Source organism: Dromiciops gliroides, chromosome 4 (assembly GCF_019393635.1).
Source record: "Dromiciops gliroides isolate mDroGli1 chromosome 4, mDroGli1.pri, whole genome shotgun sequence".
In the NCBI taxonomy this organism is placed as follows: Eukaryota; Metazoa; Chordata; class Mammalia; order Microbiotheria; family Microbiotheriidae; genus Dromiciops; species Dromiciops gliroides.
The window spans coordinates 161,686,022-161,756,448 of record NC_057864.1 but is presented as its reverse complement, the minus strand read 5'-3'; the positions used below and the strand labels follow the sequence as shown (position 1 = coordinate 161,756,448).

Below are 70,427 nucleotides of genomic sequence, written 5' to 3'. Positions count from 1 at the left end.
AGACTCAGCAAACAACAAGCACAGCACTGTGTTGCATTCTCACCATCTTTTAGTCAGAAGTGATGTGAGGATGTGAAACTACCCATAAAAGCCTGCCTATTCCCTACTAACATCCTCACTGAGGGTGCCCTTGATTTATATGTAGATTATTCTCCAAAACTTTTATGTAAAGGGGGGCGGCTGGGTGGCTCAGTGGATAAAGCACCGGCCCTGGATTCAGGAGTTCCTGAGTTCAGGTCCGGCCTCAGACACTTGACACTTGCTGGCTGTGTGATCCTGGGCAAGTCACTTAACCCCCATTGCCCTGCAAAAAAAAAAAAAAAAAAAAAAAACTTTTATGTAAGTCCGCAAGGAGGCATAAAGGTGCTTGGTTGTTGATTTTTCTCAATGACCTTTCAGCATTAATAAAGCTTCAGGTCTTTTTCACTGCCTTTGGTTTCTTTCCCTCCTTCAGATATCTTGTGAAGTGACCCAGCAACATCCTTACATCTGTTCCCATCTTTATTCTCTTTGGTTCTATTTCTATCTCTTCCATGAGCACTTCCAAAACCATGATGTTAGAGTTCAAGTATGCTAGCTCAGCAGAATTCAATGCAGAAAACAATTTATGATAAAAGTCTCTGTGGATCTGTCCCTTTTTTGTCTGTTTGTTAGACACCCTTCCATTTTTATTCTCAAATGCCCTTTGGATGACTTTCCTTAGTTGGGTCTCTCACCAAGCTTTCATAAATAAGTTTTAACTCTCACCAGTCACTTAACTCCAATTGCCTTGCCAAAAAAAAAAAAGAAAGAAAGAAAGAAAAGAAAGAAAAATGTATTGATATCTTGGTTTTATATCACACACTTTCCCTAATATATCCTACCCCAACCAGAAAAACATCCCATATAACAAAGAAGAAGAAAAGTTCAACAAGACAGACTAACACATCCCATACTCCCCCACCTTGGCAATTAAGAGAGGGAGGTGCATTCTCATATCTCTTCTTTCAGACCAAACTTGGTCATTTTAATTTCACAACATGATTTCATTTTGTTATCATTTCCATTTACAATGTTGTAATCAGTGCATATTGTATTTTCCTGGTTCTACTTAATTTCACTTAGCCTCTGTTCACCTATCTTCCCATGTTTCTCTAGATTCATCATTTCTTACAGTACTACCATTATATTCCATTATTTTGTTTTTCTTTGTTTTTTCTGGGGCAATGAGGGTTAAGTGACTTGCCCAGGGTCACACAGCTAGTAAGTGGCAAATGTCTGAGACTGGATTTGAACTCAGGTCCTCCTGAATCCAGGGCCAGTGCCCTATCCACAGCACCACCTAGCTGCCCCTGACCAGACCCATTTTAAGCCTCTTTTGTCTTCTTTGTTATGGCAATTACTTTAAGCTTTGTTTATGACAGCATCAGAGTCTTCATCTAGGTCTTTTATCCATTACCCATTTTTTCATTGTTTTTGATTTGTTTGAATAGGTCAAGGTTGAGTTGTTTCCATTTTATATCATTTTCTCATTTTTACTTCTTTCTAGCTTTGCATTAATTTTGATCTTTGCTCAAACAAGTTAGTGGTCTGACTGGACACAAACAGCTGATTCAGAAATTACTTCCTCCCACATCACAAATGAGTCATATCCTGTCTGTTAAAATATAATTAATTTCAATCTTTATGTTATTAGTACTCACCATATCCAGCACCTACTGGTTTTTTTTCCTCAAATAAAGTTCACAGTATATAGGCATGAGGTATCTGGTAGCCTCCCAGAATCTGACCTCTCTCATTCTTTTTATACAGATCCAGGTATTCCAATATATTTCTACCATCAACTCTGACAATTAACTTAATGAGTATCAAATCATTTAGTATAGGGAGTCTTAGTTAGCTCCTTATAGCATTGCTCTAGTTCTTCAACCTGTAGAAGAGATGGTGATGAGGACAGGGCAATTACTGTCAGCTTGGTGTTTTTGCAAATACTCATCCTGAGCGCTGCCACTTGAGAGGAATAAATGTCCCACAAAATCATGTTTCATGTTGCCTTTTGGTGCATGATCAGATCAACTCCTCCTCCTCCTTCTTCTTCTTCATTTAGCTGCAATTTCGAAATTTGTTCTGTTTTCAAGAATGACTCTTCCAGTATAAGGATTCTTACTCTTTTTTGAGTCACTGATGTAAGGGTGTGCTGATGAATATTGAACAACCAGTTCTCCAAAAGGCAAGGCAGACATTTTTTTTAATGTATGAGGTATTTTATTTTTTCCATTACATGTAAAGATAGTTCTCAACTTTTGTTTATACATGCTTTACAATTTCAGATTTTTCTCCCTCCCTCCCTCCCCTCCCTCCCCCCCTCCCCTAGACAGCAGGTAATCTGATATAGGTTATATCTATATATCTCTATACATATACATATAGATATATATATACACACACACATATATATACACATAATAACATCAATCCTATTTCTGCATTAATCCTGTTACAAGAGAAAGAATCAGAGCAGTGATGCAAAACCTCAAAATAGAAAGAAAAAAAAAAACCAACAGCACCCAAAACAAAAGAAATAATATGGTTCAATCAGCATCTATACTCCACAGTTCTTTCTTTCTTTTTTTTTTCTTGGATTTGGAGATCCTCTTCTATCATGAGTTCCCTGGAACTCTTCTGTACCATTGCATTGGTGAGAAGAATATAGTGCAAGGCAGACTTTTAAATTTAATCCACATTACCAGCATTTTCTTAAGTCTAGACAATGAACAAAACAATAAGACAAGTCCTGATTTGTGCCATTTGCTGATTTTTGAAATGTAAATGATCACACTGAAAATTTAACAATTAGCTTTCTTGAGTCAATAGGAGCATACCCTTTTATGGACCTCTTTGGTGGTGTTGAAGAAAAAATACCATAGGGGCAGCCAAGTGGCACAGTGGATAGAGCACCAATCTAGGAGTCAGGAGGATGTGAGTTCAAATCTGACCTTAGGTACTTACTACCTGTAGCACCCTTAGTCTGATTGCCTTTATTTTTTTTAATTTTCTTTTATTTTAAATTTTTTTATTTTTTCCTGGTTGCCTTTAAAAAGAAATACAATACTCTTAACTGTAGGAATGATTTTATTTAATTAATTTTTGAAATTAATTTTATTTAATTAGTTTTATTTAATTTATAATAGCTCAGATTCCCATAGCACTTTAAGGTTTAACGAAGTGCTTTACAAAGATTATCACAACAACCCTGAGATGTAGATACTATTATTAATCCCCTTTTTACAGATGAGGACACTAAGGCAGAGAGGTTAAATCACTTGCCCAGGGTCACAGAGTTGATAAGTGTCTGAGGGAGGACTTGAACTCAAGTCTTCCTCACACTGGGTCCAGTGCTCTATCCACTGAGCTACCCAGCTGCCTTGAGATAACATTGCTCTCTGTCCAATCCATTTCTCTCTGAGAGCGTGATAGTCAGAGATAGAGACAAAGAAACAGAGATAGACAGAGAGTGAGAGACAGGCACACAGAAAGATGTCCAAACTGGCAAAGTTCCCTTCATTGCCCTTCAGTAAGTTTCTCTAACACCCAGATGATTCAAGGTAACAGAGGAATCTTGACCAAGAAAAAGATCATCATACAATCAAACAAAGTTTGCAGTTAACATCGCAAAATAACTACCACTCCATTCCTTCTTGAACCCCCACCCCCAGGATTTAAAGGGATCAATATCAAGAATGTCTTCCCCATAATAGAAGAGGATCCTTCCTTTCTTCCTTTTGAAGGGAATAGAAGGCACTTTCTTTGGGCTGGTCATAGGTTAATCTTCAGGGAAAGGGAGAGGCAGGAACCCAAAGAAACAAGAAGCCCTCTGTACACACTTCAGTTTCCTGCCTCATTCCATTTCTTTATGAAAGACCTTTTTATCCTCAATCTATTTATCACCCTCCTTTCCTAGGGAGGCAAGGCTAGAAAGGGCTTTTTAGAGAAAACACAATTTCTTAATATTTTTGGTTATATTAAAAAGGAGGCTCTAAATAAGTTTACTTCCAGAAGGAAATGCTCAATTTCAGTTGTTAGTTAAAATAAACTTGCCATTTTTTCCATCCAAGCCCCATTCCACTCTCCCCTCCAAAATGTATCCCTGGGCCCCAAGTTAAGAACTCTTACAGTAAGAGTATGTCTGCGCCTTGATCTTTGTATCATAATCTCACATTTAAAGTATTAACAGCTAAGTTAAAAGTTCTCTATGAATGATAACTAGCATTTTATTCAGTTGTGTCCAACTCTCTGGGACCCCATTTGTGGTTTTCTTGGCAAAGAAACCGGAGTGCTTTGCCATTTCCTTCTCCAGCTCATTTTATAGATGAAGAAACTGAAGCAAACAGGATAAAGTGACTTGCCTAGGGTCACACAGCTAGGAAGCATCTGAGGCCAGATTTGAAATCAGGAAGATGAGCCTTCCTGACTCCAGGCCTGGAGCTTTATCCACTGCACCACCTAGATGCCCCTCATGACCTTACACCAATGAAATCACAAATCTAGTTGCCCCTCCCCCAATTCACTTCATTAGATTTAGCCCCATGTTGTAGCCTGCCAAGGTCTTTTTTAATCCTGCCCTATTCTCCAAAGGGTCTTCACTATCCCTTTCAGCTTTCATTCATTCATTTTTTTTTTTTGCGGGGGCAATGGGGGTTAAGTGACTTGCCCAGGGTCACACAGCTAGTAAGTGTCAAGGGTCTTAGGTTGGATTTGAACTCAGGTCCTCCTGAATCCAGGGCCAGTGCTCTATCCACTACATCACCTAGCTTCCCCTGTTGGGTACTTTCAAATGAAAGGCCTTTAAGATTTACTTTGGTCCTAGGCCAACCTTGCCCAAACTACTACAAGTACCTACATCCATGTAAGGCTTAAAGGATATCTTTGGCAGCAATGTGATTTGAGTCTGGATTGCTCCTGCTCATATGGTGAAAAAGCTCTACTTCTGATGTCAGGCCTTATCAGGGAAACTTTTTACTCTTCTAAGTGTGCTTAAAGATTTTCAGTGGCGATGGCCCAGAGCAAACAAGCCTAACTCATGAACAATTCTTGCCTGATTCATAACTGGTCTATGATTTCCAATGGCCTCAGATATCAGTTCCTAGTCTAAGGGAAAACCAGTGATGGACTGGCTCCTATAATTAACTTAATGATATAAAGTCAGTGACTTTGGGAGGCTGCTATTATCCCAAAACTGAGAGGTGGAGGAATTGGAGGTCATGGGATAGGCAGTCTTCTCAGCTTTGACAATAAAAAATCCTGAGTCAAATCAAATCAAGTCAATAAGCATTTATTAAGCACTTGATATGTGCCAGGCATTGAGCTAAGAATTGGGGATAGTTAAGAGAAGAAAAAAAAAAAGCGCAAAACCAGAAAAACAATCCATGTCCTCAAAGAGCTCACAAATAACTATGTCCTTACAAGATGTTTAAAGTGTAAATTGGAGGTAATCTCAAGGGGAGGCACTAGCATTGAGAAGCAAGAGTGTTCTGGAGCCTGCTCTAACCAGCTGGAGAACTGATTATTAAATTATCAGTGTGAGAATTTACCCCTCAGAAATTGACAAACAATATTAGTCAGGGTTTGATTCACTGTTTTGTCGATTGTCCAGATTGAAGGAAGTGATGGAAAACTAATAATGCTGATTAAACTTAAAAAATATGTCATTTGTATTGGTGGGGGGTGGGGGGCGGAAGATTTGGTCATTAAAGAGTTTACTAGCATACCACTGAATGAAGGAGAAAAGCTTCTTACAGAAGATGGGACTTTAAGCAGGACTTGGGGGAAGGCAGGAAAGACAGGAGGCAGAGGTAATGAGAGACAATTCCAGGCATAGTAGATAGCCAGTGCAAAGGCAAAGAGATGGAGTATCTTTTTTGTTTGTTTTTGTTTTTGTTTTTGTTTTTGTTTTTGTTTTTTTGGCCGGGCAACAGGGGTTAAGTGATTTGCCCAGGGTCACACAGCCAGTAAGTGTCAAGTGTCTGAGGCCAGATTTGAACTCAGGTACTCCTGAATCCAGGGTCGGTGCTTTCTCCACTGTGCCACTTAGCTGCCCCCAAGATGGAGTATCTTGTGAAAAGCATGGTTTCTTGATTTTCCTCAGCTTCATTCAACAACATAAGAATAGGAGAGAAAACAGAAGATAGCAGCAGTAAACCAGGAGTGGGATTTGATACTGGGTTAAGTGGGATAAGAGAACAGGGTAGAAATCAATTGGTTTATCAAGAGGTCCAGGTGGAGAAGGAGGAAGAGTATAGCCGGTGCTGAGGTGGAGGAATTGGAGGTCATAGAGAGGACACAGGACAGGGTTAGAGGCCACAAGGCACAGGGAAAGATGTAATCATAGAAGATGATGGTCAGATAAAAGAATTTCAGAGTTCACAAACATAGAAGTGGAATTGTGAGTGACAGCAAGATTTCTTACAGTAGCCAAGGTGAAACTGAGGTCAAGGAAGAGATGGTGGTGGAAGGTGTATGAATGGTGTGTGATGAAGTCATAGGAAACGAGTAAGTTAAGGAACTGAAAAGGTAGGGTATTTGAGGGAGTATATATGTCAAAGTACGGGGCCAGGCAGAAGAGAACAATAAAGAACCAGACACTGAATTCACTGAGGAACAAAAGAGAACATCTTGGGGGGTGGTAGACAACAGCTACCAGAATCTCAACAGGGTGATAAATAAAAATTGAATGAACTTCAAAGGCAAAGAGAAGAATTTAGTGAATGATGGTGGTAGAAAGACTGGAAGTGGCAAAGAGGAACAATCACACCCCCACCACAACTAGTTGGGGGTGATATTAGAAAAAGCACAACCATCGCTGGATATGGTGGCCAGGGATGCCATGTCTCAGTGAATGCCAGAAGATGGAAAGTGTGTGAAAGGAAAAAGTTTAAGATGAAAGCACATTTCTTAAGTATGGCTGGAACAGGCATTCTAGAGAGCACAGTGGAAGAGGTGGGTAGAGATCTGGAGGGGGGGGCGATGGAGGTGGTCCAGATGGGACAGGCAGTGGAGGGAGTGGATTGGGGTTTGTATAATGACATCCAGGAGGCTCAGTATGACTAGCATGGGGAGAGTAGGATAGGCTCAGAGCATGCTAACCACTGAAGATGGGTTCAGGCAAATTATGAGTAACTGAAGAAAAGTATGTTGAAGGAAGACAGTGATCAGATGAGGGCCCTCCCTTGATGTCCAAACCTGTGGCAGGTGTTGGTGTCGAGTCCTGTGAGGTCCAGAGAGCCCACCTCACAGCAGGCAGAAGCTGACGGTATGCTTCCAGAGGAGTTGGACAGGAGGCAGGAACTGGCGATTTGAGGTGGATCTGCTCTGGAAATGGCCACTGGAACACTTCAGAAGCCCCTGGGGTGGAGATGGAAGCCTGAGGCCTGGACTCCAGATCTAATAGGCCTGAGGAAGGCAGGATGGATTAGGGGTGGTCTGGGGCTGGGTCACAGCAAAGTGGCACTCCCTATAAAGTCCCAGAGGCAAAAATAGATGAGCCTGGGATGAGAATGATTTTGACCAGAGCTACAATTATTAGGGGAGGAAAGAAAGGACAAAACCTTTTACAGTAATTAGGAGAAAAAAAAATCTGTGGCACTTTTGACAAACAAGTTTATAAAGCTACAAGAGGCAATGCTTGGAATGATATGGAACACTCAGATCATTCAACAGTTAATGTAAGATTTCCTTAGACATAGCAGGAAAATGCCATTCTATTCAATAAGGAGGGCACCCCCAAGTTGATTCAACTGAGTAAAGCTCCCCTCCCTCTGAGTTACCCAAGGTCTGCCAGCCAAACATCAGAGGCCTGGAGCTCCTCCTGTTGATTTTGTATTCAGGCAACCAGAAAGTTCTTTCAACCACCTGAGCCTTTAAGTTCCCAGAGCCAATTAAGTTTCCAGGAGGGTTTCAATGCTTTTAAGACAAACCAACTTAGCTTGCATGGGGGTGGGGCTTAAAGTATTGCTGCTACCACACCCACCTTTACAACCTTATTAAACATTATTTTTCTTCCCACACACCATTATTTAATCAAACAAGCCTTCTTATGGTTCCTCACACCCAAACTCCATTTCTCTTCCCAGTCTTTGCCCAAACAGTTGGACCTTCCTGGAATACACTCCCACCTCCCTCTATCTCTTAAAATTTCTTGTTTTGTCAACATCTTTTATCCAGTCTTTCCTGATTTCCTCCTGCTGCTAGTGATTACCCGATTTACCTTGTATCTATCTTGTATATAGAGGCTACTTCAGATATATTTTGGTTTGCTTCTATACTACCTCAATAAAGCGAATATTGCAATAACAAATGTGTTGGTTTCCCAATGCATACAAAAGTTATGTTTACACTATACTATGGTCTATTAAGTGTGCAATAGTATATCTAAAAAAAGTATACTTTTTTTTTTTTGGCGGGGCAATGGGGGTTAAGTGACTTGCCCAGGGTCACACAGCTAGTAAGTGTCGTGTCTGAGGCTGGATTTGAACTCAGGTACTCCTTAATCCAGGGCCGGTGCTTTATCCACTGCACCACCTAGCCGCCCCAAAAAGTATACTTTTAAAATACTTTATTGCTAAAAAAAATACTAACGATCATCTGAGCCTTCAGCAAATGGTGATCTTTTTGCTGGTGGAAGGTCTTTTGCCTCCATGTTGATGTTGGGGTGGTGGTTGCTAAAGGTTGGGGTCACCCAACCTTCTTAAAATAAAGACAATTGAGTTTGCAGCATCAATTGACTTCCTTTCTGGACAGATTTCTAGGTAGCTAGTAATGCTGGTTGATAGCGTTTTATCCACTGTACAACTTTCAGAATTGGAATCAATCCTCTCAAACCCTGGAGGTGCTTTATCAACTAAGTTTGTGTAATATTCTTCAATATTGGCCAAGGATAGGGATAGAGAGGAAACAGGCCAGTCGGTGGATCAGACAAAACACACATTTATAGATTGTGAGTGTTTGGGGGCAAACTGCCTCAGTTTACCCAAATAACTCGAGGAGACCACCAAGTCAAGCAGAGACAGATTTATTACATTCCTGCAAGAATGAGCAAACTCAATAACTGAGTCGCAATAGCTAATACATGCCTTGAGCTTTTATAGTAATGTTGGGGGGGGGAGTCCCCACGCACACTAGGGCAAGCTCACAAACGAACATCCAATCCTGTCTCACCCAGGGTGTGTGCTTAGCTCGTGATCAACGTATGGAGACATGCATAGGTGTTCCAGGAACAAGGGGGAAAAGGGGAGGGGGAACAAGGTCAAACCGAAGGAAGAGGGAACGGGGGAGTGACAGTAAGAGGAATCACAGTTCCCACTGATTCCCCCCTCCCCTCTCCCGGCCCCTATCTCTAAAGATATTCAACTTGAATAACAGGAAGAGTCACTCAGGTGTTTCAGCATTGTTTTGTAGTTGTGTTAATTTTAGAAGGATGACAGGCTTAAAATTTATCTTCGGCTATGTTGGGAAATCAGAGAAATAGAATAAAGAATAAAAGAATAATCCATTGTTGGGACCCTAGGGTCAAGGGGATTCTGCTCTGAGAAAAAGAAACATGTCACTTAACATCTGGTCTCAACTTAATTGCCACATCCTGTGCCGAGCTCCTGCCCTTTCTTCTTGAGTCCCATGTATTGAATTGGTGGGGGAACTCCCCGACCCACTCAACAGGGACTGGGGTTCTGACACATGATGGATTCCAGATAAAACTAAGATGTAGCTGACAAGTGGGGAGACTGAGCAGAAGTAAAAATACTGTTAATTTGCAACAAAACTTAAAGGAGACAGTGAGAATTTGACAAGCAATAAACTTTTAAACTAACTATACTGGGGCGGGGCGGGACGGGGCTGGGTATCTTCCAGACCCCATCCTCAGAGTTTAATCTGACTCAAATCCATAATCATCTCATACATGAGGAAATGGGGAATGTTCTCCTCGAAATAAGAATATATTAGTCACCAAATAACACTCTCCGGACCTGTTTAAGGGAAAAAAGTCTCCTTCTCCTTCCCCCCTCCCCCTACCACCAAACAAAATCACATTGTTCAAGGAAACCCTGAGCTGGTCTCAATTAGGTCCACTCCTGAGCTATGTCCATATAAGGGAGGATTGAAGAATTGTCCCTGTATCACCTCCCTCATTGGCTAAGAACCCAAAGAATAATTATGGAAATTAGGGTTAGGAATACTTCATTCTGGTTAGCTAGTTTTCACTCACAGATTGTAACCCTTGAGTAATCGGACCAGTGATGAAAAAGGGGAGGGTACATTCTCATTGGGACTAGGGTTTAAAACAGGGCCTTCGAGCCCCCATTCTTTGCACCCACCAGCTGCATACTGTGGTTGCCCATTCTCTCCAGAATGACAATAAATGAGCCTTTGACACATGACATATACTCCTCACATAGATTAAGTTCCTGTTTTATATAGGTGGGGTTCTTGGAGTCCCAAAACAATTAAAATTGTAACATCAAGATCACTGATAACAGAACACCATAACAGATAAAATAAAAATGAAAAAGTTTGAAATATTGAGAGAATTACCAAAATATGACAGAGACACGATGTGAGCACATGCTGTTAGAAAATGTTTGCCACAAACCTTCAGTTTGTAAAACAAACACCAAAAAAATAATAAACCCACAATATCTTCTAAGCAATAAAGCGAAGCTCAGTAAAACTAGGTATGCCTGTACTGTTTTTAGGTAAATGTTGTTTCCCCTGGTTTTCCCTTCCCTTGAAGTCAAGGATTGCTTGGTTTTTTTGTCTTTGTATCTTACCTGGTATCTAGCACAATGCCAAGCACATTGTATGTGCTTAATAAATACTAGTTGATGGGTTGATATTTGGCATACTGAAGGAAATAGTCCTTGGAGAGAAACTTAGTCTAGTCTACAAAACCTACAGAACCAGGAAAATAATACACCTGGTGACTAGAACAAAGTAAATAAAAAGCCCAACAACATAAAGTGAATCCTGGGAAATCATGACCAAACCTATGAGAATGATGTAGGAGGTGAAAAAAGGGTTAATAGAAAAATCTAAGACCCAAGCTCTAGTACAGATATTAGCTCTAAAAAGGAGTCAGATCCCAGTTAATGGGTAACTTATGTTAGGTTCTTGTACTCATAGTGATCAATATCCATAACGGACCAAAACGGGTCAGGTGAAAATAACAATAAAGGAAAAAGACAACCTATAGAAATTCTAATGAAAAATGATTATATTTTGAAGCTAGCCATGGGAATCAGAAAGAGACATGCGCAGAAAAGGCCAAATTTGTCCCCAGATTTACTTTATGACGTGTAAACCCCCCCAAACACTCCTCCAATGAAAAAGATACCTGCCTCGGGGGTTGGTTTAGGACCTCCAGGAATTCCAAATTAGGATAAGCCCTCCCCTGTAACACCCCTAGGTGGAGAATATTATAATGAGGACAGGCCCTCCCTTGTACCTCCCCAAGGTGGAGATTACTATAATGAGACTGATAATCAATGTATCCATACTATAAATATAAATGTCTTTCCTTATTCGAGAGATACTTTTCCAATTTTCTGGTTCTCTCCCTGTGGTCACCCACAGCATTGCAATAAAACTTGGGAAACTGAATCACTGAGTCTTGTAATTCTTTTGGGATGACTCACGATCAATTTGACCCCAAATTCCAGCCCACATCAAGAAGACATACCCCTTCTTCACAATCCCCAACTCTGCTTCTTTGCGGTTGGGGGGACTATGATTGTCAAAGACTGAACGAACATCAGATTTTTTTCCCCCATATGTTGGTTAATTTTGCTGAAATGTTTATGTTATAAGGAAAATGTAGGTGGATGTAAAAACAAGAGATATGAACAAAAATAAAAACAAACTTCAAAATCCCATAAAGCAAACGAATTACAGAGCCTGTGTGTCTGGCGGAAAACTGGATATCCGATTGATCTCGGCGCGGTCCATCACATCCTCTTTAAAACCCAGAGACTACATTTCCCAGAAGTCCCAGCGCCCATGGAGAAGACGGCGCTTTCCAGGTGCCCCCTCGCGGACGACGTCTTTCGGAGGGATCTCGTCGGTTCCCAGCGGCCCTAGCGAGGGCTTCCGGTTTCACTGAGTGCAGGAGATGGCCGGGGCTAGCTCCGCCGCGCTGTCAGGGGCCGGCACGCCAGTAGCGGGACCGTCGGGCCGAGACCTGTTTGCGGAAGGGTTGCTGGAGTTCCTGCGTCCCGCCGTGCAGCAGCTCGACTCACATGTGCACGCGGTTCGGTGTGAGCGAGGCGGGCTTTGGCTTCTCCCGGGGCGTGAGAAGGGGGCGGGTCTGTCGGGCCGGCTGAAGAGGGGGCGGGGAGGAGGAAATGCCGAGGGCTGGAGGCCGCACCTGGGCCTCGGGAAGGGGATGAGAGGGCGGGGCAGGAGCGTGGAGGCCTGCAGTCGTCCGCTTGGTTCTGCCTCTCTCTGCCCAGACCAGGCTGTGGGGCGTTGGGCTAGCCGACGGAGACTGACCGGACCGGGCTTTGGCCCCTTTTTCAGGGAAAGTCAGGTGGAGCTACGGGAACAGATTGACAATTTGGCCACAGGTGAGTGAGCGGACGCCCCCGGGTCCCGCTACGCCACGCACCCCTCCCTTTTTCCAGTCCCCCATATTTTGGTACCCAACCCTGTTCTTGGGCCTGCATTTCCTCTGCCCCCTCTTCCCTGCTCCTCGACCCAGGCGCCCGAATTAAAACCTGTTCTAGGGGGCAGCTAGATGTCGCAGTGGATAGAGCACTGGCCCTGGATTCAGGAGGACCTGAGTTCAAATCCGACCTCAGACACTTGACACTGGCAGTGTGACCCTGGGGAAGTCATTTAACCCTCATTTACCTACCCCCCCCCAAAAAAAAGCCTGTTCTAGTGGTTGAGCCCCAATGGCAACACACCCACTTCCACTGAGGCAGCCACAAAGCTGCCTCAGTGGGTTCTCTCACGGGCTCCCCCCATTTGCCCTCCAGAACTCTGCAGAATCAATGAAGACCAGAAAGTGGCTTTGGACCTGGATCCCTACGTGAAGAAGCTCCTCAACGCCAGGAGACGGGTTGTCTTAGTTAATAACATCCTACAGAATGCTCAAGTAAGGGAATCTCACGATTTGGTAACATCCTAGGGATCTGTCACCTCCAAGTATACGAGGTGGTAGTTTTCCAAACTATTAAAATATGCATAAAAGTGGTTAAGATTTAAAAGGTAGAAACAGCCCCCTTCATTTTATGGAGGAAACTGCATGCCAGGTTAGGATTCAGACCAAGGACCACTGACTCCGAGAGATTTCCAGGATCAGACCTGTAAATTCATCAGTGTAGAAAACTCGGGGCAGCTCGGTGGCGCAGTGGATAAAGCACCGGGCCTGGATTCAGAAGGACCTGAGTTCAAATCCGACCTCAGACCCTTGACACTAGCAGTGTGACCCTGGGCAAGTCACTTAACCCCAATTTCCTCACTTAAAAAAAAACCTCAATGATATGGAAAAAATTCCTCTGCAAATCTAGATTGGCGTTTCACTTGTAATGTTTAATCTGAGGATTATCTGGGGATACTGAGGTATCTTTGGTCATCCAGCTCACATATGAGAGGAATTGAACCTAGGCCTCTCTGACTCCATCCACTCCAATTATTGCTATTTTAGGGGGTCAGGGATCAGAAATTAAAACATAGGTCATCTCCAAAAAGTTGGAAGTTATCATTCCTAGTGTCAAACTTAGCTTGACTTTGTGAAGTTAGGTGATACAAAGGGCTTTTAGGGAAATCTGAGCTCCTAGGTCCTTCTTATCCTGCTGCCAGAACCCAGTTTTTTCCTTCTTTCAGGAGCGGTTGAGGCGGTTGAACCACAGTGTTGCCAAGGAGACAGTTCGACGGCGAGCCATGCTAGAGTCAGGAGGCTACCCTTCTGGTTCCCCAAGCAAATAATGCTTCTCAGAACTCGAACCAGGAATCCTGCTAATTGCCTTGTTTCAACTTTAGACTTCAACTGTGTCTCTAGAAGACCCTCAATCTGTACTGACCTGGAAAGGACAAGGAGTATGTAAACAGCTGCTTTGTCATTTGTGTTCTGAGCACTTGGAGCTAGATTAACCCATTTAGATTGGAACCCCAGAAGTAGCCCCTTGCCTAAATCCAGGTTTAAAAAGTTCTATGAGAATTGGTTCACAAGTATTCTTGTTTATAAAGAGTGCAGGTTTATAAAAGGGAAAGCTGCAAACTCCAGATGCACCCAGCACCCTGAACCGCTGACCCTGGGTGGCATTGTTCCTGCTAGGTGCTAAATTGCTGGTCCCTGGGCAGCTTCCTTCACAGTGACTTCTACTTTTTCCCATGCTTGCACTGAGGACTTGAGGGGGGAAGGATCTTGGTGAGGAAGCCATGCCCACCCACCCTTCTGTTGATTGCACTAGCTTTTAGCTGCCACAGCAGCAATTCTGTAACTGTATAGTTCAATAAATGTCAGAGTATTAATGCTGTAATCCTGTATTTAGGTTTACTCCAGGATGATAGTAGGTGGGGACTAGATTCTCAAGCTTTTGAAGACAGAAGATTTTCTGTGCTTCTCCCTGGAATCAGTCAAATTTCCAACCATGACTTCAAACTTTTTTGGGGGTAAGGAGCGAACTGAGAGGGGAGTGTTATAATGAATTAGAATCTTTTCTTTTCCCAAGCCATAATTTGGCAGGAAGACTGTAAAGCAAACACCAAAACCAAGTAAAGTTCCAACATTGTAAGCTGCAGCAAGGAAAAGAAAATAACCTTAGAAGGAAACACTTTTAATAGCTCCTAAATTAAAACAACAACTTTCAGACACTAACAGTTCACAATAATTTCAACAAAAAAATTCTGGAAGATTTTGGTCTCAGTGGGGTTTCCAGAGTTGGTTGGTCTGTAGAGGGCTTATGGGTGTGTAAATCTATAAAAGAACAAAGCACAGAAGGCTGATACCTTCCCTTTGTAGCCTAGGCTACAAAAGTGAGATTCTTGTAGCCCAGTCAAGAGAGAATCAAATCACCTACAAGACAATGCTTCTTTCTCCACAGCTTTCAGAGGGTTTTCAGCCTTCTTTTTCCTTCCCATGATCCCCTCACTTTCACACATGCCACCACTCAGGCTCCATATAAGAATCCTGTTGCCTTGGCAGCCCAGAAAAAAACAGAAGGGATCACTCTTGGGTCTCCATGCTCTCTTCCTCCTCTCCTTGAGGTGGCTCCTCTGCATTCTCCTCTTCTTCCTCACCTTCCTTCTTTTCTGGAGGCTTCTCATAAGCCTTTTCAGAAGGTGTTACTATCACCCCATCCCAGGTAGAAATTTCTGAGGCAAGATCTAAAATGGAAAGAGGTAAAATTAAGGCCACTTCAGGCAGCCAAATAGGGGAGAATGCTTTGTTGTGGGATAATGCTAATAACCCTTTTGTGCCATCTTAAGACACTGGCAGTTCTGTCTGGATGTCTCCTCAATAGCACAAAAGCCGACCTGCCATCCAGACTCAGTAAGAAGCACTTAGCTCTAACAGATACTCACAACTGGCATCACCCTCCTGGCCAAGGATCTTCCTATATCCTCCATGTGACAGGATCCTCACCAATGTCTGAGCCGTATAGCATACCATGTCCTGAATGGGAACGAAAATGAAGATAATCAGGAGGTGCCTGCCAACCTCACACTATTCAGGATGGAATGAGGGGCCACAGCTGAAGTCTACTTTTAATGACTACCTCCACTGGCCCCTTGGTAAAGATTGCATTCCCCCAAATTAGTAAAGGACTAAAAGTAAATGACTTGTGACTAGGAGGAGGGCTAAGGTTCCACATAATTTTTTATCATTTCATTACCTGTTGTTCCAGAGTCATGACTGTGTGGACTCGGAAGTTACCACTTTCACAGGGGTCAGTAATCCCTACAGAACCTGGAAGAAACAACCCAGCAGCCAGAATCTGAAGGCATCGCCTAGGACATAAGGAAAAGTGTTAAGAGTTGGCAAAGATAGGTCATCACTCACTTTAAGGAAATCAGAGTAGCTCCTAAGAGCAAGCTCTGTACCTGTAAGCCACATTGAGGGCTAAGGGTTGTCTGGTAGGGTTGTTCATCACAGCATAGTGGCCCTAGAAAAGACAAAACATTTGATAGGAAGAATTTGGAACCAAACCGATATATTTACCTTTAAACTAACCTATAGTCAGCATGGTACAGTAGATGAGACAAATCATGAGCAAAAATAATCTTTCTCAAATGTACCGCTTTTAAAAAAATAGTTTCTAAGTAGCTATGCCTTGACAGCAAAGAATCCTTACACCCCTTCTGTCCATAATACTGAGTATCAACAATGGATTATAGTTTTAATTTGCTTGTCCACAGTCTGACTTAATATCAACTAATTTTTTGAGATTCTCAATAAATAGCCATAGCTGTTGCCTTGGTGTTTGTGCCCTAGTCCCTTTTAAGTCGAGTCAAGTTCAAACTGCCTGCCCTGCGCCTCCAACACTGATGACACCATCTGATACCACCACCTTTCCAGTCTTCTCTCGTGTTACTTCCACGCCTTCTAGACTCTAGCCAGCTTTGCTCACTCTGCCCCTGAAAACACTGTGCTCACTTGCTCTTTCATTTTGCTTAGGCTGCAGTCTCTGAACCTGGATTACATTCTTAACATTTTTTAAAGTTCCCTTCCAGTGCCTGATGCCTCCTCTCCTCTCTCAGATGCACCCACCCTGGTCAGGAATGAATACCTACTTCAGATCTCACATTGCATCCTCTAAGATACACATTCCACAACATATTGTAGTTCTCTGAGTTGGTGTTATCTTCCTATTAGACACTAAGCTCTATGAGAGGAGGATACTGTCTTGTCTAAAAGCTATACTTTCTCCACAGTGTGCTAGCACAGTGCTTTGCACATGATAACCAATACCTACCATTTATATAACCCTTAAGGTGTTGCGAAAATGCATTACATTGATACATGCATGATCACATTTGATCCTACCTATAAGGTGTAGGTACTATTATTACCACCAAACTGGTTAAGGGAGTAAAGTAACTTGACAAAGATCATAATAAATATATGAGGTAATAGTCAAACTCTGATCTTTCTAACTCTAATCAAAGTGCTCTTATAAGTAGTATAAACTCAAAAACCCAAGTGCCCTTTTCTTCACCTACCAAAAGGTCAAGGATCCAAGGTGTGAGAGGTTCAAAGCCAGGGAACCGAATCCTCAAATCCTTCAGTAGACGGATGAGAACTTTCACACTAAGGGGAAAAGGAACCCTAGGTCAGAAGGGCCAATATATTGGATCCTAACCTTTTAAATACTAGGTACAAGTTTTGAAGGAGTTAACACTAACAAGTTTCATTTTTTCTTATGTTGCATAAAGTAAAAATAACATGCCCAGGGAACTGGGAAGAAAAAAAAATGAGTCAATTTCAGGGATTTCTACCACCCTTTACAAGCCCTGTATCACTGCTGATAAAAAAATGACAAAAGAACTGAGGTAACTTCATTGACTGAGTGACTTACGTAGACTGAGAAGCGTTCTCTTCAAACCAGCGAGCATGCCGAATAGCTGCCAAGGCACTCTGCAGAACCTTGATGTCCACTGGGAAAGAAAAAGAAGGATCAGGCTGACATCTTAAAAAAGCACATTGTCCTGTAAGCAACCTAATTCCACTGTCACAAAATTTAAGTCACTGGGAAAAAGGAAGACATCTCAATTTGCTCACTCCTTGATTTCTCAACCTAGGGAGCAGGATAGCTACTGCACTTTCTAAATTATAAACTTTCCCAAACATTTCCTTTATTACTTTCCTATTCAGCCTTCAAACCACTCTCATATATATTCTCACTTCTAAAACTTCCCTAATAGGCAGGTATACTTACTCAATATTTGCAAATATCACGTAAGAAGGCATGTAAGAGGGGGCAGCTAAGTGGCGCAGTGGATAAAGCATTGGCCCTGGATTCAGGAGGACCTCAGTTCAAATCTAGTCTCAGACACTTGACACTTACTAGCTGTGTGACCCTGGGCAAGTCACTTAACCCTCACTGCCCCGAAAAAACAAACAAACAAAAAAGAAGGTATGTAAGAAATTCAGTAACTTCTTCAGTCATGGGATGAGTCAAACACTAACTAGAGAGAACATGCTGAATAGCAAACAGCAAGCTCACCTATACCCAATGCTTCTAGGCCTCAAAATTCCCTGGCCAAGGAGGAGCTTGACTTACAATGTAATTCTGGGTCCAGCTTTCGAAGATTAGGTGGCACTGTTGTAATAAGGATCTTCACTGTGGCATCAGCAGAGCTGATCTCAAAGCCAGTTTCATTGGTCAGCATAGTCAAAACTGAAGAAACAAAAAAATTAAACTGTCTATCAATTGGGCAAAGTATGGAAGAGAGGAGGTTTGGGGGGGGGGCATCTTTTCAAGTAATTCTGTAACAGAGTTCAGAACAAGGATTCAGAACGAAGAGCTTGAAGTTGGTTGAGCCAGGGAACCAATTTTCACAGCCTCTGAGACCCAACTGTCCCTTACTGATGGTTGTTTGCTAAATGATTTGTATTATACAGTGCTCAACACCAATGAGAATTCAATATATATATTCTACAATAAAGCCAAACCTTCTGCAGGATCCTGTGCTCTAAGACTTTCCACCACTTTGTTCCCCAAGGCTGCAACAGCTTCCACTAGACAAAAGGAAAAGGAGAAAATAAATAACCCTCTAATACCACAACCTGTTATTTCTACAGATCACCTAGCACTTGACTTATGCACCATGCCTAGAAAGGATTATCTATATAAAAATGCAGAAAAGAAAGCTCTAGTCCTGACAAGCAATACATTCACAGCTCAAAACATTCCAGCCTCCACCCCCCACCAATACCCAGTTACATTTCACAAATTCCATTCCCATTTTTATTTCCAAGCTCTCTACTTTTTTCAGTTAGTATTTATTAACTTGACAACATTCCTGATGCCCTAGTTTCCCTCCAAATTAAATAATCACAACTTCCCTTTTCTCCTCCAAGATCCCCAGGTTCCTCTCTTCCTCAAATTATCTTTCTAGCAATTTGGACCTTGAGACTCCAGTGTCTCAAACCCAGCCCCAGCTGGTTCCCAGGACCAAGAAGCTTGTCACCTACATGTTGGCAGGATCTTCAGGATCACTACCAGATCAGCCACATTATGTCCTGTAGTCATTGTCCCTTTCTTGTAAGATCCTACTTGCCGGACCTCTTCAATTTGCTGTTGGAAAGGGGAGAAGGGTTAATATCAACAGACAGAAAAGAACTTTTGAAATCACAAAAGTATAGAGGGAAGAAAAAACATCTAATTTCATTTTTTTACATAGTATTATGTTATACATATTATATGATCCACTATTATTAGCAAGATTAAGACATACTATCTTAAAAGCAAAAAGGCAAAATAAAAATCCTGCTATAAGTAAAAAGTATATGAAAGCTTCATATATCACAGATAATCTGTCATACTAATATTCATCCAGTCAATCAACACCAAGAACATTAATGAGATTCCACTGTATTTTCCTCAGAGGGAGCTAGGTGGTATAAGTGGATAGTGTTGGACCTGAAATCAGAAAAACTTGAGTTTAAATCCTGCCTCAAAAACCAGTTGTGTGACCCCAGGCAAATCACTTTAAGCTATCTTTTTTTTTTTTAGTGAGGCAATTGGGGTTAAGTGACTTGCCCAGGGTCACACAGCTAGTAAGTGTTAAGTGTCTGAGGCCAGATTTGAACTCAGGTACTCCTGACTCCAGGGCCAGTGCTCTATCCACTGCGCCACCTAGCTGCCCTTACTTTAAGCTATCTTAGCCTGAGTTTCTATATCTGTAAAGTGGAAATAATATCACGTTATTGTTGTGATCAAATAAGGTAACATGTAAAACATTATAAAAGCTAGCTATAAGGTGAAAAGAGACGCAAGGAAACTGCCACAGATCTAAGGCTAGCTCTCTCCTGGAACCCAATCAACAGAAACTTACCACTTCAAAGGTTCCTGGAGCCACAATCAAGTTGTCAATAACATTGTTGATTTTTGTTACCAGAGAAAGGATGGATGCCTGAAAAACAACATGAAATATAAAAGCCCAAGTTCTATAAAAAAAAAAATCACCAAAAGTATGTCAACAGCACCTGAATAGTTGAACTAGACATTATGGGTGACAATCCCAGGTATCAGGACTTGAAAAAAAACTTGTTACTTTGGGATCTGGATCAAGAGTCAATTGTTATAGATAGTATAGCAATTTCAGTTTGGCTGGAATACAGAGTACAAGAAGAGTGATGTATAATTAAGGTAAACAAGATGGGTTGAGGCCACATTCTGAAGTAATTTAAAGGCTAAATATAACTTGTATTTGATTCTAGAGGCAATAGAGTTACTGAGTAGGAAAGACACATAGTTGGACCTACACTACAGGAAAATCAAATTCACTTCTTTCTTCTCAATACCTTCTTCTACTCAAAATGAAAAAGTTGAGGAACGACCAAGTGTAAGTCTCTGAAACTATTCCCAACACCATCTTGAGCTATTCATAGTAAACTGTCTGAGAAAACATTGGGAAGATCCATAGAACAAACCTGTTCAGCAGAGTTGGGAGCAAGGTCCTGATTCCTCTTCAGCAAGGCCTCACTGAAGGTAGTTTCATCAGGTGCAGGTTTGACTCGAGGGAAGGCCATTTCACACTGAAGCAGAAATAAGTTGAAATGATAATAGGAATCACAACAATTGCTACAGAGATACAAATTAATACACATGGGGCAGCTAGGTGGTGCAGTGGATAAAGCACCAGCCCTGGATTCAGGAGGACCTGAGTTCAAATCCGGCCTCAGACACTTGACACTTACTAGCTGTGTAACCCCCCATTGCCCCACAAAAACAAATTAATATACACAAAATTCTGGGAAGGAGTTACTATATTCTACCAGACATCTAAAAGAAATAAAGGCAATAAAATCCTATTGTAATATTTTATATAAAATCAACAATTTCTATCTTCCAAAATATCATGACATCTTATTAACAGATGGTCAAGGAAAAGAGAACTCAAGGTGCCCAGAAAGGCAAAAACAAAAGTGACAGTACCACGAATTTCTGCCAATATCAGCCAAGGTTGTACCTTCTCACCACAACCTCTTTCTGTGTAAAATACAAGTGGACATCAGCCCCTTCCCTAAAACCATATTTCTGCCCAAATGAACTTGTGACTATACACCAGAGGACCATGGCTGTCTCTAAAATTATGATAAGCAAAAGTGGGAGACCAAAATTAAATCAAAGAACCAAACTCACCACATAGAAATCAAATGGGATGTGTGGCACAAATGGCCTGAACCTTTAAAAAAAAAAAGAGGGGGGGGGAAATGTCATTTCCAATAACCAGAAGAACTAGACTTTCTGACATATTTGCAAAAGAGAAAGCATATGTAAAATAAAGAAGGCATTAGTAAAAAGTCTTTTTTTAAATAAGAAAAACATTCATTTTTGCTACCCCGTAAAAGCCAAATCTATCCCTTTATCATGACATGTATCATATCCACACTTAAATAAATACCAAATTCTGCATACTGTTAAGAAAATAAAAGCAAATGTTAGAAATACAGAACTTAAGATTCTTAATTTATATGTGGCATCTAGCATTGTCTGCCTACACCTTTTTCTGATAAGATTAAATATTGGGGCAGCTAGGTGGCACAGTGGATAAAGCACCGGCCCTGGATTCAGGACCTGAGTTCAAATCTGTCCTCAGACACTCGACACTTACTAGCTGTGTGACCCTGGGCAAGTCACTTAATCCCCACTGCCCCCCCCCACAAAAAAGATTAAATATTAAATGCTCAAAACATCTGTAGCATTGTATAAAGACTTTTCAATAGGACACATTAAAAATTTATACTAGCTTCCTAACAACCCAACCACACTGAGTTTATAGTTTCCAGGATGTGTATTACCATCCATATGTAGTTAATGAGATAACATCTCTGTAGCTACTAGAGACCTTTGTAAATTACTGCTCTGAACTGGCAACAGAGCCATCTGAGGTATCTCTCAGCATGGTGGGGAATGGAACCAAAATCAACCCACGGGGGAACAATTTAGCAAATATTAAACACATATGCAAGATACTGTGATATGCACTTGTTAAACCAAGCCCACTTTCAAATGTCTTGGCGGGGGGTGGTGGTACGGGGGATGACTACAACATGTTCAAAAGTTATATTAAGAGGGGAGAAGATATTAACTAGAGAGACAGGGATTAGGAAAGACCTATAGGAGTAGCTCTTGAATTTAGCTCTGAAAGAAACAAGGGATTTTAAGAAGTAGAGGTGAAGAGAGAAAACGGTCCAGAGAACAGAGAACAACCACCTATGTGAAGGTACAGAGGTAGGAAATGAAATGCTGTATACAGAGAGAGAATAGCTAGCAGGCCAATTTGACTAGAAAAGGCAGAGTGAAATGAGGTACAGAGGTAGGAAATGAAATGCTGTACACAGAGAGAGAATAGCTAGCAGGCCAATTTGACTAGAAAAGGCAGATATGAAATGACTGGAAAGGTTACAGGGAGCCAGATTGTGGAGGGCTCTAAATACTGAAGCAGAGTTTGCATTTTATTATATAGAGGCACATGAAAATAGTAAAGATTTAATAGGGGAGTCACATGATCAGATCTGTAAATTAGGAGTATCAATTTGGCTGCTGCAGATGACAGAGTCGAGAACCTAGAAACAGAGATACCAATTATGAGGCTATTACAATTACCTAGGGACGATGCGATAAGGACCTGAACTTGGATAGAGGCAAAGTGAATGAGTACAGAAAGGGGATACATGTGTCACAGAAAGAGCAAAAGGGGAGAGCTGTCTCAGCCACAGTATGGCCTCGTAAAGAGCAAGCAATATTTATTTACCCATGCCAAAGCCTCTATTGTAAGAGGCCTTGGACTAAAAAACAACCAGCTTGTAAAGACACAAACCCATCTGATACTCAAAAGCGGTACTAACCCTCCTCCAGGTCCTCCCCTGGAACCAAAGCGCCCTCCACGACCTCGGCCTCTATCACCCCTACAAATAAGAGAAGCACATTGTTATGCAGCGAAGAAACCAATCACATCCTCACCATAGGCTGATCCAAACCTTCTCCCATCCCCATGTTATGATTCCATTTAATTAAACGAGTTACTCCGCTTACCCAACCTCTCAAACATTCAACTCAACAAGCATTTATTTTTTTTTAATCTTTTTTATTGATATCTTGTGTCTTTACATCATGCTTATGGCTGAATACATCCCTTCTGCTTGCCCTATCCAGGATGGCATTAAGAAAGAAAATTAAAAGAGAAAAGTTACACAAACTCCACCAATACATCCCCAGCATCTGGCAGTATATGAAAAAAAACCGCACCACAGTGTCCAAGAAAAAACTAATGTAGAAGTAGCTACTCCAGGTAAATAAAGAAGCCAGAAATACCTGGATCCAAGACCTGTTTGAGATACATACTGGCTGTGTAACGCTGGACAAGTCCCTCAACTTCTTCAGTTGACAACTCTCTAAAACTAATTGGTGGCAACCTGTGTTAGGAGGGGAAATGTCTTACTGTGAGTTCCCTACCACAAGGAAATCATAGGTACAAGGGGTTCCCTGCTCCAGGTCTGGATGCTGAGAATAGCAGCAGCTCTAGCCCTCAAGGATCTTACATTCTTTTTGCCAGGGAATACGGGCGTAGATAGCTCGACTGGTATAGAACTAAACTCGTAAATTACCTTCGGTAATATTTTTTGTTATATTGGCAGGGCCCAGCCATAAGCACTAAATATTCCTCCAGCTATTTGTTGTTGTTTATGTCTACGAACACTCTGTAATTAAATTTGCATACAAATATTCTGTGTTTGTGGTAGATTTAGTCCCAACTATTTTATATTTCGCTCGAATGAGATTTCCATTTCTATTACTGCCTTGCAAGATAACTTGAAGATAAAGAGAAGATGAATGGGAAAAACTCGGGAAAGGCTTCCTTGCAGGAGGTGTCACCGGAGGCAAAGACTCCAGGCGCTCTACCTTCCCTTTCCCCTAAGACAAGGGACTCGAGTCCCTTAACCTTAAGAGGTAAGAGTTCCCCCGGGTTTCCCCATCCCCCAACAAAATTCTGTGCTCTGCCATGAGTCCATCCTTCCCCCACCCGGCCTAAGGGATCTTGGGATCCGGCCAACTCCTGGAACCTCCAGCTTCCTGGTGCTCTGGCCTCAATGCCTCCGGCCTTGATCCTCAATCCCCACTCCAGATTTCCCCTGGAGCCCCCCGGTGCCTCACCTCATGGTTCCCACGGTCTCGAACAATGGAGGCCCCGCCAACCGCCCCTTCCTCTCAGGAGCTAACAACCGGAGAGGCCGCTTGCCGGCACGTTCCAACAAGACCAGTCGCTATTGGCTCCTGCGTCATTCCATCGTCCACGCTCATTGGTCTCCCCGGGCAAGCAGCATTATCAGCCATTGGGAGATCCTGCTGTACTAAACGGCCAATGAGAATCAACTTGACGGGACGCGGTGACGAGAACTATTTGTAGAACGTTCAGCAGGAGGCGCTGCAGGAAGAATCACATAATATTCACGCACATACAAACAGCGTTCTACACTCTTTGTATAGGCCTTAGCTACATCCTTACCTAACTAGCAGAGTGGCGCAGCGGAAGCGTGCTGGGCCCATAACCCAGAGGTCGATGGATCGAAACCATCCTCTGCTAGAGATAATTTTTCTTCTTGGAAAATGCACCAACTGTCTTTATCAATTTCACACGTGAACTTTCCCCCACCCACTACCTTGTAAAAGAAAAGCGATAGTTTCGAACACAAACTGTAACGTTATTTGCCTGAATTTAATCCACATAAATATGAGCGTTAAAGGCAGGAGAGGATGAAAACCAGAAGCAAAAAGGGGAAAAGACCGAAGCCCAGAAGTTGTAGGCTTTAAAGAGAAAAAGAGTGGAATCCCAAGGCATGTTGTGAAAAAATAGAATGACTGGAAGGAAAACTGAAACAACAGGAATAAATTAAAGTGACAAAGAGACTGAGCAAAGAATTAATTTTATCTAGCATTTATTAAGCACCTACTATGTGCCAAGCATAGTACTTACTAGTTAAGGATTCAGGAATGGACTCTTGCAGAAGTCAGCTCTTAAACTGAGCCTTAAAGGGAACCAGAAGAGCATGAGATAGAATTTATACAGCAAATAAATAATGCTGTTTGATAAGAGAGGGTGACAGAGGGGGACTTAATGCTTCAGAAGCCTGACAAGCTAGGTTGGAGTCAGCTTGTGAAGAGCTTTAAATGCCAAACAGAAGGGTTGGCATTTTATTTTAGAGGTAACAGGGAGTCATTGAAGCTTCTTGAGGATTTTAGTGACTTTCTCAGACCTCTGCTTTAGTAATAACCATTTGGCAGCTGTGTGGAAGATGGATTGTCAAGGGCAGAGTCCAGATGCAGAGAAAACAATTAGGAAGCCGTTGAAATAGTTTGGATGAGAGGAAATAAGGGTGCTAACCATGTGAGTGGAGGGAAGGGGACCGGCAAAAGAGGTGCTAGTGAGATCTACAAAATTGATTATGTAAGAGAAAGTGGAGAGTTAAGACTGAACCTGGGTGATGCTCTTAACAGGATTAGGGAAATTAGAAGGAAAAGAGGGATTAGGGAGAAAGAAAATGAGTTCTGATTTGAACAGGTTCACTTTGAAATATCAATAGGGCTAGCTGTGTGACCCTGGGCAAGTCACTTAACCCCCATTGCCCCACAAAAAGAAAGAAAGAAAGAAAGAAATGTCTATGGGGACATCCTGGTGGGAGTGTCCAGCAAGCAGCTGGAGATGGGAAACTGAAGCGGAGACTCAACAGATATGAAAAAGACAGATGTTAGGGTTTGGGGAAGTGAGGATAAGTAACTTCTCATTACTAGCCTCGGGCGATTACTACTTAATCTGGGCTTAATTTATGTCTTCAGTAAAATAGATATCATGATAGCATTTACCTCTCAGGGTGATTATCAAATGAGACTAATGAGAGATCAAATGAGAGCTAATTGTAAAATTCTTTGCAAAACCTATACAGGGTTATAAAAATGCTGTTATTGTTGTTATTGTTATGGTGGTGGCGATGATGATGGTGGTGATGATAATAATAATGGTGATGATAATTATGGTGGTGGTAGTAGTGGTATTAACGGTAGCTAGCCCGGGCAGTTTGGGGAAAATTTGTCGAGGGTGACCAATCCAGCTGGAACCGGGAACTTCAGTGATGACTACTGACCACTGGGTGGCAGAATGAGCCCAGAGTTGTCCGGACGTCATCGGGTAGATCAGACCGAGCTCTCTCCAGTCCCTAAGTCATACAGCACACCCCACACCCCACCGAGCCTCCTTCTCGCTCTTGCATCGAAGGCTTCGACTCCTCCTAAACCCCGACGGGCGCCTCGCTCGCCCTTGGACTGCACCTTCTAGGAGTTGGGATGGGATCCAGAAGCTTTGCTGCCCCAGTCCAAGAAGGGAGGGACCCTCCAAAGATCTCCACGTGGGGTACAGTCTTCCTCACAGCTCCCACACTGGGGGATCTGTGCTCCTCAATGCTGGGTGCTCTGTCTCCACCTCTCCAACCTAGGAACCCGAGCGACCTAGAAATTCTCACTTTGTTTCCTGGGCAAGTCTTTTCACCTCTCTGGGCCTCAGTTTCCTCGTCTGTAAAATGAAGGATTTGATTTAAAGACCTCTGAGGTTCCTCCAGCTCTATTCCCAAGACTATGATCTATCTCCGTGGCTGTCCTGGAGGGGAAATCACATACAGATAGGGAGCCCGGACTCCGGGTTCTCAGATCAATTCTCACCCTCTTTTCCCCTTTCCATTCTCCAACTCATCATTCTCATAAATCTAGCCTCCCATTTTATCTTTGCAGATTCTCAAGTAAGCAAATGCTTCTTGGACCAGAAGTTACTAGGTGGAAGGGACAGGATAAGAGGAAGGGAGGGAGGAAGGGGACACAGCTGTTAGCGCCCATGCACACACACAAACATCTCTTCCACAAACTTCCCGTCCTCTACACAGGCTTTCTCGCTCGTACCGGATCCCCAAGGGAGGAAGGGGAGACAGTGGTAGGAGTGGTTCAGAGGGACATCGAAGAAGGAGGGGAGGTGGGAAGACAGAGGCAGCCAGATCCCGGAGAGGAAGGAGTTAAAGATCCGGGATCGGCTCTTTTGTCACTGAGTCGGAGAGGGAAGAAGGGAGGGCTCCGGGTCCTTCCCAGTGCCCTTAGGACAGACGGAGAGTTTGGCTGAACAACCCCTCTGCCCGCGGTGGCACCCTAGATCACAGACACGCGCGCGCGCACACACACACCCCTCCTCCTTCCCTTTTCCCCTCCTCCCTTATCTTTCGCACTTCTCTCACCAGCGCACGCACACACACACACACACACACACACGCATACACGCACGCACTCTCATACACTCTTCCACTCTCGCCCTCTCACCCACCTGCCCTCCTGAACCCGCCCTCTAAGGCACGCTCAGTCCCTGGCACACCAACCACCGTCTTCCCGTCCTGCTCACTCTCGTCCCTTCAAATTCCTCTTGCCCCTCGCCCAGACCGAGGGGGCACCCAGGGTCCCGGGCGTCTCCCTGTCCCCCTCCCTGGAGATAGACGCGATGCCTTACTGAGAGGGAAGAGATTGCGTGGGGAGAGGAGGGGACGCGGCGGGCGCTCTCTCGCTCTCGCTGCCCTGTTCCCTCCAGCTGAGGCAATGCGCGCCCCGAGGTGCCCCTCGGGCGCCCTCCTCCCCTTGCTCTTCCAGTTCGTCCTCCGGGGGTGCCAAGCGAAGAACCTGACAGTGGCCGTGGTCCTGCCAGTGACCAACACCACGTATCCATGGTCGTGGTCGCGCGTGGGGCCGGCCGTGGAGATGGCGTTGAAGAGGATAAACGACCGGTGGGACCTGCTGCCAGGCTGGACGGCGGTGCATCGGCTGGGCAGCAGCGAGAACCCGCAAGGGGTGTGCTCCGACAGCTGGGCGCCCTCGGTGGCGGTGGACCTCAAAGTGCAGTACAACCCGGCCGTGTTCCTGGGGCCCGGCTGCGTGTACTCTGCGGCCCCCGTGAGCCGCTTCGCGGCGCACTGGAAGGTGCCGCTGCTGACCGCCGGGGCGTCCGCGCTGGGCTTCGGCTCCAAGGACGAGCACGCCCTGACCACCCGCGTCGGGCCGAGCCACGTCAAGATCGGGGACTTCGTGGCCGCGCTGCACCAGGAGCTGGGCTGGGAGCGCCGCACACTCCTGCTCTACAACGACCGGACCGAAGCGGTGGGGGACGACCGGCCCTGCTTCTTCGCCACCGAAGGGCTGTACGTTCGGCTCCGGACCCGGCTCAACGTCACGGTGGACTACCTGCAGTTTGTGGAGGGGGACCAGGAGCTCTATAGCGCACTTCTGCGGGACGTGCAACACAAGGGCAGAAGTAAGGGGGGAGCCCCTTGGGAACGGGAGGCCCGCGCTGGCCCCCCGCCTCACCACTCCCATCCCTCGGGATCCCGCAAGCTCCTGACCCAAACGGGCTGCCGGCTCACCACCAGAGTCTGCGTCCGCTGGCCTTTTCTCTTCCCTTCTTCCCAGTTGGACCGTCCTCACCCTCCTTCTTTCATTGCCCCTTATCTGTTCTGCTCCTGTTTCTCCCGCTCTTTCTCTCCCCTGCCTCGTTCCCTCTTTTCTGTCCCCGATTCCTCCCATTTCCCACTCCTCAGGCCTCCCATCTTTCCTCTGGTCACTGTGTGGATTGTCTTCTAGCTTCTCTTCCACTCCTTTACTTCCTTGGCTTTGTCCATCTCTCCCAAACCTATGGTTTCCCTCTCCCTCTTTTCCCCATTTCCCTTTTCTCCCCTCTTTCCACCCAGGCTTTCTCCGTCTACTTCCGGGACCCTCTGGCTTTCCTGCTTATCTCCCCCTTTTCTTCTCAGGTTCCGTTTCCTCTCCCTGTTTCCAATTCCCACTTTCTCCTTCCCACCTTTTCAATGGTTTCTTTAGTAGTGGGGAAGCCAGAGTCCGTGTTGTCTTCATCTCAATTCCTTCCCCTGCCATAAGCCAAGCTGAACCCGAAGATAGTGCTCACCTGCAAGGGATGGAGGGAGAGGGGGACTCCAGGAGAATGGGAGTTCCCCGGGGATCTGGAGGACAAATTTACAGGCCACACCGAGAGGGAAAGGGGGTTAAAATAGAGGATTTTCTTCCGTGTCACTTATTACCCCCATCTCTCCCCTCCTTCAGCCCCAAACTTCTCCATGAAATTCCCACCCCTGCTTTTCTGATTCCCTCTTGTCCTCTGCCACAGTCATCTATATCTGCAGTTCTCCAAACACATTCAGAGACCTGATGCTCCTGGCCTATGAAGCAGGGATGACCGGGGGAGACTATATTTTCTTTTACCTTGATGTGTTCGGGAAGAGCCTACAAGATGGGCATAGTCCTGTCTCTGGAAGGCCATGGCAGCAGGGGGATAGGGATGATGCCACTGCCCAAAAGGCCTTCCAGGTGGGTACCCCAAAGTCCTGGTTAGAACCTACCTCTCATTGTAGGACACTACGCTGGAAGTTTATCCTTCCTGAGCCTTTGTTTCCTTGGTCCTTCACATACTTCCAGAATGGGGATGAGGTTGGGGGCATGTTGTCCAGGAGTAGGAAGATGGATGGTAGAAAAGATGGGTTGGTGGCTGCAGTTGGGGCTTGAGAGCCAAATGGATGACAAGTTAGAGGAAAGAGGTAAGTCAGGAGCACAGAGGCAGCTCGGGGTGAGTAGGAGTTCAGATGACTCTCTGTCTATTCCTTTGCTTCTGAACTTAGGACTTTAGACTGACAAATAGAAACAGAGAAATCCTAGGGAATGATCACAACATCCCTGGGAATGAGGAGCCCTGGAGCCTAGCACCTTCAGCTGTACCCCTTGTCACTCCTTCCTTCCCTTTCTTCCTGCCCCATGACCAGGCTGCTAAAATCATCACGTATAAGGAGCCTGAGAATCCTGAGTACTTGGAATTTCTGCACCAGCTCAAAGACTTAGCCCAGAAGAAATTTAACTTCACAGTGGGGGATGGACTGGTAAGGAAGTCCCATTCCAACTCCCAAGGCAGTGTCCAGCATCACACACCCCTGCCCAGCATTGCCAACTCATAGACACCATACCCTTCCCATACCCACTGCCCTTCCCATTACAACCCTCCCACTCACATGAGCTCTGTACTGCCAACCCAATGTCTTTTGCTTCATCCTTTTCCATGTTTTTGCTCTACTCACCAAGCTCTGTGGAATGCGAATAGGCTCTTTGAAAGCAGATTTCTTTCTTTCTCTTTGTATTCCAACTGTCTAGAACTGTCCCATGCCTTTCCCATAGTAAGTGCTTATATTTGAATTGTATTTAGTCCTGTTGCCCCTACACACTGTGCCCTCCCTCCACATTCCTTTCCCCCTACACACCATGCTGCTTGCCCTGGTCTTTCATTCTAACAGCCACCATATCTCTTCTCTTCTTCCTGGTGCTCCTGATGCCCCCATTACCTATCTAGGCATCTCCTCCTCTATTGTCCAGGTAGTGTCTCTTACCTGTTCTTGGTCCCTGCTGTTCTCTCCTTTCCACCACCACTCCTCATGTTCTCCTCCAGCCATCTGAGGTAGGATGTCCCCTTACCACCACCCCTCCCCAACAGGTGAACACCATTGCAGCCTCCTTCTATGATGGGCTTCTGATCTATGCCCAAGCAGTGACCGAGACGCTGGCCAGTGGTGGTTCAACCACAGATGGGGAAGCTGTCACAAGGAGGATGTGGAATCGAAGCTTCTATGGTCAGAGTCTTGGGAGGTTGGGGTGTGTGTGTGTGTGTGTGTGTGTGTGTGTGTGTGTGTGTGTGTGTGTGTGTGTAAGATACCATGATGTGAAGGAAAAGGAAAGACATGAGAAAGGATTCAGAAGCCCCTAGATGCTTCAAGCTGGAGGAGACCTTGAGAAGTCATCTCAACCAGAGCATAGACTCCATTCTCTTTAATTACCTACTATAGGGAAGAAAAATTCTTCCTCTGTTTAAAGACATTTTCCTCATCTCTTAGATGAAGACTCCACAGCCTCCTTCAGGTCTCCATCCTACTGACTCTGACATTTCCATAGGGGGCGGGAAATATGTGTGTATGTGTGTGTGTGTGTGTGTGTGTGTACACACATATGATTTATATGTGTGTGATTTGATATATACACACACACATATATGCATGTGAATGACTTCAATTGTCCTGCTCTTACTTCAGTACTTTTTATTCTGAGCACAGGGATACTTTCCTGTGTTTGTTTGGTGTGTGAGGATGAGGGGAGGAATATAGGGAGTCAAAGGAGTTGGCTGTGGAAACAGCACTGGTTTGGGGGCCAAAAGACTTGGGTTCAAGTCTTGGCTTTATTACTTACTAGATGTACAACCCCAGAGAAGTCATTAAATCTCTTTCCTCACCTATAAAATGGGGATAATGATCTTTACTCTACCTGTCCAGGTTATTGACAAGAAAGCTTTTTATATACCCATAAAGTGCTATAGACATGCAAATGGATGTGAAATATAAGTAAAGGTCCCTGGACCATCCCCCCTCTTAGGACACACCTCCCTTCCCTCACCCTCCACTCTATTCCTGCCTGCCTCAGGTGTTACAGGATACATAAAAATTGATAGCAATGGTGACCGGGATAATGACTTCTCTCTCTGGGACATGGAGCCTTCAACTGGTATTTTCAGGGTAAGTTTGTGGGGATGAGGGGGAATGCCATCAATCCTACCTGACAATACTCTCAGACACTTTCCCTACATAACCCCAAAGGGGTTCCAGGATATCCGTCACTCAATAGTAGTTGCCCTAAACATTATCTAATTTGCTTTTACAATCAAGAAAACAACATCATCCATCTTTTGTTTTTGCATGGTGTTTTTTCCCAAATATATCCCTCCCCTTCCCTATTAAGTCATTCCTTGTAATAATGAATAAAAACAAAAAGAGGAGTTGAACAAAACTAATGCATCATCAATTGTGATCATATTTACAATGTTCTACATCCAGAGTCCTCTTCAAAGAAGGGAGGGAGGTACAATTTTATCACATGTTCAAGGTCGCACTGCACTATTGTTACAACACAACATTCGGTTTCTTCTTGTTTCCATTTACATTGTTGTCATTATGTATATTGTTCTGATTCTGCTTCTACAATTGTATCAGTTCATATGCATCTTCCAATGCTTCTCTAATTTCCTCATTTTCTTAAGGTGCAATAATATTCCATTACATGTGCGTATTACAATTTGTTCAGCAATTTCCAGTCACTAGGCAGTTAGCTGCAACATTTCTAATACTTTGCTACCACAAAAAGTACTACAACGAACATTTCTGTACTCCCATATCTATTTTGTTGTTGTTGTTGAGTCATGTCTGACTCTCTGGGATTTTCTTGGCAGAGATACTGGAGTGGTTTGCCATTTCCTTTTTCAGCTCATTTGACAGATGAGGAAACTGAGATTAGGTTTAAGCCCAGGGTCACACAACAAGTAAGTGGCTGAGGATGGATTTGAACTAATGTCTTCCAGATTCCAAGTCTGGTATACTATCCACTACACCACATAGCTGCTATCTATAGCTATAGCTATATCTCTCTTTGTATTTTTCTATCTCTATATATCTCTATGTATCAGACACTGATATAAAGATAGAGATATAGCAATGGATCAAAGGGATCAAAGGATATGAACATTTTATTGACCTTTTTAACATAATTCCAAATTGTTTTTCAAAATGGTTGGTGATTACTGCTTTATCAATAGTATGAACTAATTTTTATTTAAATTTGTTTGACAATCTCTTTTGCCCTACTCAGGAGTTCTGAGTTCAAGTCGTCACTCTGCTACTTAACCTACTAGCTGTGTGACCCTGTACTTAAACCTTTCTAAGCCTCAGTTTTCAAATCCCTAAAATGGGATAAGAATTTTTATATTATCTTACAGAGTTGTTTGTAAGAAAGTCCCTTGTAAATCTTAAAGCACATAGAAATGTGAATTGTTTTTCTGTTAGTGTAACATCAACAACCAAAGGTGTTTAAAGTACCCAAAGATTTTAAGATCCTGCACACTATTTGATTGTCCTAGGATTCAGAGTCAAAGAAGGCAAAACATGGGTGGACAGAAGTTTGGTGTGGAGTGAAGAAGTCTGGGGACAACTTTCCCATGTTCAGACCTGACCCATCATTTTTCTTTCCATACCTTCCTCTCTTCCCCTACCCCCACCTCAGGTGGTGCTTAACTACAATGGGACAACCCAAGAGATGGTTTCTGTGCATGGACGTGAACTGTATTGGCCCCTAGGGCATCCCCCTCCTGATGTCCCCCCATGTGGCTTTGATGGCAGGGATCCTGCCTGCAGCCAAGGTAATTCCTTCTTACTCCTCAGGTTCTCAATTCTAGAGTCCACCTGCCTATGCTCCCTCCAGGATCCAGGATAGGGGAAAGAGATAACATTCATCACCCCATTTTCCTAACTTTTAGGAAGCCCTTCTGGAAGTCATCAGCTCCCACAAATTCAATGACCATCTCCATGTATAGGATTCCCTAATTTAAGTATCCAGTCCTAAACTCTCTTCTCAACCCCATTCCCATGTCTGTGACCTGCTGGACTTTACTGAGGTAGTGGACTAAAGTGGAAGGAGCCTTGAACTTGAAGTAATGAGAGCAGGGTTTAAATCCTGCCTACCACCTGTGTGACCAAGAGCAAGCCACTTAACTTTGGTCTCAAATTCTTCATTTGTAAAGTGAAGGAAGGTAATGGACCAACTGATCTCTAAGGTCTCTTCCCCTCTGAATATCTGATCCCATGGTTTCCACCTGATTGTCTTATAGACATCTGGAGACTACAGTTGCCCCAAACAGAACTCATTATAGTTTTCCCCAAACTCATTCTTCCAAAATTCCCCTTTTCTGAGAAGGACATCACTGTAGCCTTCTAACTGGTCTCTACCTCAAGTCTCCTTGCAGTCCAACCCACCCTCCACTTAGATGCCAATGTGATTTTTCTAAAACAGGTCTGACCATGTCACTCTTCTCAATGAGTTCTCATAGCTCCTTATTAACTCCAGATCCAACTACCACCTCCTGTTTGGGGCTTAAAACTCTTCATAATCTGAGCCCTTCCCCCCTTCCTAGTGTTCCTCTCTTTACTCCCTTCCATGCACTCTACAATCCAGAAATGAATGCCCCTGATGCTCCATCTCCCACCTTCATGAATTTGCACCGTTTTTCTCCATGACTAGAATGCTCTGACCTCTTAATCTCCAACTGATTTTCTCTAGCGTCCTTCAAGACTCGACTCCAATCCCCTCTTCTGCAGGAGGTCTTTATTGGACTTCCCCAGCTGCTAGTACCTTCCCTGCTGAGACTGCTTTCCACCTCTTCTGTCTGTATCTTGCATTCACCCTATTTACATGTTATCCCCTCCCCCATTAGAATGTGGGCTCTCTGTGGGCAGGACTGTTTTTGTCTTTCTTTGTAGCCCCAGTGTTTAGTGGAGTGCCTGGCATCAGAAGCACTCAGTAAATGCTTGTTGCCCGCCTGCTGCCTAACTATTTATCAGCAATCCAAGTATGCAACCTTGGAGTCATCCTTGACATTTTTATCTTCCTCACCCCCATAACCAGCAAGTTATCAAGTCTCGTCAGTTCTAGTTCCAAAATATTTCCCATTTCTGTCCCCAGTCTCTTCATAACATGGATTCTACTCCAGCTCAAAACAATTGGTCTCCTTGCTCCCAGGCTCTCCCCTTTCTCATCTATGCTCCACATAGCTGCCAATTGATAGTCCTAAAACATGGACCACAATATATTATTCCCATGCTAAAAAACAAAACAAAACAAAAACCACTTTGTTGTTTGTTATTGTCATTTCAGACCCCATTTGGGGTTTTCTTGACAAAGATACTGGAGTAGGGGCAGCCAGGTGGGCAGTGGATAGCACCAGCCCTGGATTCAGGAGGACCTGAGTTCAAATCCAGCTTCAGACACTTGACACTTACTAGCTGTGTGACCTTGGGCAAGTCACTTAACTCTCATTTGCCCCACCAAAAAAAAAGATACTGAAGTGGTTTTCCATTTCCTTCTCCAGCTCATTTTATAGCTGAGGAAACTGAGGCAAAGAGGGTTAAGTGGCTTACCCAGGGTCACGCAGCTAGTAAATGTCTAAAGTCAGATTTGAACTCAGGAAAATGAGTCTTTCTGATTGCAAGCCCACTGCTCTATCCACTATGCTAACTAGCTGTTCTGCGTATAGGTTAAACAAACAAATAAACCAACCTTCAGTAACTCCCTATTCCTTCTAGGATAAAGTACAAAATCCTTAGCCTGCCATTTAAAGTCCTTCACTTTCTGGCTTCCATCTACATACTTCTTGTCTTATGTTATATTGCTCCCTTTCATGCTCTCATGCTCTCTCCATTACCACGGAACTGCCCTGCTAGCTCTTCCCCATACACAGCATTCCATGGGAAAAAGTATGGCATCGACTCTAAGTCAGGGATCCTGGGTTCAAATCCTGCCTCAGACACATACTGCTTATGTCACTTAGCCTCCCCAGAGCTCAATTTCCTCATTTGTAAATAAGAGGGTTAGCCTTAAAGGATCCTTTTCCTGTCCAGATCTGCAATTTCTCAGCTCTGACTTTGCACAGGTGTAGAACACATGCCCTCCTTTTGTTTTTGTTTTTTTTTTGTGTGTGTTTTTGTGTTGTTGTGTTGTTGGTTTTTTGCAGGGCAATGAGGGTTAAGTGACTTGCCCAGGGTCACACAGCTAGTAAGTGTCAAGTGTCTGAGGCCAGATTTGAACTCAGGTACTCCTGAATCCAGGGCTGGTGCTTTAGCACTGCGCCATCTAGCTGCCCCCATTTTGTTTTGTTTTGGTTTTTGGTTTTTTGGGGGTTTTTTTAGTGAGGCAATTGGGGTTAATTGACTTGCCCAGGGTCACACAGCTAGTAAGTGTTAAGTGTCTGAGGCCGGATTTGAACTCAGGTACTCCTGACTCCAGGGCCGGTGCTTTATCCACTGCGCCATCTAGCTGCCCCCGTTTTTGTTTTTTGAACACATGCCCTCCTTACTCTCACCTTGTAGAATCCCTAAGCTTCCATCGAAATATGGTTTAAATGCTACCTCCTCCATGAGACATTTCCTGGGCCTTCTTTTCCCCATTCCCTTAATTGTTTTCTCTCCTTGAAATTACCTCATATGTGTGTTGTATTTACTTTCTCGTATACCCCCAGCAGAATATCACCTGCTTACCAGCAAGGACCATTTTAATTTTAGTTTCACCTTCCTAATGTCTTTCATGTTGCACATAGTAGGTGCTTCACACATTTGTGGTTGAATTGCTGTCTAACCTGAGCGTCTCCCTTTTCTGGATCTCTATGGTAGCCTCTCTCTCTACTCTGGAAGTTCTGGCCCTGGTGGGAAGCCTCCTGCTGTTGAGCATCCTAATTGTGTCCTTCTTCATATACAGGTGAGTAGGGAAGGGCCCTAGTGCTGGCAGTGTCTGGGGAACAGACTGGGGGAAGGGCAGATTGAGTCCGGGTTCTAGGGGAGAATAAGAAGGGGCTTGAGGGAACTGGGGGTGCCTATGGGAGAGGGTTAGGAGGGAGTATCTTGGCTGCAGGGCCCACACAGAGGGAGGGGATTTGTCCAAGAGCCAGCTCACTTCATGCTCAAGTATAGAAACCATCTCCTGTGTGATGTTTTAAAAGTTTGAGAGGTAATTTTGGGGTAATTAGTCATGTTATTAATAACAGCATCAAGTCATTAATAAAAGATGTCAGTGGCACTCTCGAATGCAGTAGGCTCATAGTTTATATGCCCTTGGAAGAGTAGGTGTTCCTTCGGATGGCAATCAGCTCTGATCCGGTTAACAATTAATGAGAAAATTAATATTATAATGAGATGTGGACTCATTCTAATGAGGGTCTTGGATCACCCAAGTCTTGGTCAAATAGACTTATAAATTTCCATATCGCCTGTCTGATATAAGGGAGAATCCACATTTTCCCAAGCCTATCTGAGTAAACACAATGAGCCTAAACTTAGAATTTCTTTTACTGTCTTTGATTAGATCTTTAGCCTGGGTAAGTCTTTGAGCAAGATTTCCCACACTGGTTGATTTCTGGATGAGGAAGTAGAAAAGGGGAAAAACCTTGGCCCTGATTCAATAATTCATTATTAATACAAAAAAGAATCATTTCTCTCACCTGGTTTTCCCATTGTGGAACAATATGACCTGCAGGAGAGTGGGAAGGTAAAGAAGGAAAAATGATGGGGAGCCAAAGAGACACAGGCAGAAGATGATCTTTAAGGATTTAGGGCTCTGGGAAGAGAAGTAGAGAAAAAGGGATGGAGAGTGGGAAAGAGGCTAGAGAAACTGGGGGAGGGAACCTGTAACCTTTTTTGTGTCCTGGACCCCTTCGGCAGGCTGATGGAGCCCATAAAACCTTTCTTCAGAACACAATATAATACATAGGATTACAAAGGAAAATAGTTCCATTGAAATATAATTATCAAAATTAAAACAAACTCATGGACCCTGGACCCTACCCACAGTTCTCTGTAGGCCTAAGAACTCTTGGTGTAGTAGAAAGAGCACTGATACAGAGACCAGGAGACATTAGTTCAGGTCCCAACTCTGACATTTATTAGCTATGAGAGAGATCCGCAGCCACCCCTCACCCAATTCCTCCAGCCACCACCTGTGGGGGATGGTCCTCCCTCACTAAAGGAACTTTCCACAGTCAGATGGTCACCCCCATCAGTCCTCTACCTTTCTCCTGCTCGAGGAGATTGGTATCTCAGAGCCATGCCTCTGTGCCATGCCTTCTCCCCATGAGAAGTCTAAGGATAGGGGCAGCTAGGAAGAACCTCAGTTCCCTCATCTGTAAAATATGGATAATAACACCTCCTCTACTCACCTTACAAAGTTATTGGAAGCAAACTATTTTTCAAATCTTATAAGTCTCTGGAAATATAAAATATCATTATTCAATGCTCAAGAATAGTAGAGGCGAGATAGAATATCCCAACCAAGTGTCATGGGGAAAATGGGGTGGGGAGTTTGGGTGGGGGTAGGGGTAGGGGTTGGGGTTTGGGACAGGAGTTAGGGGTTCTTAGGAATTCCTCTTTAAAGAATTACACCCTCTTGTACACAAAAGCAGTTAGAATAAGATAGTAGTTTATTTCGGGGCTGAGGAAGGGAAGGGGAAGGGAAGGGAAACCACGAAAGAAATCCTTAGACTTCTCAATCTTTTTTTTTTTTTTTGGTGAGGCAATTGGGGTTAAGTGACTTGCCCAGGGTCACACAACTAGTAAGTGTCAAGTGTCGGAGACCAGTTTTGAACTCAGGTCCTCCTGAATCCAGGGCCAGTGCTTTTATCCACTGTGCCACCTAGTTGCCCCTATCCTTAGACTTCTCATGGGAAGAAGGCATGGCACAGAGGCATGGCTCTGAGATACCAATCTCCTCGAGCAGGAGACAGGTAGAGGACTGATGGGGGTGACCATCTGACTGTGAAAAGTTCCATTAGTGAGGGAGGACCATCCCCCACAGGTGGTGGCTGGAGGAATTGGGTGAGGGGTGGCTGCAGATCTCTCAAGCCATCTGTCTCCTCAGGACACAAAGGATGCAGCCACACCTAATCTTATCGTCCCAAGGTTGAGGGAGACTAGAATGAAGGGTGGCTCAGTCCGATCTGGTTCCACTTATCTCTCTAGGTGGATCTGTCCTCTGGTTTAGTTTCTCAAGGAGAAGGTTCTTTGATGTACCCCAGAGAACTTCTGGGGTACTCTGGGCCCATAACACAAGGGAAGACTCAGGAGAGCATGGCACCACCACAGCCCCCCAACATGCACGTGTAGTTCAGTGTGGGCCTCTCTTTGCCCCCAGGAAGCTACAACTGGAGAAGGAGCTGGCCTCAGAACTGTGGAGGGTACGATGGGAAGATGTGCAGGCCAGCAGCCTGGAGAGGACCCTCCGAAGTGCAGGGAGCCGGCTAACTCTGAGTGCGGTGAGTAAGGGGGGACTGCTCACCCTGAGAAGAAGAGGTATCCATGGGGATCTCAGCACAGGATTCAGAGAACAGGGGAATAAGGCTATAGTTCTCAGGAGGGTAGGAGTTGAAGTGGGGCAAAGGTTTACTCTGAGCCTTTTAACTAGAGAGACATTTGGAAAGGGGGTAAGGGGCAAATTTTAGAGGAAGTTTAGTGTGGAGAAAAGGACCCTGGGGCCAGTAGTGGACAATCTGGGCTTAAGTGGGGTCTCTGCTGCTTACTGTTGGTGAGAGGTGATGACTCACCTCTCTGAAGATCAGTTTTCTCATTTTAAAAATGAAGGGCGGGAGGCAGCTAGGTGGCACAGTGGATAAAGCACTGGCCCTGGATTCAGGAGTACCTGAGTTCAAATCCGGCCTCAGACACTTGACACTTATCAGCTGTGTGACCCTGGGCAAGTCACTTAACCCCCCCATAGCCCCACAAAAAAAAAAATGAAGGGGGCGGCTAGGTGGTGCAGTGGATAGAACACCAGTCCTGGAATCAGGAGAACCTGAGTTCAAATCTGGCCTCAGACACTTAACACTTGCTAGCTATGTGACCCTGGGCAAGTCACTTGGCCCCAATTGCCTCACACAAAAAAAGAAAATGAAGGTAGCCAGATGTGGTGGCACATGCCTTTATTCCCTGCTACTGGGAAGGATAAGGCTAGTGGATCACTTGAGTCCAGAATTTCTGAGATTATGATATAATATGATATTATATGATTAATATAATTAATATAAACATAGTCTGTTATATTATAGAAATATAATGTGTAAATAAACATAATACAATAAAATAGAATAATAATTAGCATTGATAGAGTCTCTACTGTGTGCCAGGCACTATGCCAAGCACTTTACAAATATTATCTCATTGGATCCTCACAACAACCATGGGAGGTAGGTTTTATTGTTATTGCCGCTTTACAATCGAAGAAATTGAAGCAGACAAAAAATGACTTGCCCTGGGGTCACACATTGAGGAAGTAAATGAGTTAGATTTGAACTCAAGTCTTCCTGATTCCAGGCCCATTAACTGGGCCACCTTGCTGCCTCTAGGCAGCAGAGCTTCAGTAGGACTCAAGCTGCTTGGGTATCCACTCCATCACCAAAATGGTAAGCTCTCAAAAGAGGAAGGCCACCAGACTTCCTAAGGAGGGACAAATCAGCCCAGGCCAGAAGGAGAGCGGGTCAAAGCTTCTGTGCTCATCACTGGTGAAATCAGGCTTATGAGGGCTGTGCTTTTCCAGCCTGGGAGGGATGGGGAGATCCAATCTATTAAAAGGGTTGGGGGAGAGTTGAAATTCCTGCCTAACAGGGTTATATGAGTATCAAATGAGATCATAGAATCCAAAGTGGAAGGGACCTGTGTGACCCTGGGCAAGTCACTTAACCCCAATTGCCTCACTAAAAAAAAACAACAAAACAAAACAAAACAAACAAACAAACAAAAAAAGTGGAAGGGACCTTCCAATTCATCTACGTCAACTCATAACTGAGAAGGAATCCTCCCACCCTGGCTTCCTTCAAGTCTCAATTAAAATCCCACCTTCCCCAGGAAGTCTTTCCTAATCCCTCTTCCTTCTAGCGTCTTTCCTCAGTTGATTGTTGCCCCTGTGTTCTGTCCATAGCTCCTTTGTACAGATTTGTTTGCTTGTTGGCTCCCCCATTAGACTGTAAGCTCCTTGGGGGCAGGGACTCTCTTTTGCCTTCCTTTGTATCCTTAGTACTTAGCAGTGGGGCCTGACTTATAGAAGTAGCTGAATAAATCGACTGCTTGACTGATGACAATATCCCTGATTAGTGGCCATTCAGTTTCCACTTGAAAATCTCAGGTGGAGGGGAACTCATGCCTTCCCAAGGTAGCCATTTCCTTTTGGACAGCTCCAATCATAAGGACTTTTTAGTTTTTGTTTTGTTTTCTGACATTAAGCTAAAACCCATGCTCCCGTTGCTCTTAGCTCTGCCCTCTTGTGCCTTCTTTCATGTGATAGGCCTTTAAATAATAAATCAGGCAACCAACAAGCTTTTATTAAGCTCCTACTATATGACAGACTCTATGCTAAGTGCTGGAAATATAAAGACAGAAGTGAAACAGACCCTGCTCTCAAGAAGACAGTTTTCATGGACCCCCCCCAAGTCTTCAGTTCTCCAGGCTAAGCACCCCCAGTTCCATTGCCTGATCCTCATATGGCATGGCTTCAGTTTCTTTCTCCATTCTGATCACCCTTCTCCAGACGTCCTCCACTTGGTCAATGTCCTGTGCCAAAGTTGGCACCCAGGATTGATTCCCACAGTCTAGCTGTAGTCCGAAGTCAAAGGCAGATGGTAGCAAGCCTATCACTTCTCTTTTTTCCAGACCCTCTACCTCTCTTGATGCAGCCTATGTTCCCACCTGGTTTTGAGACCTGGCTGGTTTAATATCTAACTTGCTTCGTGACCTTTGACAAGTCATTCAACATCCCTGAACCTATTTACTCACCCACCTATAAAATGGAGTTAATGATAGTTGCCCTGCCTGTCTCTAAGAGTCATTGCTAGTGGGACCTTGGGAGGAACACAAAAGGAATATTCTGCTTTTTCTCACCCCTCTTTCAGTGTGTTTTTTCCCTTGGTCCCAGAAGGAAAAAAAAAATTCAATGAGAAAAAAAAACCACAGCAGAGTCCTCCTAAACTATACAAGGATCCAAGGAGATAATGGATGGGAAGGCACTAACTACATGAGCATAAAGGCATTGGGAGAAGTGGGCCAGGGCAGGGACAGACAGGACTGGGGCAGTGATGACTAGGACTCAAGTGATTGGGATGACCAGAGAGGAAACCTGGGGAGGGAGTTTACTATGTGTCGGTTACAGCGGATCACCTTTGATGTATATATACACTTCTACAGAGAGGATCCAACTATGGTTCCCTACTGACTACTGAGGGCCAGTTCCAGATTTATGCCAAGACAGCCTATTACAAGGTAGGGGGGTGTGGGTTGTGACTCCAGTGATCTCTAGTTGCTGGGCACTAGAGTGGAAGATTTGGGTCCTTTGGCTGGGGCATGGGATAGGGGATTCATTTGGGGTTGGGAAGGGAATCAGTGGAGGACAGGGGAGCTATAATGTGTCTTTTACTAAATTTCCTTTTCTTTGTCCAGGGCAATCTTGTGGCTATAAAACATGTGAACCGGAAACGCATTGACCTGACCCGAAAAGTCCTATTTGAGTTAAAACATGTAATAAGGGGTGGGGGAGCTACTTATTGGGAAGAAAATCCTGGGGAGGGTATGGAGAGGTATCTCGTGGAAAGGATTGTGTTTGGTACTATAGGACTTTCTAGGAGATGGAGAACCAGAGGAGATTATTGAAAAGGAGATAAGAGAGTCATCAGGGTACCTAGTAAATAGGGGATTGGCAAAGAATGAAGAGAAGTATAGAGGAGCTATAGTAAGCAAGAGCTAACTGGAAGGGGAAGCTGGCTTGTAGGGAGAGAGACTGCTGCAGCATTTTTACTCTATCACTTGCCTCCAGATGCGAGATGTACAGAATGAACACCTGACAAGGTTTGTGGGTGCCTGTACTGACCCCCCCAACATCTGTATCCTCACTGAATATTGTCCACGAGGGAGCCTTCAGGTGAGAGGGCACTGGGAAAGGAGGGGAGATGGAAAGGATGCATGATGGAGATGGAGATGAAAACCCAACATCCAAGGAGGAAAGAGTCAGAATGGGAACTCTGCATGGGATGGAAGACAAAGAAGAGAGAGTTCCACAGTGGGAGGCAGAGTTGGGGAATGATGCAGATGACCAGGCTGGCTTTCTCAGTCTTCTCCGGATGCTTGCCCTACAGGATATCTTGGAGAATGAGAGTATTACCTTGGACTGGATGTTCCGATACTCACTCACAAATGACATCGTTAAGGTATGTCCCTAGGCTTCATTTAAAGAGGAGGAGACATGAAGGGGGATGAGAGTGGGGACAGGAGAGTGGCTGTTAGCTGTGGTACAATGGGAAAGAACATGGCATTTCAAATCAGGAGAGGACCTGGAGTTAAATTTCTGTTCTTCTACTAATGGGCAAAGTACATCCCACTCTAGAAATCGGTTCCTTCATCAACAAAAGGAAAGGTTGGATTAGATAACCCCCAGGTCCCTCTCAGACATAAAATTATATGACCCTATATTTGGGGATCCAATTCAATTTAGCAAACATTGAAAAGGGACAAATGGCACTAGACTCTGGAGATACAAACAGAGCTTCCCTGCTTGCCTCTGCCCTCCCCAGGGAATGCTGTTTCTGCACAATGGGGCCATTTGCTCCCATGGGAACCTCAAGTCATCCAACTGCGTGGTGGATGGGCGCTTCGTGCTCAAGATCACGGACTATGGGCTGGAGAGTTTCCGGGTCCCAGAGCCAGAGCACAGCTATACCCTCTATGCCAGTGAGATCTTGCCCTTGACTGCTTGACTCTAGACCCCAAGAGTATGAATGCCCTCTTAAGCCAATGAGCTTGACCACTGACGTCTGATGACCTTTGCTAATCAACTACCCTCTTTGAACCTCAGTTTCCTCATTTGTAAAATGTAGGGTTGGACAAGCTTATCTCTAACATCTTTTGACCTCAGGTGTGAGTGTAACCACAGGTTGGATGGTAGTGAATTAAACCGTTGACCCCTCGTGACCCCAGCCCTCTTCATCAATGAAAGTCAAAATTCTAAAACTCTAATTCCTATAACCTAACTCCACTGTCTCCCCCTTCAATCCTAAGCAGTGGAGGGCCTCTATAACCTCCCTCTGTGACCTTTGACTTCTGACCCCCAGAGAAGCTGTGGACAGCCCCTGAGCTACTTCGAATGGCAACCCCTCCTGTCCAGGGCACCCAGGCAGGTGACATTTACAGTTTCGGGATCATCCTTCAGGAGATAGCTCTTCGGAGGGGGGTGTTCCATGTGGAGGGAATGGACCTCAGTCCCAAAGGTGAAAGGACCACCTTTTTGCTATATCTTCCCATCCCCACACTCAGCCCTGGCATTAATCTTAGCCCCAAGGGAGACACTCCTTCCCCTGAAAGAAAAAAAAAAGAAATAATGAAAAGTTGTCCAAATCTCCTTTCTCAGACTGACCTCAATTCCAAGGAGAAACTCCTCCAATTTTCCCCTAGTGCCCAATGTCCCATTGTCAGCTTCCTCCATCCCTTCATCTCTCCTCCCTACATCCAGAGCCTGACTCAACTTCAGCTTGACTCCTAGCCCCTCTGCATCCTTCCCCTGGGCTACTTATTCTAACACCCTGGCCCCAGACCCCCGAATATGCCATCATCCCTTACATCATGGCTACACACTAAGCCCCCCAGAAACCATGTTCAGAAGCCCATAAGGCTATTCCCTGGCTGAAAGGTGCTCCTTCCCTGCCCCAATCATTTACGCAGAAATTATTGAGCGGGTAGTTCGAGGGGAACAGCCCCCATTCCGGCCATCGCTGGCCCTTCACTGCCATCTGGAGGAGCTGGGACAGCTAATGCAGAAGTGCTGGGCTGAAGACCCCCAGGAGCGACCACCCTTCCAACAGATCCGTCTGATGCTGCGGAAGTTCAACAGGTCTCCCCCTAGCCCAGATACACACACTCTGTCCCCACCCCTCACCCCATCTCCTCTCACCAATTCTGCCTCTCATCTATTTACCCTAGTCCTATTCTGCCCATTGTCCCTTTTCACCCTCCTCCTTATTTATTTTTTCCATCCTTCTTTTCTCCCATTCCCCTTTTCTTCCATCCCTAATACTTGTTCATCCTCCCTCCCCCTAGTTCTCATTTTCTTCTCCATCCCTTTCCCTTTTTCTTTCCCCATCCCTCCCTCCCTTCTCTCGCTTCTCTCCATACCCTCCCATCCTTCTCCTCTGCCTCCCATTCCCTTCCTCATCCTCCTGACCCTCTCTATCACTTACTCATCTCTACTTATCTCATGGGGTTGTTGTGAGGAAAACACCTTGTAAAATTTAGAAGTGTGTTAAAATGTTACTTTATTATTAACTCCTCTTCCTTTCCCCCTCATCCCTTAACGAGATAGACAAACATCAGTTATTATTATCCCTCCTCTTCCATCTCCCACTCTCTCCTCTATCCCTTCCACCCTCCCTCCTCCTTTATCTTTTCCCATCCATCCTCTCTATTCCTCCTCTCTCTCTTCCCATTCCCTTCCACTCTCTCTTACTCTCTCCTTAATTTCCCTCCTCCTCATTAATAATTACTCCTCTTCAACCAACCATTAGCCAGGTGTGTTGTGAGGCTCAAATCAGATAATGGATATAAAGCACTCTGCAAACCTCAAGACATTATATCAATTTCAGTTATAATAATAATTATTATTATCATTATTATTAGCCATAATCATAAGCCTTCGGTCTGACAATAACTTCATTTCCCAAGCCTTCTACTGTACTCCTGCTGAGCTCAAGCAAATCTTTTAGACCAATCAGAGGTATGCTGATAAATGTTTAACAACCAGGTTCTCCTGGAAAACAAATAAACAAACCCATTTGTGCACATACTTTCACACTTTTTTTTTTTGGCTGCGAGGCAATGAGGGTTAAGTGACTTGCCCAGGGTCACACAGCTAGTAAGTGTCAAGTGTCTGAGCCTAGATTTGAACTCAGGTCCTCCTGAATCCAGGGCTGGTGCTTTATCCACTGCACCACCTAGCTGCCCCCATATGCACATACTTTTAAATGTAATCTGCATTGTTAACACTTTCTCAACCAGGTCTCAATCAACAACAACAAGAAAATAAAGCAAGCCAATTTGTTGTGATAGCCAATTTCTGAGGTGTAAATAAATACCCACACTGAAATTTTCAGTTTGAGAGTCAGTTAGAGCTAGCTCCCCACACATTCTTGTATGCTTTTAAAATTGATGCCTTTTACCCTTTCCTTTTTTTTTTTTTTTTTTTTTTTTGCGGGGCAATGAGGGTTAAGTGACTTGCCCAAGATCACACAGTTAGTAAGTGTCAAGTGTATGAGGTCAGATTTGAACTTAGGTCCTCCTGAATCCATGGCCAGTGCTTTATCCACTGCAGCACCTAGATGCCCCCTCACCCTTTCCCTTTTAAAATTGATCCTTTTTATCTTTACATCACACCCTCTAGATTGAACTCTCCCTTCAGACAATGGAAAATAATTTAGCAAAATATATGATACCAAGACTTTTTCTGACTATATATCCAACATTCTGTCCTAGTCATCTCCTACCTCTCTGTTGTGAAGGAGGAGGTATATTTTATTATCTCTTCTTCAGGATCTTCATTATTTTTTCCCATTATTTAGAATTCAACTTCCTTTTTGTGATCTTTTCATTTACTTTGGTGTCATTATCGTGTATACTGTTCTCTCACGTCTGCCTATTTTGCTCTGTATCAGTTGATATAAATCTGTCCATGTTTCTCTGAATTCCTCATATTCTGCATTTCTTGCTACAACAGAATATTCAGTTGCATCATTTTTTCACCTATTACCTACTTTGTATTCAGGTCTTGCTATCACAGAGTGTTGCTGTAAACTTAGTTTATTTTAGGCTTTTGTTTCTGTCATTGGAACATATGTCCCAGTGGTAAGATTGCTGGGTCAAAGGGTATGGATGGTTTGGCGCTTCTTTTGCATAACTCCAAATTGAAGTCCCAAATGAGTAGACCACTTCACAACTCTATCAGTAATGTATCAGCGTGCCTGTTTTTCCGCAGCCCCTCTAATGTGGATTTCTCATCTTTTTTCATCTTTGCCAATTTATATCACATTTGGTCAAAACTTAGAATTGTTTTAATTCACATTTTTCTTACTGTTCCTTATTTGGAGCATGTTTTTATGTGATTACAGCCCTCCTCCTTCTTCATCTCCCTCTCCCTTCATCCGTCCCTTCCCTCCACCTCTCCTCTCACTACCCTTCATCTTCTCCCTTCCTCCTCCCCATCTCCCTCATAGCTCTCTTCCTCCATAATCCTTCACCCACCCCCCACCCCCATCTCAATCTATCCTTTAGGCTGCTCTATCTCAGACCCTATCCCAGATTCCAGGTGTGGTAGTGGGCTGACATAAAGACTTCTTTCTCCCTTACAACTCTCCTGGCCTTGGGTATTCTCTCCCTCACTGATGGGGTTCTTGGTAAGTGGTAGAAGAGGCTGGACTCCAGTTCCTTACACAACACACACATACACACACACACAAACACACAAACACACACACACACACACACACGATTCCTTTGCCCTTCAACCTTAAGATTTCCTCCATCCCTCACCCGCACCCCTTCCTTGTCCCATACCCAGGGAGAACAGCAGCAACATCCTGGACAACTTGCTTTCGAGAATGGAGCAATACGCCAACAATCTGGAGGAGCTGGTGGAGGAACGAACGCAGGCCTACCTGGATGAGAAGCGGAAAGCTGAGGCCCTGCTCTACCAGATTCTGCCCCAGTGAGTACTTGCCTTGGGATCTCCAATGTCCTCTCAAATTCTGGCTCTATGGGACCTCTTTCCTCACTCCCCCTCTTGACCTATTCACTTTGGGTGGCCTATTGTAGGGTCCCCAGTACTTGAAAAGGTGTTTAGAGATAATCTATATAAATTACAGTGTGCTATACAAATACCAGCTATCCTCATTTTTTTGAGGCAATTGGGGTTAAGTGACTTGCCCAGGGTCACACAGCTAGTAAATATCTGAGGCTGGATTTGAACTCAGGTCATCCCGACTCCAGGGCCAGGGCTCTCTCCATTGTGCCACCTAGCTGCCCCACACCACCATTATTATTGATAAATAGCCAGCATAATAATGGCATTTATATGATGTTTTAAGGTTTTCAAAGTATTTTACAAATATTATCTCACTTATAAGTGCTTGTCATTCATTCATTCATTCTCCCCCTAAATTGATTACCCTCAGGCTTCCCTCATATCTATTTAAGAATCCCCTCCATTTTCCAGTATTCTCTCTTCCTCCCTACCTTAACTCTCTCGACAATCTGGCCTCCCTTCTCCTCCCTGTTATCAACGCCACTCCCCAGGATCTCCTTCACCTCCCTAAGACACCACATGGCTCCCTCTCTACTCGATCTTGCTCAACAAGCTTATTGAACAAGGGCCTCTACAAGTCACTGCACATACCCAACCTGCCTCCTCCCCTCACCTGCTAAAGCTGACCCTTTCTCCCTTATCTCCTGGTCCCTCAGCTCAGTGGCAGAGCAGCTGAAGCGAGGGGAGACAGTCCAGGCTGAGGCCTTTGACAGCGTCACCATCTACTTCAGTGACATAGTCGGCTTCACGGCTCTGTCTGCAGAAAGTACTCCCATGCAGGTGAGTAGGATCCCAGAAGCCAGGCTGGTAGAAGAACTCGACAGCCAGTGGTGTCTGTGGAGGTAAAACCCACTGAGACTTGGTTTACTCCATCCTGGGTGGGAGAGCTTTCCCCCAAGGCCTTTGCCCTGTGCCTCCACCATCCTATCCCCAGACTTCCTTTCCTCGATCAGTATTTCCCACAGTAACAATTCCCTTTCTTCGTGATATTTGGCTTCCCTTCCCAGGTGGTGGCGCTCCTTAATGATTTGTACACCTGCTTCGATGCTGTGATTGACAACTTTGATGTGTACAAGGTGACTGACTGGGGGTAATGGGGAGGGAGAAAAAGAAGGAACAGTGACACAGAGTCCAAGAAGTAGAAAGAAAGAGAAAAAGAGAAAGAGAGAGGGAGGAAGGAAGGGAGGGAGGGAGGGAGGGAGGAAGGAAGGAAGGAAGGAAGGAAGGAAGGAAGGAAGGAAGGAAGGAAGGAAGGAAGGAAGGAAGGAAGGAAGGAAGGAAGGAAGAAATAGGGTGACTCAGAGAATGACACAGAAACAGATACAAGACAATAGTCAGGGAGATGAAAATAGGATAAACATGACACACACATAGAATGACTGCGTCAGAGTGGGGCTGTAGGTGGCCCAGAAGAAACAGTTTAGGAAGCACTGGGGAAGTCAGAGCCACAACTAGAACAAGGTCATTGGAATTTTGCCCAAGGGTAGAAAATTTAAAGGGTACCCATAATATCATCCTAGGGCACATTTCCTTCCCCTTCAAGCCTGTGACACAAAAATTGCCAACTATGACTCCAGGTGAGGGACTCATTCTATTTATCCTTTCCTCATTTTCTGGTGGCAGGTGGAGACAATTGGAGATGCATACATGGTGGTATCTGGGCTTCCAGTGAGGAATGGGCGCCTTCATGCCCCAGAAGTGGCCCGGATGGCTTTGGCACTGCTGGATGCTGTTCACTCCTTCCGTATCCGCCATCGGCCCCAGGAGCAACTCCGCTTGCGCATTGGAATTCACACAGGTAAAAGTGTCTGCCCCTGAAATACATGGGCTCTCTTTCCCATAGTGTGGTCTCTCTTAAACTGGCCTTTCTGGGTCCTGCCTCTGCTCTTCTCTGAGGTAGAACCTTCTCTTCCACCTCAGCCACCCCCTATTACCATGCCCACTCCCTTGCCTGCCACACTTACCCCATTTGTGTCCCTCATAACCAGGTCCAGTATGTGCCGGAGTAGTAGGGCTGAAGATGCCCCGTTATTGTCTCTTTGGTGACACGGTTAATACTGCCTCTCGAATGGAATCCAATGGTGAAGGTATAGCCTCCCTGCTTTCCCACTTCCCCCTAGTTCATGCTAAGCCTGTTTGTCTGCACTCCATCAAACTCCTCTCCCTTCCCTCAGGCCCTTCCCTACTGAGGGACAATCTCCATACGCAGCTGGCTGGGCAACCTATCAGAGACAGCTAAAGAGACTTGGGCCATTGCCAACCCTGTTTGAAGAGCAAAAAAGTCTCTTTAGGCAAATGATCAGTTGTCCTTTGGAGGAGATCAGCTCTTCCCTGCCTATCTTTTCCCTCTGCCCTTATTATTCCTGTTTCCTGCTCCCTTTAAATCAATTCAACACTAACTGATTGTGTGCCTATTGTAGGCTCATTTCTGTGCTAAGTCCTTTGAGGGAGATACAATAAGTATAAAAGGCCTTCAAAAAACTTGCTTCTCATTGGAGAGACTAGACATACCTGCCTGAAATTGTTAAAGAGGAAAACAGGGCACAGTGTGATTTAGCATCAAAATTGGATTTGAAAACTAAGCATAATAAGAGTTCAGAGAAACAGCAAAGCAGCATAATAATGTTTTTTTGGTGAGGCAATTGGAATTAAGTGACTTGCCCAGGGTTCACACAGCTAGTAAGCGTTAAGTGTCTGAGGTCATATTTGAACTCAGGTCCTCCTGAATCCAGAGCCAGTGCTCTATCCACTGCACCACCTAGCTGCCCCAATAGTGTATTTTTTAAAACAGTGAAATTAGAGTCAAGACCTGGGTTCAAGTGCCATCTCCACCACTAACTAGTTGGACGAGTTCTTTCCCCTTACTAGTTTCAGTTTCTTCATTGGTCAAATATGAGTGCCACAGTGGGAGTAGCAGGGGCCATGAGTTCAAATCCCAGCTCTACCACCTACTCCCCATTGGACCTGGTGTGGATTGCTCAATCCCTCTGGGCCTCAGTTCCCTTATTTGTAAAATGAAAGGCTACATTAGATGACCTCTAAGGGCCCTCCCAGCCATGTGGTCCTATGGAGGAAACATGATTTGAGTTGGACTGTGAAGGAATTCTACCCGAATTTTGAGACAGACCTTATGCCTGGACCTTTCCTGCCTCCAAGAATCCCAATACCTCTTTCCTTACCTTTATGCCTGATTGAGCCTTGCCCTGACCCCTCCTCCTCCTTTGCCTTTGATCTACCCTCCCTTGCTTATTCTTTCCCTTCCCCAGCCTTGAAGATCCACATGTCTTCAGATACCAAGGCAGTCCTGGAGGAGTTCGGTGGCTTTGAACTGGAGCTTAGAGGGGATGTAGAAATGAAGGTAATAAATCCCCTGTCTCCAGACCTATTATCCTCTTTCCCTTTCCTCAGGTGCCCTCCCTATTATCTGCCCCATTTCCATCTCTCACCTAGCCTGGGGTTCTCAGAACAGCTGTGACACAGCGTTTGTGCCACCCTGATGGACTGGCTGGTCCCCGATTCTAACCTTCTCCTTTTCCTGTTCAGGGCAAAGGCAAAGTCCGCACATACTGGCTTCTGGGAGAACGGGGAAGCAGCACTCGGGGCTGACATGCCCTTCCTACCATCCCTGGTGCCCAGACTCAGGATCAACATCCCCCTGCTAGAGAGCCCCGCTTTCACCAGGGGACACAGTGAGGGATTTGAACAGCTCGGGTTTGGAGACCCTAGTGGGGATGATACCAAGGTTCTGGAAGAGGACCAGAGTCTGAAGATGACTCAAGACTGCAGGATTGGGTCAGATGACCATGTTGACACAACCACATCCACACACACACTACCCTGGTCATGCCAACATGCTTGGAGGGGGACCTTGGATCCTGAATCCTTCTCTCCTCCATCCCATCTCTCCTCCCCCATACGCTGTGGCTATCTAGGGGGAGTGGAAGGGAGGGTAGAGCTACTCCAGTGAAAGCATAGACTCTGCACTACTGACATCACTCGTGGGCTCAGCATGGCTGTGGTGGATGACACAGGTTCACCCATCTTACCATCAGAGACAGAAGGCTGGGCCAGAAAAAAGAAAGGAGTGGGGTGGGAGGGCTGGGGATAGGGAGGGTTGGGGGGGAGGGGTACCCACACCCAGCTTCTACTGTGAGCAGATGATAGATCATTAAAATCTTTATTCCTGAGGCAGCCTCTTTTCTTGATCAGGGACACTCCATGTAACACGCATGTTCACACACATGCTTGTACACATGTGTGGACAACGAGAGGAAGGAAGGGGATGTGTTCCTACCATAGCGATGTGGTCCCTATTGATTTGTTACAACTAGGGCCTATGTCTTTTCTGGAAGAAGGAATAGACTAGGTTTGAGGTGCTTTGAGAAGGTTGCAGCTGAGGATCAATTAGATGGAGTGGCTGATTTCCATCTTTTTGATGATCTGAGTGCCTCATTTGCCCTACCTCTGTAGAAGACTCAGAAGGGCAAGGTGACCGGGAATGATTTAGGAAATTCACATAAATTGATTCCCTTTGGTGGGGGGGCAGGAAGGGACCGCATCTCTGATTTCACTAATATAGGGAACTCCTGGTGGGGGAGACTCCTTTTATCTATGCAAGTTGTCACCACCCAAGCAAGTACCTGGAGCACCACACAGGGAACTTAATGATTTGACAGAAGACACACAGCCATCACTGTCAGGGGTAGGATTTGAACTCATGCCTTCTTAAATCGGAGGCCAGCACTTCACCCACCACTCCATGGCATTTCCTTCTTTGTTTGTTTGGACTGAATTTGTTAACGATTTAGGAGGTGGAAACCATTGCCTTCGTTGAGGTTTTTGGTAACTTCAATCCAGATTCTGCAGTCCCCTTCATCCCCCCAAAGCCATGAAGAAAGAAGAATTAACTAGAACTAGAAAATTCTCTCAGTTTCCCTGAGTAAGCAGTCCCTGTGGAAAAGACTGTGTGTGGGAAGGATAGTTTATTTTTAGAGAAATTGGGGTTCCTGCCTTAGGGTGCCTCCAGGAGCTAGGATTGGGGAGTTGGCTAGGCCTCCGGGCTAGGCTGAGCTGGGTGGAGGGCCTTCCTTCGCTGTCTCTCTTCCCTGCCCTCCACCCTCCCCGTCACATACACACACACACACACACACACACACTCCAGGGCTGGGCCCCAGCAGGAATGCGGGGGAGAGGTGGCTGCTGCTTCACCTCCCCCATTGGGGCAGGAAAGAGGGAGACATGATTTCAATGCCATCCATCAAGTGCAGACAGGTTCCCGCCCCCATGCTCCCCACGCCCCTTCCTGCCGTCCCTGCTCCAGGGGGACCCGGGGCTGAGTTGGAGGGACAGCCGAGGAGAAGGGACTCTAAGGGCAGGGTTACCCAGCTAGGAAGGGAGTGCGAATGGGAGGAGGATGGAGGGGGAACTCCCCAGTGGGAGTCTCCCCCAGCCATCCAATGGACTTAAAGTTCTCTGGTCCTTTCCCCCATGACCTGCTCCTGCCTCCCCACCTCCCAGCAGGGCTGGCTCCAGATCATGTGGCTGGTCCTTCTTCCCCCATCAGAATACATTGGGGGGAAAAAAGGGAGAGGAGAGGATACAACGAAGTCCCCTCACCCATAATATCATGCTCTAGTGACACGGGGGAGACCTGAAGCAGGATAATGATGGGTATCCAAGGAACCACAGCATGCCCAGCCATGTCTGGTGGGCACTGGGAACCCTGATCCCACTCCTCAATCCTCCTCCTGTCCCCTAGCACCTCCAGGAGGTGGCAAGAGGGAAAAGCCGGGCTGGGGAGTCTGGCCTCATGGGGCTAGGTGAAGAGGGTAGAGCTAAGGGGACTGGAGAGACAAGGGGTGTGGAGGGGTGGGGACTGGGGGGAGTCTGGGGAGCTCAGGCAAGACAATTCTAGGAAGTTCCCAGTCAGATCCTTCCGGGGCAGCCTGGCTCCAAAGCCGGGCATAGGGAGGAGAGGGGCTCTTATAGGGTGGGGAAGGGGCTCGGAAGATGGGGACTTCAGTAGTCAGAGAACTTTCACTGGAATCGCTGAGGTTTCCTTCCGGAGGCCGGCCCCTGGAGCCAGAGGGCGCTGGGAAAGACATTAGGGGAGACTGGTGATTGCCTTTCCACCACCCCTCTCCTCAACAACACACACCCTTCCAACCTTCCAAGGCCTGGCTGGGGGTAGAAGTAATGCCCCTCCCCCAAGGGGGGAGAGGCCAACTCATTCCAGAAACTACCACCCATCGTGGGAGGGGCTGCCCAGTCTGCTCTGGTGACTGTTTGGAAAGGGTGAGGGGGCAAGGGAACTTTCCTGGAGGGGATGGGAAAGGGAGGGAAGGACAGACAAAGATCTATCTGGGTCAGGGGGCTATCCACTGTAGGGACATTCTTCTAAAAGATCCCTTCCCCCAGACCGAGAGGAAACTGGGTTCTATAAAAGGAGGATTGATGGATGGAGACAAATATCTCTACCCCCAATTCTCTCAACAAAGGCCTTGGACATTTTATTTGAGCTAGAAATGCAGTTAGTAATGATGTTTTCTATGATGATTTATACCTTTCAGAATGGACCAGGAGAATCTAATTGGTATCCTGGTCAGCTCTGCAGTAACGAGGTCATTTTTAATTAAGTAGCCCAGGCTATAAAAATACATCAACAAAACATACCCAAAAACCCCAGCGGTGTCCAGGGAGATGTAATCTCTTTGGACTGGATCCCTAGGAAGATTCCAAGCGAGGTGTTTAGAGCCAGGATGAAGGGTCAGGACACTGATGAATTTGGTGCTGTTGGAAGCCAAGACGGGGAAGCAGGGGCAGCCTGGGAGGGCAGGACCATATCCGGGCCACAGCTTTTCCCTAATGCATTCAGATCTCAGGCCCTGGACTATTGTCAGTCTGTTTGTGGGGAGGAAAATGGGGGAAGAAGAATAACAGAGAGGAAGAAGAAGGGTTTCTTCAATTCATCAGACCTGTTGACTGTATCCAACCAGGTGAAGATGCCTCTAATCTATACATCAGAGGCTGCCAGACTAATGGGTGGGGGTATTGTGATAAGAGGAGGTAGGACAGAAAAAGCTCATGAGAACCCCAGGATAGCCAGCATAAGAGAAATGGTCCATGCTTATGCATTATGTAGAATGGGGAGGGGGGAGAGGGGATTTTTTTTTAATGAGGCAATTGAGGTTAAGTGACTTGCCCAGGGTCACACAACTAGTAAGTGTCAAGTGTCTGAGGCCAAATGTGAACTCAGATCCAATTGACTCCAGGGTTGGTGCTCTATCCACTGCGCCACCTAGGTGCCCTGAGAGGGGAATTTGTACTTGCTTGCAACTAATCAGAAAGAAGGACTTCCCTACATTTAAGACTGTCTAAGCATGGAAAGGGTTTCTTTTGGTAGTTAAGTTCCCCATCACTGTAGGTACCCAATTAATTTCAACTTAATATAACATTTTCTGAGTGTCTGCTATATGCAGGGCATTGTGGTAAGTACTAAGAAAGATATAAAGACTAAGAAAATCACTAACTTTATTGATCTCACAATCTAATAGGGAAAGACAACATATCTAGAAATAATTATAATATGAATAATTATAAAGCGATCTAGGATAAGCTCATAAAAGAGATAAAAATTAAGTGGTAGATGAAGTCTGTTGGCCAGAGGGGTTCTTATTGACCGAAGGGATGGAAAAAGGCTGTGGGGAGGAGGTGGCATTGGAGGTGGGCCTTAAAGGATATATAGGATTTTGACAAGTAAAGGGACCATTATGAGCATGGACATAGGCAGGACTGTCCAGGACATGTTCAGGGGGTTAAGCAGTGGCTTCAGTGTAGGTAGCCAATAGTGAAAATAGAAGCATTTGGTAGAACTAAGGAATTATTTTAATTTTGTCTTTTCCTTATATCCCCAGCATCTAACACAGTGTCTGGCACACAGTAGATGATGCTTAAATGCTTATTGACTTGAATTATGATAAGGGCTTGGAAAGCAAAATGGTTCAAGACTATGCAAGGCCTTTACCACCAAGCCAAGAAGTTTGAACTTTATTCAGCAATCAGGAGCAAATGAAATGTTTGGAGCAGAGGAAAGACCTAAACAGATTCATACAAAGGGAAGATTAGTCCAGCAGTCCCTAAAGTATAGATTGGATCATGGAAGAGGGTGAAGAGAGGAAGAACCAATAACTGACTGTTAAAATAGCCCAGGAACACGATTACGAAGGTCAAAACTATGACTTCAGATGCATAAAGGGAATCATATTTCTTTTTTGGGGGGGTCATATTTCTTGCCTTCTCAAGGGGTGAGGGAAGGGCTTGAGGGTGGGTGAGAATTTGGAACTAAAAATTTAGTGAATTTTAAAAAGTAAATTAAAAATTCACAGAAGCAAAAACAAAAACAAAAATCTATGCCAGGGCGATCCTGGTGGGCCTAGAAAGAATTTGAGAGTAATGAAAAGTGGCAGAATCAATAATACTCAAGAATGGCTGGATATGAAAGATGGGGGAAAAAGAGTCAAAGGTAATATTAAACACAGGTCCCTGGAATGGATGATGGAACCATCAACAGAAACAAGGAAGTCAAAAAGAGAGGCAGGTTTTGGGGGAAAGAAAGTAAGTTTGGCTTGGAGACAGGTTAAGTTTGAGGTATCATACTGAGTGATATATTGTGGGGAGACAGAGTTACAGATCAAGGGCTGGAAGGGCCCTGAGAGGTCCTTCCATTTTTCAGATGAGGCCCAGTGTAAGGGGCTAAAATTCTAGCTAGTCTGTCTAAAATATCTAATGAGTGGTTGCCAATAAATTATAAGCTTTGCAAGAGTTAGACTTTTAAGCATTTATTTTTGTTTTGTTTTGGGTTTTTTTGGTAAACAGTCCCCATGTTTCTTTTTTTGTTTTTCGTTTTGTTTTGGTTTTTCTCGTGGGCAATGAGGGTCAAGTGACTTGCCCAGGGTCACACAGCTAGTAAGTGTCATGTGTCTGAGGTCGGATTTGAACTCAGGTCCTCCTGAATCCAAGGTCAGTGCTTTATCCACTGCACCACCTAGCTGCCCCCTAAGCATTTATTAAGGAAAATAAGAATTTGGTAAAGAGAGAAAGGCCTAGATTCATCTATCTATCAAAGGGAGAGAGCATTTCTAGCTCCACTCTCCACCAGCATCCTGATGAAGAGACTGAGCACACCAGCCTCACCCCCTCTTCCTCCCATAAGCAAATGTCACTTCCTGACACCAAAGAAAAGTCACATGTCTTGCCTTCAGGTGCCTTCTCCTCATGGCAGAGCTTTCCTATAGTAAGTCTCCAGTAGGTGGCATCATTCCAATAATTACACCAGGGAGGATTGAGTCAGGTAGTGTCAGAGATGAGAGATAGAGAAGTGAATTTGCAGCTTGAGAGAGAGGCCAGAGGGGCAGCTAGATGGCACAGTGGATAGAGTCAGGAGGGCCTGAGTTCAAATCTGACCTCAGACACTTGACACTATCTGTGTGACCCTGGGCAAGTCACTTAACCCCAATTGCCTCACCAAAAAAAAAAAGAGAGAGAGAGAGAGATAGGCCAGGACTGGACATAAAGGTTTGAGAGTCATTGGTATTGAGATGGTAGCTAAAGTGGGAGTGAAAAGGATTACAAATGGAGAGAGCATAGAGAGAGAAGATGAGAGGGCTCAGGACAGACACTTAGGGGAGTACCAACATTTGAAAGTTGAGAAGAGGAAGTAGTCACCATCTCTCAGAAACACTTTGGAAGGGATTCTTGTATGGGGTAGGAATTAGGTCTAAATTATTGCACTCAGCTGCCTCCAGGCCCTAGGGTCATCTTGGAAGGGAGCAATCTCTTTGAAGAAAAGGCCTACCTTCCTCACCACCACAAAGTAGTGACCAACTGCCACAGATGGAAAGGTAATCCCCAAAGCCCTAGGAGTGGCAGCCCATGCCTAGAAGACAAACCCTGCTTCCAGCCCAGCCATCAACCAAGGGTGCAATCTCTGTTGGAGACAGGACCTGGGAACTGCTTCTATGAGTACTGCAGTTCCTATCTCCTTGGCTACCAAAGCTACTAAAGATAGGGAAAAGCAAGTTCTCACTACCAAAGTCCTTGGCCCTGACAAATGGTTCAATATCAGAAACAGAAAAAAGATAGGATTGTGATTTTATCAGTGGAAATGATGTTTTAAAAGATGCATTGCTTTCTGTTTTGCTTCTCCCTAAGGACCATGGGACCTTTCCATCTGACTTACAGTTGAAACCTCCTGTTGTGTTGTCTCCCCCTTTAGGATGTGAGCCCTTTGAGAGCAGTGTCTGTCTTTTATCCCTAGTGTTTTGCATGTAGTAAGCACTAGATAAATGTCTTTTCTCATTCCATCATCTATAAAGTCCCTTAGAAGAGCTATTAAATACAGTTTGTACATTTGTAATCAATGTGTCAATTAGGGCTCCTAGGCCATTATTTTCTCACACCTCTAACAGATGACCCAGGTTCGATCTTGAAGTCTTCTCTATAATAATAATAATCTCTATGGGTTGGAGAAAAGGAGCAACTCAGAAGAACAAGATATGTGATCAAAGGATTGTATGATAGAGAAGATGGGCTGTTCAGGTGACAAGAGCAAAGAATGACAGGTAGACAGTCAGAGTGATCCACTGGTAACGTCTCAATGTCAGGAGAAATCAAGGAAGGCTTTCAGCAAGTTGAGCAGACCTCCTGTAGCAAAATCGTAGAAGCACATGGACAAGGATCATGTAGGTATAGATGGATGAAATCTGCCTCTTTGGTTGGTGGTTAGACTACATGATCTCTACGGTCCCTTTCAATTCTTCTTTTTTTTTTTTTAGTGTGGCAATTGGGGTTAAGTGACTTGCCCAGGGTCACACAGCTAGTAAGTGTTAAGTGTCTGAGGCTGGATTTGAACCCAGGTACTCCTGACTCTAGGGCCGGTGCTCTATCCACTGCACCACCTAGCTGCCCCAGTCCCTTTCAGTTCTAAAATTTGTAAGACATGTAAATGCATGCCTTTGTAATCTCTGTGTTAATTGGGGCTTGTAGACTTCTCTCCTCTAAGCAATTAAGGAGATCACTAATCCATTCAAGTATTCCAGAGTATGGCTCACAGTTGCTCTCCACAGTGCCTCCTAGCACATAGTAGGCACTTAATAAAAGTTTATTGACTTATTGACTCTACCTAGGGCTCAGCAACAGGAAACATTTGAGTTTGACCCATTACTAAGCTATCTCACAGAAACACTCATTCCCTCTCTCCCTGCAAGCATTAAACTCCCAAAAGAGAATATAAACGGAGAGCAAATAGTATAGAAAGAACAGAAGAGGTACTTGCAACCAAGCCTAAGTAGTAAGGATCATTTCCCTCTTCCTTCCCACAGTGTAACCACCCCTTGGTCCTGCAGAACCCAACCTCACGACAGCAATGGGGAAAGTCATAAGACAATAGCTTTAGACCTAGAGAAGGACCATGGAGCATATTTGATCCAACTTCCTCACTTTACAGTTGAGGAAATGCAGAGATTAAGTGACTTACTGAGATTCATGCAGCTACATGCAACTCAGTAAGTAATAGAGATAAGAAGTATTCAGTTTCAGCATCCTATCCACTACACCACACTGTCTCCCAGTAAAATGGTAGAGTTTAGAACATGGGTGAAAGTAGCATCGTGGGCAGATAAGTAGTAAAGTGGATAGACTGCTGGGCCTGGAGTCAGGAAGACTCCTCTTCATGAGTTCAAATCCAGCTTCAGACATTCACTAGATGTGTGAACCTGGGCACTTAACTCTATTTGCCCCAGTTTCCTCATATGTAAAATGAGCCAGAGAAGGAAATGGTAAACCAATCCAGTATCTCTGCCTAGAAAACCCCAAATGGGGTCAAAAAAAAGTCAGACAGGACTGATAAATAACTGGAAAACAGTAACAAAGCATCCTTGTTTCATTTTTCACCTGCTTACCCCCAGGCATCCTGCTAACTGACTTGATTTGGTCTCTATGCCTGGTCTGTACCTAAATTCTTAGCTCCCCATTCTTCATTTTGCATGGCACTACCAGACATCAAGACTGATGGATCACTAGGCAGCCCAAGGACTCCTCTCAAGTCTTAAGGCAGCATGCTAGGTCCTATTGCCCAGCTAGTATGGCATGCCTAATCCACCATCAATCAATCAATCACTTTATCAACAAATGCCAGATGCTGTGGGACACAAATAAAAGACAAATATAGGCCCTACCCTCAAGGAGCTTATAGTCTAAAAAAGGAGACAATGAGGACGCAAGTATAGAAGGTATATAAAAGACAAGTAAGGGAATGTAATAAGTGAGAAATAACAAATAGGTCAGTATGGTCTATACCATGACCATATGTGATCCCATTGTACATAGTGTTTTCCTGGTTATCTTTACTTCATTTTGTATATCTTCCCATGTTTCTCTAAGTCTTTATACTCATTGTTTCTTTTCCCCCATTTTTTTTTATCTTTTGTTTTTGCATCATCTTTATTTGCAAATATATACATCTTTCTCTCCTCACTTCTGTTCTATACTGCCTCTTAAATTTTGTGTTAAAATCCATTTCACTCTAGGGCTTAGTCTATTTGTCAGTCAGTAACATTTATTAAATGCCTACTGTGTGGGGGCAGCTGGGTGGTGCAATGGATAAAGCACTGGCCCTGGATTCAGGAGTACCTGAGTTCAAATCTAGCCTCGGACACTTGACACTTACTAGCTGTGTGACCCTGGGCAAGTCACTTAACCCCCAATTCCCCGCAAAAACAAAATGCCTACTGTGTGTCAAGCACTATGTTCAGGAAGCCCTGGGTATACAAAGAAAGGCAAACAACAGTAAGGAGCTCACTATCTAGTGAAGGCAAGAACATGAAAACAACTACATACAAACAAGTTATATGTAGGATAAATTTGGAATCATCAACAGGGGGAAGGCACTAGATTTAAGAGGGATTGGGGGGGCAGCTAGATGGCACCGTGGTTAAAGCAACGGCCCTGAATTCAGGAGTACCCGAGTTCAAATCTGGCCTCAGACACTTGACACTTACTAGCTGTGTGACCCTGGGCAAGTCACTTAACCCCCATTGCCTGCAAAAAAAAAAAAGAGAGAGAGGGATTGGGAAAGGCTATTTGTAGAAGGCAGAATTTGAGTTGGGGCTTGAAGGAAACCAGGAGGCAGAGATGAAGAGAGAGAGCATTTAAAGCATGGAGAAAAGCCCGTGCAAATACCTGGGGCTGAGGATGAAGTGTCTAATTTGAAGAACAGCAAGGATGACAATCAAAGAAATAGAGTGTAAGGTGTAAAAAGACTTTAAATGGTAAAGGTGAGCAGGAGGCAACTTAGGAAGTGTTTCGAATGCCAGAGGATTTCGTATTTGATCCTGGAAGTGATAAGGAGTCGATGGAGTCTAATGAGTAGGTAGTTGACATAGCTGAACCTATACTTTAGGAAAATCACTGACAGCTGAGTGGGGAATGGACTGGAGGGGGGAACAGAATTGTGGCAGGAAAACCCACCAGCAGGCCATTGCAATAAGCCAAGCATGAGGAGATGAGGGCCTGCACTAGGGTGCTGGCACTGTCAGAGGAAAGAAGGGGATGTATTGGAGAGATGTTGCAAAGGTGAAATCAATAGATCTTAGAAACCAACTGGATATGGGGGAAAAGGGGTGAGAGATAGTGATGAGTAAAGGATAACACTGTCACAGGAAATAGGTGGTAGAGGTCCTTAGGTATTCCTCTTTAAAGAATTATACTCTCTTGCACACAATCCAATTAGCATAAAATAATCTTTTATTTGGGCACTAGAGAAAGTGACCAAGAAGGAATTCAAAGACTTCCCTTGAGGAGAGAAAATGCTTTAGAGACAACACGATTCTCTAAGACACATTTCTCCTCCACTAACATCGGGAAGGCCTTAGCCTTTATAGAGGACAGATGGTGGGGGGGATGGATGAGGTGACCGCGTGACTATGGAGGGCAGCTAGGTGGTGCAGTAGATAAAGCACCAGCCCTGGATTCAGGAGGACCTGAGTTCAAATCCAGCCTCAGACACTTGACACTTACTAGCTATGTGGCCCTGGGCAAGTCATTTAACCAGCATTGCCAGGCAAAAAAAACTCCAACAAACAAACAAACAAAACCAACACCTGATTATGGAAAGTTCCCTTTGGGGTGGGGAAAGCTTGAATGAGGGGTGGTGGTCCAGACTTCTGGAGTTATGTCTGTCCCCTGGCACCGATCAGGCAGCAGCCACACCTAATGGTCTTATCTCCCTTACTTCTCAGGTGTGTCCATCCTTTAGTTTAGCTTCTCAAGGAGAGTTACCCCAGACCCATATCAACACTTAAGTTTTGAGCCTGGGTATCTGGGAAGATGGTGGTGACTCAATAATAGTAATAGGGACATTGGGGGAGAGGGGTGGGGGGAAGATAATAAGTTCAGTTTTGGACATGTTGAATTTAATATGTCTAAAGGACATCCAGTTCAAGATGTCTAGTAGGAAGCTGGAACAAGACTAAAGGTCAGCAGAGAAGTTAGGGCTGAAGAAGTAGATCTGGGAATCACGGACATAAGGAGATGATCATTGAATCTATTAGAGCTGATGATATCACCAAGTGAAATAGTATAGAAGGAGAAGAGAAGTGGGCCCAGGGCACAGCCCTGTTGGTCATTGTTTCTAGTCCCTCTACCATTTAATTCTGTTCTATTTTATCTCCTTTTTTCTAAATTTTTATATATTTTTTCAAATTAAATGTAAAAACAATTTTTAACATTCATCTCCTAATTTTTGCCTCTATACCTATTTTGCTCTAGCTCTTCTCTCTCTCTCTCTCTCTCTCTCTCTCTCTCTCTCTCTCTCTCTCTCTCTCTCTCTCTCTCTCTCCCCCTGTCTCTCTCCCTCTCTCCCTCCCTCTCCTCTCTCCCTCTTTGTCTTTTTCTCTGTCTCACAGACTCAAAGATTCAGAAAGTCAGGGTCAGTCCTCAGAGGTCTCCAGTTCAATCTATACCAAGCCAAGAGCCCCCACTCCACCCCATTCCCATCCTGTCCCTATAATATCTTCAACAGTAATCATCCAGCTTCCATTTAAAGACCACTAATCCCCATCAAACCCCACTCATTAAATATCTTTCCAAAATCTTCCCATTGTCCATGAGTAGACAGGATATGAGTGGAGCAAGAGCTTAGAAAAGTCCTTGTCCTCACTCTCTTCTCCAGTCATTGAGTCTAGTGTCAAGACAAAGGTCAAGATGGCTGGAGATGACTCAGGATGCAATGGGTGACCTTGGCTTTTCTAAATTAAGGTCTTGGGGGCAGCTAGGTGGTGCATCGGATAAAAGCACCTGCCCTGGAGTCAGGAAGACCTGAATTCAAGTCTGGCCTCAGACACTTGACACTTACTAGCTATGTGGCCCTGGGCAAGTCACTTAACCCCAATTGCCTCATTAAAAAAAAAAGAAATAAAAAAAGAAAAGAAAATAGGAAAACAAGGAGAACTAAATTAAGGTCTTTCCCAGGTCTCAGTTTGTTTGTTTGAGGCCATGCCTGTTCAATGACTGAGAGCTGACTAAGAGTTGAGACAAAAGACGACTCAATTTATCATCACAAACATATCAATCTGGGAGAGAAGACCCTCAGAGCTTCTGGCTAGAACAGAAAATAATTGTTATTTACACTCGTTCTAAGCCAACAAAGCCTAAGCAATGAGCCACAGAGACATGGGTTAAGGCTATTATTGGCTGTTCGATGAAAGCCAGGGTAATTCGAGTTTTAAGGTGGCTCCATTGAGAACACAATGGACTTTTTAATAGTCTGTCTTTTCAGAGCTATATTTCACAATTTTTTTAAAAAGGGAGGAAAAGGGGCAGCTAGGTGGCGAAGTGGATAGAGCACCGGCCCTGTAGTCAGGAGTACCTGAGTTCAAATCTGGCCTCAGACACTTAACACTTACTAGCTGTGTGACCCTGGGCAAGTCACTTAACCCCAATTGCCTCACTAAAAAAAAAAAAAAAGGGAGGAAAAGGGAGAAAGGAGGGCCCCAACACAGTTGTGACTCTCTGCTGGCGCCAGGGGGACCACTGCCCACCATCATCTCTAACTCCTCTCTAGGTCTGCCAATCTCCCAGATTGGGGAACAGACCCAGCCCAATTCTCTTTACAACCCCACCATGGAATCTTGTATTCTTTCCATCTGCCACTCACTATTACATCCCTGTGGTTTTAAAAAAAAACTGATCCCCTCCCTCTCTTCATGTTCTTTCATCCCTATTCCCCTCAACCAGACCCCACCCATGTTCCAAACCAACCGTTCCTTATAGAATTCCCATTTCATAGGGAACAAACTCTTCTTCATCTTGGACCTCTTTCTCTCATGCTTATCCCATCTGTTTGCCCTCATGGAGACCCGGATCCTTTCTGAGATAGTTTCTGTAAATTCCTTTACAAACTTTAAGATTCCAAGATAGGGGCAGCTAGATGGCACAGTGGTTAAAACACCGGCCCTGGATTCAGGAGTACCTGAGTTCAAATCCAGCCTCAGACACTTGACACTTACTAGCTGTGTGACCCTGGGCAAGTCACTTAACCCCCATTGCCTAAAAAAAAAAAAAAGATTCCAAGATAAATGTTATAGCCAAAGGATGATGAGGCCCTAAATGAGAGTGGCTGTATTTGGAGTAGAAAGGAAAGGAAAGATGCAAGATATATTCCAGTTCAAATGAAACAAACATGTATTAATCCCCTAACGTGTGTAGAAAGAGCGCTGGAGGCATCGTGGTACGATGGACAAGAAGAGTGGCCCTGGAATCAGTGAAGGTGGATTTGGAAACTTCTTCTTACGTTAGTCCCCACTTGGGGGACGTCAGGCCTGTTTCTTCAACTGTAAAAGGAGAATGTTGGACTAGATGACTTGTAAAGTCTCTTCCGGCTCTAAATCTATGATTTAAGAGAACCCCAGTGTATGAAGACATTGTATTAGGTACTCCTGGAGCTAAGAGTCGCAGGAGGGAGGAACAGAGCTGATAACCAGTGTGAGGTTCTGAGGGAGATACAAAATTCAGATAAGATAGAGTCCCTGTCCTCATGGTGCTTATGACATACATCACAGCCAGATGACATGATATGATAACACAATACACAATAACACAGATAAAACACAATATACAATAAGCCCACTAGGGAAATGCAAAACAAAGAACTATGTAATGACAGAGGGAGAAAATGTTCTTGCTGAAGTTGAATCAAGGGAGTGGAGACTGATTAATTTGGGGGGAGGGGAGGTCAAAGATGACTATGGAGTTATGAGCCTGGGGAAATGGTGGTGCCATAAACAGAAACAAGGAAGTTAGAGGGAGGGACATCATCAGGGAAGATGAATCGTTCGGTTTGGATGTGATGCTGGCAGGATCTCCCAGGGGAGTTATTTAGCAAGGCAGCTGGAAATATAGGACTAGGGTTCCGGGCAGGGATTCTGGATAAAGATATAGATTTGAGGGGCAGCTAGATGGCACAGTGGATAAAGCACCGGCCCTGGATTCAGGAGGACCTGAGTTCAAATCCAGCCTCAGACATTTGACACTAGCTGTGTGACCCTGGGCAAGTCACTTAACCCCAATTGCCCAGAAAAAAACAAAAAACAAAACAAAACAAAAAAAAAGATATAGATTTGAGAGTCCCCTACATAGCAATCGTAATTTGCTAATTGATGCCAAGGGACTGGATGAGATAATGGGACACAGAGGGTAGAGTAGAGAGAAAAGAACCAAGGATGGAAGTTTGAGGGACATGAATATTTATGAGCCAAGAAGAGAATAAGGAATCAGCAAAAGCAACAGAAACAAAATTGTTATAAAACGCCTCTGGAGGAAACTGAGACACAGAATATAATAAGTTAAATGACTTGCCCAGCTAGTGTGAACTTTACACAATGAAGGAATGGGATAAAATCACTCCAAGTTTTAAAGCCCAAGGTACCTGGGGGGGAAAATGGCAGTGCCCCATTGACAAAGACAGGGAAGTTGGGAGAGCAATGAAGTCCTTGTTATTTCTGCTGCAAACCTAATTAATGACTGCCTTCACTCGTTTGTCATTTATTTAAAGCATTGGAGGCAGTGTGGTACAGTGGGCAAGAAGACTGCCCCTGTAATCAGTGAAGCTGGGTTTGAATCCCAATTCTGCCATTAGTCATAATTTGGGTGACCTCAGGCAAATAACTTCAACTCTCTAGACCTGTTTCCTCATCTGTAAAATGAGAGTGTTGGACTAGGTAACCTGTAAAGACTCTTCAAGCTTTAAATCTATGATTTAAGAGAACCCTTCTGTATTAGGATATTGTATTAGATGCTCCAGGAGCTAGGAGTTAAAGGAGGGAAGAACAGAGGCAATAAGACTCTAAGGTTTATAAACACTTTCCTCATGTTACTTTAATACTTTAAAGTTTGTGAAACACCTTACATAGGATATCTCATCTATTATTATGATGTAAGTGCTATTACTATCCCTCCACTATAAATGAGGAAACTGAGGCACAGAGAGCTTAAATGACTTAAATACTAAATCTTTTAAGAATATATGCTTACGGGGCAGCTAGGTGGCGCAGTGGATAGAGCACCAGCCCTGGAGTCAGGAGTACCTGAGTTCAAATCCTGCCTCAGACACTTAACACTTACTAGCTGTGTGACCCTGGGCAAGTCACTTAACCCCAATTGCCTCACTTAAAAAAAATAATAATAATATATACTTACTTAAGCACCAGCCCTGGATTCAGGAGGACCTGAATTCAAATCCAACCTCAGACACTTGACACATACTAGCTGTGTGACCCTGGGCAAGTCACTTACCCCTCATTGCCCCACCAAAAAAAAAAAAAAAAGAATATATACTTACTGAGTATAAGCAAATACTTATATTCTCTGCTGATCTCCAGTCTTACATCTCCAACAGGCTGCCAGACATCTCAAACTGGTTGTCCAATAATCAATCCATCCATAAACATTTATTAAGTCCTTACAATATGCCAGGCACTGTACTAAGCACTGCAGATACACACAGAGGCAAAAGACAGTGCCTACCCTCAAGGAGCTTACAATCTAATAAGAGAGACAACATGCAAAAAATATATATACAAAACAAGCTATATACGGAGTAAATAGAAAATATTAGCAGAGGGAAAGCACTAGAATTAAGAGGGGTTAGGATAGACTTCCTGTAGAAGGTGGCATTTTAGTTGAGACTTAAAGGAATCTAAGGAGGAGGAAGAGTATGGCATGCAGGATTGCCAGAGAAAATGCCCAGAGCTTAAAAATGGAATGTCTTGTTCATGGAACAGCCTGGAGGCCAGTGTCATGGAATCAAAGAGTATGTGTTGAGGAATAATGTGTAAGAAGCCTGGAAAGGTAGGACAGGGATATGGGGAATGAGGGCTAGATTATGAAGAACTTTGATTGCCAAACAGTATTTTGTATTTGATCCTGAAGGCAATAGGAAGTCACTGAAGTTTATTTGAGGGGTGGGAGGGTGGGGCGACATGATTGGACATTGGTGAAAAAAAAAAGTGAACTCATTATCCTTTCCCTTAGAAACCTTCCCCTTCTAAACTTCCTGTTTCTGTTTAGAACATCCTCCCTGCTATCTAGGCTTGAAGCCACCTTCAACTGCTCGCTGTATCTCATCCCCCATATCCAATCTTTTGCTAAAGCCTGTCGATTTCACCTTTGCAACATTTTCCTCTGATACTGATACTGCCGCTCTGATACATTTTCTCAAACCTGGACTATTGCAATAATCTGCTCATTGGTCAGCCTGCCACAAATCCGGCCCCACTCCAGTCCATCCTCTACTCAGTCACTGAAGTGATTTTCCTAAAGCTTAGATCTGATAATGTCAACCCCGCTCCCAACTCAATAACCCCAGAGGTTCCCAATCACCTCTGTTTGTCTTTCAAAGCCCTTTATAACCTACACCCCCCACTACACACACACACACACACACACACACACACACACAACTTTTCAGTTTTCTTATACCTCCCCCTCATTCTTTTTTTTGGGGGGGGCAGGGTAATGAGGGTTAAGTGACTTGCCCAGGGTCACACAGCTGGTAAGTGTCTGAGGTCGAATTTGAACTCAGGTCCTCCTGACTCCAGGGCTGGTGCTCTATCCACTGCGCCACCTGGCTGCCCCCTCAATCACTCTTAATTGTAGTACCTTCCCTCTGCTAATCCTATCTACAACTTGTTTGTACACAGTTGTTTGCTGCTGTGATTCCTCCATTTGATTCAAAAGGGCAGGGGCTGCCTTTTGTCTTCTTTTTTTTTTTTTTGGTATCCTCAACGCCCAGTGCCTGGCACACAGTTGGCACTTAATAAATGCTTGTTGACTGAACGCAAATCCAGAATTCTATCCATTTCATCACCTAGCTTCCAGTCAGGGATGTGCTTCAGCCAGCTTGAACTGGCGCAAGTGAGAAGTGATTGCTAAATTTTCAGTGTGAGCATTTACATCTAAGAAATAGGCAAAAAGCTACAAATCAGGTCTTGATTGGTTGATTGATTGATTGATTGATTTTTTAAAAAATTTTTTTGGTAAGGCAATTGGGGTTAAGTGACTTGCCCAGGGTCACACAGCTAGTGATTGTTAAGTGTCTGAGGTCAGATTTGAACTCAGGTCCTCCTGAATCCAGGGCTGGTGCTTTTATCCACTGTGCCACCTAGCTGCCCTGATTGATTGATTTTTTTTTAAGTGAGGCAATTGGGGTTAAGTGACTTGCCCAGGGTCACACAGCTGATTGATTTTTGCAGGGCAATGAGGGTAAGTGACTTGTCCAGGGTCACACAGCTAGTAAGTGTCAAGTGTCTGTCTGAGGTTACATTTGAACTCAGGTCCTCCTGAATCCAGGGCTGGTGCTTTATCTACTGCGCCACCTAGCTGCCCCTTGATTTATTGTTTTGTTGATTTCTAGACTTATGAAAGAGATGGAGAAAATGTTAATCAAGCAATTTAACTTAAAAGTCTGCTTAGGGTATTTTTTTTTTTTGGTAATTCTAGTTATTAAACATTTACCAGTATACTACTGCCTATGAAGCAACTATGGTTAGCTCCATTTTAAACAGGAAAAAACTGAGACCCAAAGAGTAGAAATTACTTATCCAGGGTCACATAAATAAGTGCAACATTGTGCAGCAGAAAGTACAATAGATGAAGCTTACTGGTGACGTGGATAGATCACTAAGGGCAGCTAGGTGGGCTTGGAATCAGGAAAACACCTCTTCCTGAGCTCAAATCTGGCCTCAAACATTTACTAGCTGTGTGACCCTGGGTTAGTCACTTAAACCTGTTTGCCTCAGTTTCTTCATCTGTAAAATGAGCTGGAGAAGGAAATGGAAAACCACTCCAGTATCTCTGCCAAGAAAACCCCAAATGGGGTCACGACTGAAATGACTGAACATCACTAGTCTTAGATTTTAGGAAGAGCTGCATTGTAATTCTACCTCAGACACTAGCTCTGTGACTCTGGGCAAGTTATTTAATGTCCATTTGCCTCAGTTTCCTCATCCATAAAATGGAGATGATAATAGCATAAAGATCAAATGAGATAAGATTTGTAAAGTGTTTTGTAAACCTTAAAACACTATAAATGCTAGCTATTATTATTACTTAACAGGGAATCTGGAGATCTGGTTTCTAGTGGCTCTGCCAGTACTAACTCATGTGACCTAAATTCATCATCTCTCTGGGAAAACTTTCTCTTTTCCAGCTTCCCTTACATCTGTCAAGGCCACCCCCATTCACCCAGGTTTGAACCCACGGAGTCGCCTTTGGTTCTTCCTTCTCCCTTACCTCCTACATTCAATGAGTAGCAAAGTCCTATTGATGCTTTCTCTATAAAAGCTCTCCTCTATGTCACTACCTTCCCACTCATGCTACTGCCACCTTAGTTCCTGCCTTTATTACTCCTTGTTCAGACTATTGTAATAATGACAAGGATTGACATTTATGTAATGCTTTTAAAATTTATATTGCACTTCTCAAGCTTTGTCTCACTTGATCTTTGCAATGAGACTGGGAGGGAAGCACTGTGGGTATAATCATCTTCATTTCATGGCTGGAAAATGAGGTTGGAAGAGGTTAAGAGACTTCCATCCATGATCACAGAACCAGTAAACGCCAGGGTTGGGACTTAGACTCACCTCACGGTTTTTCTTTTTTTTTCTTTTTGCGGGGCAATGAGTGTTAAGTGACTTGCCCAGGGTCACACAGCTAGTAAGTGTCAAGTGTCTGAGGTCAGATTTGAACTCAGGTCCTCCTGAATCCAGTGCCAGTGCTTTATCTACTGTGCCACCTAGCTGCCCCCACCTCAGGGTTTTTCTAAGTCTACCTACCATACCATCTGCTATACCTCTCTTTAATCACCTTAATCTGAGGTCTCTTCCTTCACTAATCCACCAGTCCCAGGAGTACCAAAGTAACCTTCCCAATGGAAACTACAAACTTTTAGAACAGGAACTCTGTGTGTGTTTGGGGTTGGGGGTGTTTTTAGCTTTTCTATCCCCAGTACCTAGCTAGTGTGTTGAATTGAACTGAATACAGAAGTTAGACCACTAACTCCCCTGTTCCAAACAATCCAGTGGTCTCCCATTGCCTATAGGAAAAATATAAATTCCTTTATGGTAATTAAGACCCTCCCCCCAAACC

The 70,427-nt window shown here is 44.5% G+C and overlaps 3 protein-coding genes and 1 non-coding gene across 5 annotated transcripts; 3 read left to right on the top strand and 1 right to left on the bottom strand.

Moving 5' to 3' along the window:
- Positions 1-12,093: 12,093 nt before the first annotated feature.
- On the top strand, positions 12,094-14,510 carry SNAPIN (SNAP associated protein). The gene is made up of 4 exons (XM_044004485.1): positions 12,094-12,279; positions 12,544-12,590; positions 13,005-13,123; positions 13,855-14,510. The coding sequence occupies exons 1-4, from the start codon at positions 12,137-12,139 to the stop codon at positions 13,954-13,956; spliced, it is 411 nt and encodes a 136-aa protein (XP_043860420.1). The 5' UTR covers positions 12,094-12,136; the 3' UTR covers positions 13,957-14,510.
- A 281-nt stretch (positions 14,511-14,791) lies between these two features.
- ILF2 (interleukin enhancer binding factor 2) lies at positions 14,792-24,503 on the bottom strand. The gene is made up of 14 exons (XM_044004482.1): positions 24,357-24,503; positions 23,051-23,110; positions 21,342-21,384; positions 20,630-20,734; positions 20,032-20,109; positions 19,169-19,271; positions 18,647-18,712; positions 18,255-18,371; positions 17,550-17,628; positions 17,194-17,281; positions 16,075-16,136; positions 15,867-15,981; positions 15,556-15,646; positions 14,792-15,357 (listed from the first exon to the last, which is right to left on the bottom strand). The coding sequence occupies exons 1-14, from the start codon at positions 24,359-24,361 to the stop codon at positions 15,197-15,199; spliced, it is 1,173 nt and encodes a 390-aa protein (XP_043860417.1). The 5' UTR covers positions 24,362-24,503; the 3' UTR covers positions 14,792-15,196.
- Positions 24,504-24,714: 211 nt separating this feature from the next.
- Positions 24,715-24,786, top strand: TRNAM-CAU. Its single transcript has one exon. It is a non-coding gene; the product is annotated as a tRNA-Met (tRNA).
- Positions 24,787-27,263: 2,477 nt separating this feature from the next.
- Positions 27,264-51,809, top strand: NPR1 (natriuretic peptide receptor 1). 2 transcript variants are annotated; one of them, XM_043964550.1, is made up of 22 exons: positions 27,265-28,533; positions 29,401-29,600; positions 30,050-30,163; positions 30,769-30,904; positions 31,746-31,837; positions 33,375-33,510; positions 36,533-36,617; positions 39,042-39,162; positions 42,080-42,154; positions 42,332-42,409; positions 42,705-42,809; positions 43,024-43,095; positions 43,459-43,615; positions 43,996-44,151; positions 44,603-44,771; positions 47,487-47,633; positions 48,386-48,509; positions 48,737-48,805; positions 49,353-49,527; positions 49,718-49,816; positions 50,996-51,087; positions 51,273-51,809. In XM_043964550.1, the coding sequence occupies exons 1-22, from the start codon at positions 27,825-27,827 to the stop codon at positions 51,333-51,335; spliced, it is 3,174 nt and encodes a 1,057-aa protein (XP_043820485.1). In that variant the 5' UTR covers positions 27,265-27,824; the 3' UTR covers positions 51,336-51,809. The 2 variants fall into 2 exon arrangements, with proteins under 2 accessions (XP_043820486.1, XP_043820485.1); XM_043964551.1 differs by lacking the exon at positions 42,332-42,409 and having other exon boundaries at positions 27,264-28,533.
- Positions 51,810-70,427: the final 18,618 nt, after the last annotated feature.

Excerpts from the sequence above, each read along its gene's own strand:
- NPR1 (XM_043964550.1), top strand. The coding sequence starts at position 27,825 with ATGCGCGCCCCGAGGTGCCCCTCGGGCGCCCTCCTCCCCTTGCTCTTC. Across the intron at positions 30,905-31,745 it reads GTGGAATCGAAGCTTCTATG|GTGTTACAGGATACATAAAA; the intron begins GTCAGAGTCTTG and ends TGCCTGCCTCAG. Across the intron at positions 42,410-42,704 it reads TCCTATTTGAGTTAAAACAT|ATGCGAGATGTACAGAATGA; the intron begins GTAATAAGGGGT and ends ACTTGCCTCCAG.
- ILF2 (XM_044004482.1), bottom strand. Across the intron at positions 18,372-18,646 it reads AGCACAGGATCCTGCAGAAG|TTTTGACTATGCTGACCAAT; the intron begins GTTTGGCTTTAT and ends TTGTTTCTTCAG. Across the intron at positions 15,982-16,074 it reads GCCCTCAATGTGGCTTACAG|GCGATGCCTTCAGATTCTGG; the intron begins GTACAGAGCTTG and ends CTTATGTCCTAG.
- SNAPIN (XM_044004485.1), top strand. The coding sequence starts at position 12,137 with ATGGCCGGGGCTAGCTCCGCCGCGCTGTCAGGGGCCGGCACGCCAGTA. Across the intron at positions 12,280-12,543 it reads TCACATGTGCACGCGGTTCG|GGAAAGTCAGGTGGAGCTAC; the intron begins GTGTGAGCGAGG and ends CCCCTTTTTCAG. Across the intron at positions 13,124-13,854 it reads ACATCCTACAGAATGCTCAA|GAGCGGTTGAGGCGGTTGAA; the intron begins GTAAGGGAATCT and ends TCCTTCTTTCAG.